This window comes from Coptis chinensis, chromosome 6, assembly GCF_015680905.1.
Source record: "Coptis chinensis isolate HL-2020 chromosome 6, ASM1568090v1, whole genome shotgun sequence".
Lineage (NCBI taxonomy): Eukaryota > Viridiplantae > Streptophyta > Magnoliopsida > Ranunculales > Ranunculaceae > Coptis > Coptis chinensis.
Genome location: NC_141461.1, coordinates 30,337,953 through 30,398,900, shown reverse-complemented (window position 1 = coordinate 30,398,900; position 60,948 = coordinate 30,337,953). Strand labels below are relative to the sequence as shown.

The window sequence follows — 60,948 nt, the reverse complement described above, 5'->3', positions numbered from 1 at the left end:
ATGCAGTTTTCTTGCCATTCTGCCAACATTCTCCATGGTTTTTTATGATTATTTATCAACAAATAGATAAGCAAATTTAAGAACACAACATAAGCATATGGAGAGCACAATATTAAGTCGTTCAAATTTAAAGGAATCAATATGAAATTTAAAAACTATATACACTTCAGATGTAGTCAAATTTTGTAGGTGTATTTACCGTCAACGAAAACTATATATCCACCCAAGACATTAATTGTACATAAGATAATCCTCGTCTTGAGGAAATCTAGTACCGTAGGCAATGACTTTGTAAGCCTCTTCAACGTGTGTGGTATAATGGTTCTACTACTGCCTTAACATTCCATCTAAGATGAATATGTCCATGTCATGCTTGAAGAATAGCTTGCACGATTACCTAGATTCAAATGAAATTGCCACAAAAAGAAAGAATATGGAATTAACTAAATCCAAAAGTTACATTGGACCAAATAATTTCATGTGATGTGCTATACAATAAAACATATAGTCACATTTAACTCATTGTGCAAAAAGGAGAGAACATGTGATAGACTTAATCACTTGTCAACAACTCCTCTCAAGCTCCAATAAATAGACGAAAAACTAAGATGGCTATAACTCAATATCCAAAATCTGATCTCAGAAACCCACATAAATATACCTAAATACTCTATAAAAGCAATTCCAAGACATTCTACCTTTGCTCACAATCCAGTAAAGACCACACCCTTAAAACCCAACTTGAAAATCCCCACCCTATGCTACAAAACAAATCATATCCATAAAAGGTTGATGCTACCAACGTTATAGATGGAAAAAAAGAAAACACTACATTAAATACTGCTCCAGAAGAGCAATAATGACAATACTGGGAAAAGCAAAACATGTGTCCATGAAACCTTAGAAAGGAAAGAACATGCTGTTTGTGAAAGCACCATCCCAACCACTCACACCTAAATATTCAAGATAAGAAGTTTAGCTGCATCAACTACAGTCAATGTTGGTCGATCTACCACAAAGACAACATTATAGCAAGGATAACAATGTTATAATCTTGGCTAGTAGCGACTTATAGGAATACAACCTCTTTAATAAGTTATTTGTATAGACAATAATGTACCACATCAAAATCACACAAAAAATCTAATCATAATAATTAAGAAGAAAAAGAAAAAGATGGCATACCAAATGCAAATAGTTTCTATTATGCAAATCTAATTTAGGTATGCGAAAGTCAAAGGCTACCTGAGTGAGTGTGCATTTCATCAAAGAAACAAACTTTTAATTGATATCATCACAAACAATTTCAGACATGGAACTAAAGTTTAACTGAATTTCAAACTGATATGGATATAGGATTGTCACCCATGCACATTAATCGCAACTTGAAGCAATGAATTCGAAAGGAAAAACACATTCAGACCAAGATATTGTAGTTCTAATGTGTGGGTGCATTCAATGAAAATGCGATGTCCCTGAAGCATGAAGATACCAATGATCAAAATTCCATGCTTTATTTCCTTACGGTTAATCTACCTAATATGCATACAACATGATAAGTATGTGTATGAACTATGAAGTCAGACATTAGACTCTAATTATTCAAGTATGTAGCATGAAAATCTTCTAAAATCTTAAGTGCAGTAAATAATGTAAACTTGATATTTAGCTTATTGATAGGTTAATAGTATAGAAACGTAGATATTTGTGGAATGGCTTAGTTCTTGCAAAATATACTATGACTTTTCTAACAAAATGATAAGTCATAGAGGGCAACACATACATACACTATTTAGCTAAGGTCATCATAGAGGGCCACATTAGATGCTAACTCCCCTTTCCTTTCCTGTCACATGCATGATACACCAAAAATGCATGTAAGCAATACAAATCTCCGTATGGATTATTTTCATTAATTTACTTAACATGAGATATCTTCGATTCCCTGGTTAAAACATACATGTTGATTCACTCTTGATAGTCGGATGTCAAAGTAAGTAAGTGGATGTCAAGGTTCAACAGTTGTATTCCCGAAAAAAAGTAAAAAGAAAGTAAAAAATAAAAAGTGAAACAGTTGTTCAACTTTAAAACAGTCTAATCTCTAGCAGTAACCCCATCTCATGATGGTACCACCATTCAAGCACCATGATACAAAATTCTAGCCCCAAAGCAAACTAGAAGTGGTATAACCCCCTGGCCCATGCTACTCTCAAATGAAGAACTGAAGGCGATTCTATTGTTCGATGGTTTTTAGAATTCTCACAATTAATTTATAATCCTACACCATTGTGGTTGAGGCATTGCAAGAATGCTATTCCAGTATCATGCCACTTGAATCAAGGGCATATCAATCATTTTGCATTTACTTGGATCACGCAATTAATGTGTATGTAAATATATAATACACTTAAAATAGCAAGCCTACGTCAATTAAAATTATATAACAAGAACAACATAATCATGTTGCAGCAAAGCAAGTACCCCATTCCTTGGAAATGTATAGCCATATTTAATTAGCTAATAATGAGATTCCATGTCAGTCGAGCTGAAATGTATTAATAAAGAAGAACCTGAAACCCGTAAAATATGGTTGCCACTGGGACTTATAAAGTGCATTACTAAGAGATATTAAATGGTCATCCATGGTGTTTCTAAGATTGGTTAACTTCAATTGAAACCGAGAAGAAGCTGAAAAAAATATTGTAGAACCAAAGCGGATTATAATTTGTCCCAAATGATACAATATCAAGTGTTCACAAAATCTCAAGTGCAATTAAATGGACATACCTCCATGCCTAGACTTCAACTCCTCATAATAAGATCCGTTTACAACATCCTTGCTAGTCATGGTTTCCTCATCAATGGAGCTCATCCCATTAAACCTTAAGAGTTAGATACGAAGGAATCAACGGTTTCCTCTTAAGAGTATGATCCTAGCATAACAAAAATGAGAAAAATAGCCCACCAAAAAGATGCAAATTCATGTCAAATTGTATTATTTGCACAAACAAATATGTTCTACACTATGAAGAAGTAAATAAGAAGAGCCCTCAACTTATTTGATTGTTGTATAAATTTATAATGACTATTATTATTGGGTTTAAATGGAAAATGTTAACTAAAACTAATTTGGAAGAAGTTGTAGTGAATTAAACGCACTCTAAACTTCTTATACACAATGTGAAAGGTTGAACATATCCTTTCACATTGTTCTGAATCTAAAAGGTAACTCGTAGATATTAAGAAATAAATGGAAGGCACACAAACCACAATGTGATAGCATGTAACAAAACCGGCCAACACAACAACAAAGCAACCAAGACCATTAAAAGTGTTAGGACAATGTAAACCGCATAATTAAACACTATGAGTTGAGAAGTGATAGAGAAATGTGCATTGTTTAGAGTCGTTAAGTAAGAATCAAATGTGTCATACCTCCGTAATTGAAAGATTGCATTTTAGGCCAGACCATTTATTATACAACTGGACCACTTGCAAATAAAAAAAGGAGATTGAAGTTGTTCAAAAATGTCTTTGTACCTTCAATGTGCGCAATCGACATGCTTCACGGATCCCTACCCATGTCTTCTTTCATTATCTAGCAAAAGAAAATAGATGGGGTAGATAATGTATTAAACAACTACATACGCCAAATTGTAATTTAATTACTTCACCTAAATTAGTACCAATCTTCTGAAATTCAGTTACAAAGCCTCACAAAGCAGTGAAGACAAAATGTGAGAATTATTTTCGGCCTAATTGAGATACAGTGTATGATATACCTGAGAAAGCACGGAATAAGCAATGCGATACGCTTTCGAGCCAAATTCAATGGTGAGAGAAACTCAATGTTCCTTACTGCTTTACTTGAGAGAAATGGGAGAGAAGAAAATAGTACATTGTTCACCCATTTGCTTAGCCAAATGTCAATCTTTCTGCAAACAAATTCAATTACTACATAAACAGAGTTCATGCATAAGGCAGCTTGTAACAAAGACTTGCAAGAAAATAGTATCCAAACATTTGACGTAATCTAAATATGAAAGCAAACTGAGACAGTATTTCCTTTATGTTAAAAATGTGAATTACCTTAATGTTGTCTTCCACATTTCTCATCCTCTTCTCAATTAGTTCAATTAGATTGGCAAACTGTAGATAAACATCAATAATTTAGAGTCTCAAACTCTCGACAATACATTGAGATGACCAAAAAGGCAAAAACTAATAAAAACACAACCGGCATCAAACCAATCTCGCAATATCTGTCACCTTTCTAAATTCTTAGTTAGTTTGTTTGTTTGCTTGCTGGAAATTCTTTTTTGCTTCCTCATCAATCCAATAACAACACAAACTGATTATGTTATTGTTATCGACCAATAATGAGTTAGCTCTCTATAGAATTAGTTGGGCCTCAACTTCGTGGATGAAGGTTTGGGAGGGGGATTTGGAACCCTAGCCACTTTCAGTTTCACAAAAAGTTGTTCTAAAGAAGTTGAATGAAACTTATTAATAATAACAAAAGTGTTAAAGAAAAGGTGAAAAAAGAAAGAGTGGGTACCTTAGAAACACCAGTGACGGCAAAGTGGAGAACATTGGAAGTGAGAGCAGTTTGAATGAGTTGAGGAGCTATGTTGTAGACTCTTGAGTCCGGAAGGTGACCGTGTGAGTCAAACAGAACGAAGGGTTTTTTGATGAAGCGTATGATTTAGAGTAGGAAACCTTCATGGTTTAACTTTCGTGGGTTATTACTTTTGTCTAATATCGCAGCTTTCCTTTTTATTTTCTCCTAACTTTTTGTAACACCCATGGGACTTAATCCCTTGGACAATTTTTTCTCCTATTTTTTCTTAATCCCCCTGCTGACGTGGACAGCCCCAATGAGCCTGAAAAGGGACTGCTATTATATTGAATCACACACACACACACACACACACATATATATATATATATATATATATATATATATATATATATTTTTTTTTTTTTTTTTCTTTTCAAAGCAAAGGGCAAATAAAAAAAGAAGAAATATTTTTTGTCCAGAAATAAACTGTTGTTTTTTGCATCACAGCGGCCCTTTTTTTCGTTCCACACCTCTATCTCGCAATAATGAATTAAGTTTGTATACTATTATAGTAGTATTAGTACTATAATATTGCTGTTTTTTGCATCACAGTCCCCATGCTTAGGTAGCACCATGGCTATAGAGGCATGCCCAAAATCTCCTTGGAAAAGTAGATTTTATTAAGAGTCCAATCCTAATTATGCTCCACCGTGGTAATTGTGTTGCTCTTCAGCTCTTCTTGTAACTAAGAACTGAAAATAGTGTGGCTCATGTTGCTTCTTAGGGATATTCTGGAGAGGATTTATCTTGTGTAAATTATGGATGAATATGAATATTTATAGATTCATGATAACCACAACCTGAAAATGAACCTTTTAAGATGGGAAGTCAAGTCCATGCAAAATATAATCGAAGATAACCACCTCTATCTTTCAGCCTTAATAGGATTAGCTCCCTCGAAGGTACACTTGGGGTTGTGGTTTCGAGACAACTTATCTATCGGGCTAACTGTGATTAAACGAATGTAGTGTTTCTAACGAATGGAGTGTTTCTATCCTTGGGGTCCATACTTGTTGTGAAGTAATAATATAATACATAAATCATATTTTAGAATTTATTTTATATTAAACCGAATTGTCTATTGACTATTGATGCTATTAGTGTACTATACAAAATTTCTAGCATGTTTATAAAAATGGATTTTCAATTCAAAGTTTAATTCGTCAATGCCTATTATGTGAGCTATTTGGATTTTCAATTCATCGTCTAGTTCTTCCATGCCTATTATGTGAGCTACTGGCATTTAAATTCTAATATTATAAAATTGGAAATCATTGTTTGAAAGGATATATATGTTGGGATTACTTTAATCCTACATCTTTAACATGCTAATCTATTATTGATCAAAAAAGAAATTAAAAGAAAAATACCTTCAAAGCCACTGGAATTGGAGATTGACAATAAATAGAAACTTTCCAAAGCTGAATCCAAATCACTTAGTCTTCAGCCTTCTAGTAGTATTCACCACACAACACACTACAAAATACTTTTGCTTTTCTCCTACTTTTAGTTGTACTTTTCCTGAAAAGACTAATGATCCCTTTCTCCAAAAAGTCATTCTCTTATATAGAGAAACTTTGAGAATACCTAAGTGTGTGTGTAGTGGGATCCACTTAGGATTCCAAGTCTTATCTTAAGAGGACAAGTCCTTGTCATACAAGTACTTGTACTTGATATATTAAAACACTTTTAATATATATCTCTTTAATATGGAAAGTGTTTATTAACAAATCCATATTTACAATAGAGCCCCTGGAACTTTCAAAAAAGTCCTTTCCTACCATTAATTATATCTAAGTCCCTCCACCTTACTTGTATTCACAATTAGACCATTGGGAATTTGTTCTTCACTGTCACACCCATGTCTAATTGACCCAATTTGACATTTAACATCAATTGAGCATTAAGAAACTATTTCTTATACTAGCCGGGTTTGAGCTCAATTAGTTATGTCACAATTTCCTAATACATAACTCTGTAGAGTGGTGGATCCTTTATTAGAATTCATGATTCAAGACATCCTATATTTATTACCCAAAACGTTAAGTCTAGTCTATGAATAGACATTACTTTTTAATGTCTCAAAATAATAAATTTGAGACATAATGAATTTTCACAATTCCTTAAGTCTAGGGATTAATTAGTAGAGTGAGATTTGCACACTAACCTTAACAGCGAATTTATAGGGTGTTCTCACTTTGATCCCCTCAGTGTCAATCATGTGACTACACCAATATACAAACTTAGAGTCATACTCAAATGATTGAGATATCATCATCCTATCATATAGCAGTTATGTATATTACAATCTTATAAGTGAAGCGTCTGACTTCACCCCTAACTGTGAGCATTCTAGGTAAATAGATACAATCAAATCTCCCGCACATGACTCTTCATATGCTTGATTGTTCTAATTCTATTACCTATGGAACTTATGGTTTCATCATATGATATTAGTTCACCCATATGCATAATAATAAGATACGTGTATTTAATTAAACATCATTATGTATAATCAATAAATATTCATTGGCTTTGGAAAGGCCAAATATCCCAACAATCTCCCACTGGCCTTCAAAGCCATTTAACAACCATTCTAAAACCTATAATATTTATATAAGGCTCTGCACACACACACACACACACACATATATATATATATATATATATATATATATATATATATATATATATATATATATATATATATATATATATATATACCAATATATATAGTATTTGGTCCTCATAGACTATATCATTCATAATGAATAGTGTATCATATATATGAGACCAATAACATAGCCATCTTACCTTCAACCTTCTTGTAAAACACAAGGTCTTTCCTTACATTGATCCAAACCAAATGATTTGATTATTTGATCAAAGTTTACATTCCAACTCCTTAAAGCTTATAGGAACTGTAAAGCCTCCAGGTTCTAAAACGCGGTCTTTACATCCATTTGCCAAATCATATAGTCATAATGAGCAGCAATCACTAGAAGGACTCTAATGGACTTTTCAAGGCTATTGGCAAAAAAGTTCTCTCATAATCGATACCCTCTTTTTGAGCAAACATTTTCTCAACCAGTCGCGCATTAAAAGTCTCTACCTTTCTAACAGCTTCTCTTTAACTTTTGAATAACTACTTATTCTTAATAGGCTTAATATTTGGCAAAGGATCAACAAGTTCCCAGACATTGTTGGAATATAAAGACTCCATTTCTCATCTCATTGATTCAAGTCATTTACTCAAATCAATGTCAGAAATTGCTTCTTTGTAGTTTATAGGATCTACATCTTTGTCATATGATATAACATATAAAGTTTCCCTTAATAATAGGGTTAACTTTTCTTGAAGACTAATTGTCCTCCCACTACGACGAAGTACCTGAGTAAGTTTAGATAAACTCTGAATTTTACATGGAAGTTTTAACTAAATTATAAATTAATCTAGATTGAACATAAATAGGAATATCTGCTAACATTTCTAAGGCTTATCTCAAAAAAGATATAGGAAGAGTTTGAATAACTCACCATAGTCCAAACCATACCCCATAAGGTTATGTTCCTTCTTTTGCAATCTCTTTTTGTTGTGGAGTTCTTGGTGCACTTAATTGAAACAAAATCATATTTTGTATTAAGTTACCTTTTTTTTTCACATTTATAGGCCCATGTACATCTATATGTACTAACTCCATTAACTATGTGGCTCTTGACCCTTTACTTTAAAAGATCTTTTAGTCATCTCTCCTTTTAAGTAAGATTACAGGTTGAGGAAGATTATAAAGGGAGTGAACTTAAAATCCCATCTTTCACCCAAGCTATCAATCTTCTTCAGATTGATATGACCAAGTTTAAGTGCCACAAGTTTGTTAGATTAACTGAAGAAAATACCCTCTTTTGAGGTAATAACATATGATGAATTACTAATATCAAAATCATTTATTTCTAGCATAGAAGAAAGTAAATAGAGACCATTTTCCAAAAAACCAGAGGCAATAATCTTTTTATTTAATCTGATTACAACTTTTGAATCAAATGAAATAGAATATTATATTCTGACTTATAAAGTGCAAAAACAGAAACCAAATTTCTCCTTATCTCTGGAACATAAAAATAGTCTTCTAAAACCAACATTTTCTTTTCTCTAATGCTAAACAATAAACTCCTATTGATACTGTAACAACATTTGCCTCTGTCCCTAGTGCCTGGTACTCCTTTTCTTCATTCATCATTCTTTTCCTCTGAAACTCCTGTAACATTTTACAAAAGTAGTTAGTGACCTCTTATTCCACTTAACAGGTGTCAAAAGGAAAAACCAACTCTTTGGTTTCAAGAATAAAGGGTTGCATACCTTATTTTTGTTTTTGTTTCATAGCCAGATAATCTCTACAGTTTCGCTTCCAATGACCAGGCTTTTCACAATGGTAACAATTACCTTTTGCTTTAGCCCCTGAATTCTTCTCCACTCCCCCTTTTGCCCCAAGGGCAAACTTTTTACCCTTTTTCCACTTGCCTTTGCCTTTCGGCTTAGGCTTGGAAACACCAACATTTTCTGAGACCATTACACTTGGTTTAACCTTAACTAAGTCTTCAGCTTGCTGCAAAGAGTTCATTAACTTTGGCAGTGTCAGATCCATATTGTTCATGTTGTAGTTCAACTTGAACTAATTAAATGAAACTGGCAAAGATTGAAGAATAGCATCAACCTGTGAATTGGCGTCTATTTCAGTGCCTAGGATCTCCAACTCATTGACATAGCCAATCATTTTAAAGATATGCTCCCTAACTTGAGTCCCATCATCCATTTTTGTATTCATCAGGTTTGCCATTGCAATCTGATGTTTAGTACGATTTTGTTCGCCAAACATCTCTTGCAAATTGGTCATGATCTCAGTAGCTGTACCAAAATTTTGGTGTTGGTGCTGGAGTACGTTTGACATGGATGCCAGGAGATAACACTTGGACATCTCATTGGCCTTTTGCCATTTTTTGTACTCATCTTTCAGTCTTGCACTAGCATTGTCTGCTGGTTCAGGGGGGCAAGGGGTAGTGAGAACAATTTTGTAACTTTCAGCAGTCAAGATAATGTTAATGTTACGCTTCCAGTCCATATAATTAGGACCAGTTAACTTGTTCTCTTTCAAGATAGATGCTAAAGGACTGAAATTTGATTGAGACATATCTGGAACATTTACATATACACAAAAATTATTATAATGCATTTAATATTGATTTTGGAAATTGAATAAACCAATAGCCCGCTTATATAATAAAAATACAACACCCTCCATATTGTATTAATAAGACAAATATAAGCAATAGAAACCTAATACTTGTGAATAATCTCTTATCCATAGGGCATCAAAATTATTTAACTTAATCAGGCGAGTTCTACTAGACCCATCAATTTTACATACATGTAATATGATTTCCATTATAATTCCTTTTGCTACTAAAACATAATTGCACAAACCATAGGGATGTTAACTATATTTCAGCCAAGTGTGTCATCATCATAATTCATTAATGATAATGAATTATGTTTTAGTTAACCGCGAGATAATGAATCCGTAAGAGAAAACACTCTCACTAGCCATATACGAATGTTTCTTCTTAAGAATAGACAATAGACAAAAAATATTTTAGCATGCAATTACTTTATCCATAGGGATCATATTAATCACATCTAAAAATATAATTCCTATTGAATTGATAACGGTGTAGAAAGGGATTCAATTCGTAAATTAAATACCTTTACCACTTGCTTTATATAACCTGGGGGTATTAACAATTAATGATCAACATATATCGACAACTCTTAATATGAATATTAACATTATGTATATGTCACTAATTATCAATGATATACTACCTATTTAACAAACCATGCATCTCATGCCAACAATAAATAAGGGTAAATATATCATTGTGATACTAAACCAATAGCATACCATAGCACATGAATTTCAACTGTTAGTTTACCGTTAATATATAGATAAAAGCATTTTCAGTTATCTCAATAATGAAAAAAAAAACCCCCGTTACCCATGTCTCCTGTACAAACCTTAAGCATCTCCTGCATGTGTCAGTAGACAAAGGTCCAGCAACTATATATATATATATATATATATATATATATACATGCCATGAATGAAAGTGATAACTTCCAAACCTGCACATGTGTTTATGCAAAACCATGTCTGTTGTACATATTTTACATATAAATGATTTACCCATATCTTCTGCAAGTGTCAGTACACAAAAACTATGCACATGTCTGAAAAACAAATCTCGTCTTTTACTTCCATGTGTCCTAATACAATTTTCAGAAAAAAAATCCATGTACAACAAGTACTAAGGGCATGCACTAAAGGACAGAGTCCCAAAGCAACTAACAGTAATTACTCACGTCCAACTCCCCATGTTTACTTATCAAGACAAAAGATTCCTATGACATAATAGTACAGAAACTATGCACTTTTCTTCAAAGAAAATTTCCGTCCTTTATTAGGACATGTGGTCCTTAAATAAATAGTTCTTTTCAAGCCATTATCTAAAGAGTCTCACATGCTTAGCATGTCAAAAGGTCTACTAACTATGCTGACGTACGAGATGATAAACTAGACTCTATAGAGTGTCAGTTATAACCAACAGTAGAAATCGACCAACGCCTTATGCTCTATAAAAAACAAAATTCTACCATACAAAATAAACACGTATGCTTTCTATTTTCTTTTTAGCACTCACCATAAAAAACATATTAATTAAACTAACATCTTATGTTAACAACCTTAATATATCTTTTCCTTTTTCAATTTTAAATAGTATGTTTCAATGCTTTAAAAAAATTAAACTTTTATTTCTTAGAACATGCAGATCTGAAATAACTATATATCTCATATAAAATTTTCAGATTTGATTATTCTATTAAATAAAAAATAGATTATAGCATGACCCGCTCTGATACCAATTGTTGGGATTACTTTAATCCTACATCTTTAACAGGCCAATCTATTATTGATCAAAAATAAATTAAAAGAAAAATACCTTCAAAGACGCCAAATTTTAAGATTGACAGTAAATAGAAACTTTCCAAAGTTGAATCCAAATCACTTAGTCTTCAGCCTTCTAGTAGTATTCACCACATAACACACTACAAAACACTTTTGCTTTTCTCCTACTTTTAGTTGTACTTTTCTTGGAAAGACTAATGGTCCCTTTCTCCAAAAAGTCATTCTCTTATATAGAGAAACTTTGAGAATCACGTAGTGTGTGTGTGTAGTGGGATCCACTTAGATTCCAAGTCTTATCTTAAGAGGACAAGTCCTTGTCATACAAGTACTTGTACTTGATATATTAAAATACTTTTAATATATATCTCTTTAATATGGAAAGTGCCCATTAACAAATCCATATTTACAATAAAGCCCCTAGAACTTTCAAGAAAGTCCTTTCCTACCATTAATTATATCTAAGTCCCTCCACCTTACTTGTATTCACAATTAGACCATTGGGAATTTGTCCTTCACTGTCACACCCATGTCTAATTGACCTAATTTGACATTTAACATCAATTGAGCATTAAGAAATTATTTCTTATGCCGGCCGGGTTTGAGCTCAATTAGTTATGTCACAATTTCCTAATACATAACTTCGTAGAGTAGTAGATCCTTTATTAGAATTCGTGATTCAAGACGTCCTATATTTATTACCCAAAACGTTAAGTCTAGTCTATGAATAGACATTACTTTTTAACGTCTCAAAATAATAAATTTGAGACACAATGAATTTTCACAATTCCTCAAGTCTAGGGATTAATTGGTAGAGTGAGATTTGCACACTAACCTTAACAGCAAATTTATAGTGTGTTCTCACTTTGATCCTCTCAGTGTCAGTCATGTGACTACACCAATATACAAACTTAGAGTCATACTCAAATGATTAAGATATCATCATCCTATCATATAGAAGTTATGTATGTTGCAGTCTTATAAGTGAAGAGTCATACTTCACCCCTAACTGTGAGCATTCTAGGTAAATAGATACAATCAAATCTCCTGCACATGACTCTTCATATGCTTGATTGTTCTAATTCTATTACATATGGATCTTATGGTTTCATCATATAATATTAGTTTACCCATATACATAATAATAAGATACGTGTATTTAATTAAACATCACCATGTATAATCAATAAATATTCATTGGCTTTGTAAAGGCCAAATATCCCAACAATATATACATACTTACCTGTGTTAGCAAAGATGCAACCCAACGAGGCATTTTCCTAGAACTTCATATTATCTTTCCGACAATTTGATAATTTCACTTTGACACATTCGTGATAGATCTAACGCATCAAGGAAATGTTTTCTGCTCTAGACCCTCAAAGCACCTTAATCCCAGTGATCAATTTGAGCTATTCGACAAAATAGTGTCATTAGACATGGAGTACTTACTCTTAGTTTAAGCACTACACACAACATAAGGAAAGTACGAAGAATCACGGCTTCAAAAATTAAACTAAATAGGATTTTTTTAAAACCTTGTTTTTTAATGTGGCTGAAGGTATGTTTTGTTTATTTAATTTGTCTTAATCCATTTGATACGTTCTTTCATGCGCAACCTACTTGAGCCTAACAACCAAAGTGGTTATAATTTTTGGGATATGCTGAATTGGTAAATGACCATAGTTGGTTAGTGCCTTACTGATTCCATTTGTAAAGCATGATCTTCAATGCACACTGCACCTTCCACACATACATGGTAATACCTTTCTAGCAAGTGAAGACATCTAATGAAGTACAATCTCTTTGCTCAAGCTACGATCTCTCCGCCCTATCTCTCTATGTTTCTATAAATTTTGTTTTCTTTGTGTTCATGCGCATGTGGTGGGGGAAGGGGGATTTTACACCATGACCATCTATCTTGTTAGTGACATGATTGGCATACAACAAAACACTTTCTCAAAAATCCTATCTCAGAATTATGCCAATTAAGAAAAGATAATATGATTTTTTTTTCTTCATAGAAGGTCACACAGGTTCAAAACACATGGCTAGAAACCTCATACCTTTTTGTTTCTTAAGCCTTGCGTTCTCTTCTTCTAGACGTGATACCTTGTTCTCCAGCTCATTTGTGTAAGCTTGTCAACAAAATTCAGCATGGTGACAATATTATCAAGCAACAATCCAAAAAAAAAAATTTTCTGGCACGCGATCGAGTTGCAGACTCCCTGTTCTTGATCATTCTCTTTTGCCTCCTCTCAACAATCTTCTCTATAATTTCTATAGAGGCACCCCGTTTGCAGCTAGGTGCCTGTGTATATGATAAGGTACCCATCAAAGGGGATGAAATGGCCAATTGATTTTCAGGATAATCGGTGTCCAGAAGAGAGTTTGGGAATCTGGTTAGACGTTGTGGGATTGGGTGACTGGGCATGAAAACCCCCATCATATTTTGTTGTTGAGACTGTTGTTGTTGTTGCTGCTGGACAGAAGGGAGCTGGTATTGCAACCATTGGGTCTGTGGGGCTGAGATCATAAGATCAGGCCCTATAACAGGTGTTGCGGCTTTATTGCCAGAAGACCATTGAGAGACAATCCCAACTTTGACTAGGAAATCTTCGAGAGTCATCTCACCGAGAGTGGGTTGCCTCTCCTTAGCTGTATCCTCTTGATTACTGCTAGTATTGTTGTTGTCTTGACCTTGTTGAATATATCTCCAGACCTCATCAACGGTTTTTTGCTGAGGCTGGGCTGATGGTGGAAAGCGGAAGTGGCATTGTCGTTGTCTTCGGCAGTGCACACATTCTTGAGAAGCTAGTCAAGGCTCATACTCTTGAGGGGTTTCCCCAATAACTGGTTTTGAACCTCATCGAGGGTGAGACTATAAAAGGAAGTTTGGCGAGAGAAAGGAAGGAATTGAGAGTTGTGATGTTGCTGGTGACCGATATCGGCTTGAGAACCCATGATTCCTATTGCATTCTCCTTGGGCAGCCCACTCTGGACAACTATCTTCTTCATTAGTGTATTCGTTCTTTGCTCGATTTTCAATGAGATCTTCGTTCTGTCAATAGCGCTTAAGTAGAAGTATTTAGTGGCACACCACTTCTCACCCTGAAGAACAGGGCATCTAGCATTTGAGATGTTTTCATCCGGTGCTGTGTTGGGCTGCACATTAAAAAAGAGAAGAGCATTTCCTTTAAGTGGTTTGACGGCATAACTTGTCCTTGCACACTTAGACCATGTATCTTCCTTCGGTTGGCTGTTTTTAGACTGACAGCAGAATGTATAGATTGTGCCATTTTAGTATCCTTCCAATCACATACCTCTGATTTATGGAAGAGAGTCTCGCCACCATGAGAGACATTTGATAGATACAACACTATTGTTGCCATCAATGACTCATCAAATCCCAGTCTAGCTTTAACGCCATAGTAATCAAGACGCTCTCTAGTATCTTCATGAACATAATGCATAATTTGCACAGGCTCACTATTCTCTGTAAAGTATACGAACATTTTTTCATATGTACATGTACACGATCAAAGGAAACAACAATATAACAAAATTAATATCAATACAATTGTATTCGGTACAACTTTATGGTTTGTATACATTCTACGATACTAAAATAATTAATTTAACAATTAAAACTCCAATTCTAATTAGCGCTCCTCTACTAGCACATCCCTTGTTATGTACCAGCAGTTTCTTCATTATCTCCACAATCAACATTAGTATATATTCTCAATCATTTAGGCATACTTGGGATTGTCTCAAGCCTACATGATTGTGCTGCCTCTATGTATTCCCTTAAAACCTCCTGCATCAAAAAAGAAATACTATGCGAAAGTATCTATGAACAATACATGGTGGTAAAAAGGCAAATGCGAACGGGTGATAAAAATTACTACTAAAAATGATTAAATTCACTATTCTTTTCTCTTTTCTAGATCTGTGATGAAGATTATTTGTTTCTCTCTATCGCATGACTTCAACGGTATGAAGCTCCTTTTCTTCTCATCTTTCTCGGGTAGGTTGTCAAGAACGTACCATTTTCAAAGCAGTCTTTGGAAATGTTATCTCCTCTCTCTTGGTTTACACAAATATATTTTGCATAATTCATACAACACTTGTATGTGTCAAGCAAGTTCTGTACCAAAACAAATTGTCATCCAAAGCATGCCCCCTGTAGCTTAACAAGTAACTTCCTTTTGGGATAATTTTCCCAAAAATGCAAAATGAAACCTCTCTTACATATCCTTTGAAATTCTAAACAATTACTGGAAACAGGCCTTCCTTTTGGGATGGAAAACAAATATCCCAATCTATTAAAATACTTCTATTGTTAAAAGAAATTACGTCTAATGAAAAATATCGTAAAAAGATTTAAAAACTATGTTGCCAATCGTTAAGATCCCAAGCCTTCCTGCTGCTAATTATGAACCAAATATGTTGTATTTGAAAAGCATAGAACCAATTTACAATGTTTAGTCATACTTCTAAGAAAATTAAAATCGTGGGATGCATCCACTTTTTAATTAATTAATATTAACTAAATGAAAAATAATAGTTTAATTTGCCACATAAAAAGAACTTGTGTAACAAAAGCATTGCTATCATTAAAGGCAGATTGATGAAAATGAAAGAAAGAGTCCCATTATTAGTTGAGGTTTATTTTTCTTACCAGCTTCAGTAGAGATACATTCAGTCTGTCATAAATTGGAAGTTTTTCTAATGCAGCCTATTTAAGGTCCTCTTTGTCATCTTTGCTTCTTCGGGTACTTACTGTTGTTGTAAAAATGCTCTCACTTGCTAAAACATATATGTCGTTCTTTTGCTTGCCAGGAGCACACTTGCGGCTCCCCTGTCATCAAGACTTTCAGGTACTCATACTGATCCTGCCATATTGAATCAATCAGAGCCCTAAACTGTGAGCTAGTTTATGAGTTGAGCAAATTGAATCTTGAGCTTGGGTGTTCATATGAAGTTTTTTTTGCTCATACATATTCTTTCTTTCCTTCGGTGGGCTTTGATGCATACTTTGAAACACCTAGGAAACAAACTGCCCTGTCTTCTTGTTTTTTAGTTTCTTTTGGTTATTAGTAGTGTGAGAAGTGAGAAGTATATAACATGGTGCTACTGCTATTATAACAACTTCGGGGTCTTTGCTCACACAAGTGTAGAATTAGTGATGCAAATTGATTGGATTATGAGGAGGACATAAACGAAAAAATGGTGTAAACAAAAGTTGTGAGAAAAAAGTAACGGAAGTTCCTTCCTTTAAGGAAAAACATATACAAAAATAATAAAGCAAATTTCTTAATGAAAAAAGAAATGTAGTCACCAAATGTATCAACTTCTTGAGCAGCTATGCTAAAAAAGCATAGTACCTACAACTTTGCAAGCAATATTGTGGTTATTACAAAAATGATCAATGAGTGAATAAGGTAGCTTCTACAAAGTATGTGCTCTTTACAGCAGTGCTTTATTCCAGCATAACTCATAGACATGCCTTAAAACACTTATCATGGGCTAAAAAGGAACAAACCTGAGAAAGGTAAAGGAACATCAGCATAGTCGACATAAATTCAGCTCGCTACAATATCATCCTTGACAACAGAATAAAATTAAACGGTCTATCAATTAAAAATGTGATACTGAAAACACTCAAAATGTCAAACCCTAACCCTATAAGAAGAAGAGGAGGAGGAGAATGAGATCGTTGTTGAGTTTTGACGAAAGGTTTTTTTTTTTTTTTTTTTTTTTTTTTTTCATTTCTTTTTCATTTTTTTTCAGCTACCAAAAAACTGGGCGTGAGTTTATTATTTTTTCTGCCCGAATCATTGTAAAAGATGAGGTGTCCACCTTAGAGGAAAAAAAGGGGATGAGGTGGCTGCTCAACGTAAGTTGAAGAGATAGGAAATGGTTTGCACTATCTTTTGAGAGATAACTCCTTTTCAGTCTATACTAGATTTTGAACCCGGGCATATGCCCGGGATCTATTAAGTATTTTGTGTGCTGAAACGGCTTTACAAAATGTCTCACACAAATTTTCGAATAAGAATATATTTTTATTAAAAATAAACTGAAATATATTAATGACCAGCGATTATGATGCATAAATACTTGGAAAGTGAATAGGCTATCCGGCAAATTTTCGAATCAGAATATATTTTTATTGAAAATAAACCGAAATACATTAATGAGCAGCGATTATGGTGCATAAGTACTTGAAAACTAATTGATCAAATTGAGATAGCCTCTTCACTTTGTGGTTTAGAATATTAATCCGTAATTTTCAAATGAAATTATTTTAAACTCGATCTAGCATGTATAATAGTTTTATTAGATTTATGGTGATTTAGCGGTAAATCATCACCGTTCAGCTTACGTATTAATGTGTACAAATTACTAAAACAGATTGATTGTTTTCATATCCTTAAAGAATATACTACTCCCACTTAAAAAGATTTATCACATGAACGTGTCCTACGAATGGGTGCCGTTATATTAAATTATTCTAAAAAATATTACCAACTATGTATAGCTATGAGATATGAAAATTATATTAATTACTCATTTAAATTTCTTGCACTACTCTCTATAAAAAGAAATCATCAAACCTTGATAAAAGTCATCCACTTCTTTTTATTGTTAGGTTTAATAATAGAAGTTTGATTGAAGTTTTGTGAGAATGCTCAATGTGGCGAAGATAATATTGAAGCTACTTGAATAGCAAGACATTCCTAATCACCATAAAAGAATTATAATAAACACTACTTGAAATGCAAAACTATATTTGTCGAGACATTTATTCCCCTACATATAATACAAATATATTTTAGGGTTATTAGTTCAATGCATTTGCATCAAGCTTCTGATTTTTCATTAATTATTCTTTAAGGTTAGTTTAATGTATTACGTTACATCCAGTTTTCAATTTCTCATTAATTATTCTTTGAGGTTAGTTCAATGCAGTTTCATCAAGTTTCTGATTTTCCATTAATTATTATTTGAGGTTAGTTCAGTGCAATTGCACCCACTTTATGATTTCCCATTAGTTATTCATTAAGATTAATTCAGTACAGTTGCATTCAGTTTTCGATGTTTTGTTAATTAGTCTTTGAGATTAGTTCATTGCATTTGCATCAAGATTCCAATCTCCTGTTAATTAGTCTTTGAGGTTAGTTCAATACATCTGCATCCAATTTCTGATTTCCCGTTAATTGTTTTTCTAGGTTAGTTCGATAATTTACAATTTCTATACATTTTGCATACATGTAAGAGTCTATTTTTATAAACTCAATTTCGTTTTGGGTTCATAATTACTCATGTGAGAAAGCTAAAAAAGTAGACATATATGCTTTGAGGTCAGTGTGATGCATATCCAACTTCCGATTTCTAGTTAACTATTTTTTGAGGTTATTTCAATGCATTTACATCCGATTTTTGATTTCCTGTTAGTTAATCTCTTATTTTAGTTTAATGAAGTTGCATCCAGTTTTTGGTTTTCCGTTAATTATTCTTTAAGGTTAGTTCAATGTAATTGCATCCAATTTCCGATTTTATGTTAATTGTTCTTTGAGGTTAGTTCAATACATTTGCATCAAGTTTCCTATTTCCTGTTAATTATTTTTTAAGGTTAGTTCAATGCAATTACATTAAATTTATAATTTCCCATTAATTATTCATTTAGGTTAGTTCAGTGTAGTTTTATCCATTTTTTAATATTTCGTTAATTAGTCTTTGAGATTAGTTCATTCCATTTGGATCCATTTTCCGATTTCCCATTAAAAACTCTTTAAGGTTAGTTCAATACATCTGCATCTAGTTTTTGATTATTTATGCTTTTAGGTTAGTTCGATACAATTATATCCGGTTCCTGATTTCCCGTTAACTATTCTTTGAGGTTAGTTCAATGCATTTGCATTTAGTTTCCGATTTCCCACCAATTATTTTATGAGGTTAGTTCAATGCAGTTGCATTTGGTTTTTGATTTTCTGTTAATTATTTTTTGAGTTAAGTTCAATGCATTTGCATCCAGTTTTCGGTTTCCCATTAATTATTATTTGAGGTTTCTTTGATGTATTTGCTTACCGTTTATGATTTTTCATTAAATATTTTTCAAGGATTTACATCCAATTTCTAATTTTCCGTTAGTTATTCTCTGTTGTTAGTTTAATACAATTTGCATAAAGTTTCCAATTTTCCGTTAATTACTCTTTGAGCCCAGTTATGTATTTGAATCCAATTTCCGATTTCCTTATAATTATCCAATGTGGTGTATAATACCAACTTCTACTGATCCATCTGTAGTGTCCTTGCAAACATGACATAAAATGTAAATTATGCTTAATTTACTATGTGGGATCATCGAAGATTATCCAGTTCCCGATTTTCCATTAATTATTATTTAAATTATGTATGACTCACAATGTGGAATCTTCAAAGATTATCTACGAACGGGTGTTATTATATTAATTATTCTGAAAATATTTACAAATATGCAGAACTATTATATATTAATATTATATTGATTACTAAACCAAATTTCTTATAACGTGAAAATCTCACTCTCCATTAAAAAAAAAAGAACTCACCTTTGATAAAACCTTTCAGCTTCATTTTGTTGTTTAATAATAGAAGTTTGATTGAAATTTTGTGAGATTGCCTAATAAGGCAAAGTTCATAATTTTAAATGCAAGGAGTTCCCAATCATACGGAAAGAGATAAGATAAACACCATTTTAAATGCAAAACTATACTTATCGAGACATTTCCACAATATATAACCCAACTATGTTTTGAGGTTAGTTCAATGCATTTGCATCCAGTTTCTGATTTTCCGTTATTTATATTTTGAGGTTAATTCAATGCAGTTGCATCCAATTTCCAATTCCCGTTATTTATTTTTTGAGATCAGTTCAATGCAGTTGCATCCAGTTTCTGATTTCTAGTTAATTATTCTTTTCGGTTAGTTTAATACATTTGCATCCAATTTCCAATTTCCTATTGTTAATTGTTATATTATTTGAGATCAGTTCAATACATTTGCATCCAGTTTCTGATTTCCCGTTAATTATTCTGTGAGATTAGTTTAATGCATTTGCATCCAGTTTTCGATTTCTCATTTATTATTTGATAAAGTTGCATTTTCATCTAGTTTCCAATTTCTCGTTAATTATTGTTTGAGGTTAGTTCAATGAGTTTGCATTCAGTTTCCGATTTTCCGATAATTATTTCTTGAGATTTTGCATCAAGTTTATTTTTTGAGATTAGTTCAGTGCAGTTGCACTCGGTTTATGATTTCCCGTTAATTATTTTTTAAGATTAGTTCCATGCATTTGCATTATGTTTCCAATTTATAATTATTTTTTCTTTGAGGTTAGTTCAATGTAGTTGCATCCAGTTTCTTATTTTCCGTTAATTTAATCTTTGAGGGTTAGCTCAATATTAATGCATTTGCATCCAGTTTTCAATTTTCCGACAATTATTTTTTGATGTTAGTTTGATATATTTGCATCAAAGTTTTAATTTTCCATTAATTATTCTTTAAGGTTAGTTTAATACAGTTCTATTCATATTACGATTTTTTATTAATTACTTTTTAAGATTAGTTTAATACTTGCATTTGCATCCAATTTCCGATTTCCCGTTAAATATTATTTGACGTTAGTTCGATGCATTTGCATCCAGTTTTCGGTTCCCCATTAATTATTTTTTTAAGTTAGTTTCAATCAATATTATATATATTTTTAAATATTTTTTATTATTGATTTGCCGTTTTTTTTTAATTTTCTATTATATATTTTGTGATGTTATTTTTTGTATAATTTTTTTTAACTATGTTTTGAGGCCGTGTTAAGGATATATTCGAAATAAGTTGGTGCTTTATCATAGATACTAAAATTGTATGATTTATAATAGGAAATTAGTTTCTACAAATCACCTATTTTTTAGCAATTTTTTTTATTTGATCAAATATATAAGAATTAATATACTAAAAGTGTTTGATTCATAATAGAAAATTACTTTATACAAATCACCTATTTTTTAGCAATTTTTTTTTTTGATCAAATATATAAGAATTGGAAATACACTCAAACTCTCTAAATATAAGAATTAGAAATACACTCAAACTGTTCAAAGAGGTTCAATTTATATTTCATATTAAAGTATCACATAGGATAGAAAAAAACTAACTCTCATATTAGAGTGCCACATTGGAGAGAGAAAATCCTTCTTTAAAAGTCTCTGCTTTAGTATATAGATAGTAGATATTGGGAGCCGAAATATGAGATAATGGCATAATTAGTCTATATATTGGCAAGCCGAAATATGTCAAATATTATGGGCGAATAATTTTTATCCAAACTTGTTGAACAAAAAAAATGGTTACTACGGGAAGTCGCTTTCTTATATATATATATATATATATATATATATATATATATATATATATATATAAGCTCGTGCATATTCTCTTTCCTCACCATATCGCTCCATTTTGCACCTCGATCAATATGATTGGCTCCTAAAAAATTGGATGGAATAATAATTAGTGACACCTCCCCAGATTTGTTTAAATCTCCCTAATCTATTCTTAATTTTCTATGGACTCTTCAAATTAAAAAATATATATAACAAATTAAATAAACCTTATACAAATTCTACCGAAAACCTAACTTTTCTCCTCAAACTACAATTGTCTCTTATCTTCTTCCCTACTAAGCAAGAGTTCACAATAGCCCCACTACTGCATCAAACCAAACTAGCAGCCATGACACAAATACTTATAGCTATCAATCATACATAAGTTATCCGTGTAGAAAGGAGAAAGATTTATCCGATTAAAATTTCAATGGATTCTATACAGGTGAGAATCATTTATGCCATTTGAGGTTTAATAAAACTGATATAAAATTTCCTATTTATTGTGTAATTTTTTTTTAGGCCTTTGTTTTTTCTAAATGTTTTTGGGTTGCAGGATGAAGGAGCAGGTTTGATACTAATCATCTTCTTTGTCATATGAACACAACAATCAATGTTGGATCCACTATGTTTATCCAAGCAAGGTAACTATTTTTCCAAAACCTATTACTCTAACAGAAAAACCCACGAGTAAGAAACCAAAAAGTTCCGTCAAGAGAACAAATATGATTTACCAAAATTGCGGTTGCGTTAGTAATATAAATTTGTATATACTAATATACTAATACATTTGTAATACATTTACTGAATAATTGTCATCATAAAAGCTTAGAGACCAACGTAAAATTTTTGTTTTTCTCTCTGTTTCTCATTTTGCTTCTCTTCATGAGTTATGCCATTAACTTTGAAGATATTAGTCCTATCAAATAAAAACCTGAAATAGTTTTGGGATTCACCACTTTGGTGTACTGTTAGTTACATACGAGCATTTGAGATGATCAAATTCGGGGTACTAAGCTATGAGAATGATAGGGTTGATGTTGTTGTTTGATGCAAGCAGGTTATGTTGCATGAAGCTTTAAATAACAGAAAACATGGACATTGGCAAATCTATAGAGGATCAGTTCTCCAAGGTGCATCCATGCTTTCCAGTGGATACAAGAATCACCAAAGTAGGAGCTGGCCCAAGTGGCTTATCATCAGCCTATGCACTGGTTAAGCTCGATTACAAAATCATAACCGTGCTCGAGAAATATCACACAGTTGGAGGCATGTGTGAATCAGTTGACATAGAAGGTATGCAATATTTTGAAACCAATGTCTTTGTATCAATTGGCATTTTCTATGCAAAATTCTCATATTGTGGATACCATATATTTTTATAGGAAGTTGCAAAATTTGAAGAGTTGGATTCCACAAGTTCACACTCATTGAAACTACAGGAAAGTTTTAGGACATGAAATAAGTGGCAGATGATTATGTGTCCGTAATTCCTATGACTATAAAACTCCAGGTCAGTTTTAGTTAGAAACAACTATTTGATTAGTCTGTCAGAGTTGGCAACTCAAATGTTAAAGATTTAGTTCATCTTTGCAGGAAGAGACAAAGAACTCAAATTGAATTGGGATACATGCAGTGAGTGAATTGAAATAGCATTTTACATAACTCCAAAATTTCTCGAGTCTCATGGACTCAAATTTGTCCCCAAGGCGGTGGCTTATGGATATACATCATCCGGATATAGCTTTGTCGAAGACATGCCATATACTTATATACATGAATTTATCCGCACTTCTATGACAGGAAAGATTAGGCATTTTAGAAGAGGATATACAAGTGTTTGGTATACGATCAGTCAATCTTTGCCAATAGAAGTCCATTGCAACACTGAAGTTCTGGCAATCACATGCAGCTCTTCTGGCATTACCATTGATGTCAATAATAGTGAGGGAGGAAAATGAATTTTGGAATTTGATAAAGTCATAATCTCAAGCGCTTTTCCTTTCAACAGTGGAAAAACTTACAAATCTCCTTCTTCAACTTCAGAAGGTGCACCAAAATGTCAACTTCGACTGTTTCATAGTGGTTTTATTTTCTATCTTAGTAACTTTCAAACAATCAAGAATTTTCTTCCTGGAAGTCATAGGTATGACCGGTATGACCGAGCTCAAAGTGGAGTTGTTTGGTAAAGTGCAGTCTATCGATTATTATACAACTGCTTTATAGATTAAGGGTATGGAACATATCCCTAAGGGGTTCTATTACTTTGGGAATTTCATGGAGGATCCCAAAACTATTGGTCATTCAATTACAATGCAAAAATTCTATGAAGACACATATATTTTCGTATTCTGGTCTTATGGAAACTCCGAGGATATCAGAGGACCAATGGTGACAAAGGTTGCAATTTATGTGGTAAACAAAATGGGAGCAGAAATGCAATTAGTTGTTTTACAATAACGTTTTAAGTATTTCCCTCATGTTAACAATTAAGGTATGTTCAATAATTTACTCCAATCTATCCATTTATTTTTGTCCAACATTACTAACTTAGAGATACTAACTACTCCAATACATATATGAAGCTCGGGTTTTATGAAAAGTTGGAATCTGAACTTCAAGGTCTCAATAACACTTATTATGTAGGTAGTTTAATGGCATTTGAGCTCACAGAGAGAAACTCATCTTATGCCATGGCCTCAAGGCGTGCAAGCCGATCGTTACTGTTTTTTCCTTATGTAAAGGTAATTTTGAAGATCATTGCTTTTTAAACTGATTTATGACATGCATACTCTACAAAGCGATTGTTATAATTATCGTGAAACGTATGTTTCTGCAGAGATTGTTACCGCTTTCTTTAGTTTGCAGTCCTTGGATATTAGAGGAGTTCCCAGGATTAGAATTTCCTGATCTGTCTACCCTTGATGGCTATTTAAAGCATTGGGGGACTCATAGATCAAGTCACTCAGGGAAAAACTATTTATACTTGGATTAGTGAAAGAGGGGAAGCAAGTATGATGCCACAGGACATATGGACAGCTTCATACCAATGCATCTTGCATTGCTCATAAGCTCCTAACGACCCGCAAACCAGTCTTCTCTCTTTCACCACCACTAAATCTCATCCTCCAATCATGGCGACCCAGATGAGCAAAACAAAGAAAGAAAGGTGTATTCCCTCTCTTCCCATTCTCTTACTATATATATATATATATATATATATATATATATATATATATATATATATATTTTTTTATATATATATATATTCCTAATGTGTTTATTTTGGGTTAACAGTTTGTGGATGATGAAGTATTTTTCGACGAACTGAATGAAGTATTGACAAGAGAACTTGCTGAAGATGGTCACTCCCTTGTGTACTGAAATCATCATCCATGCCACCCGTACCCAAAACGTTCTCAGTAAATTAAATTAAAATAAAAATCTCATTTTTTCTCAATATTTATATTTTGCTTATTGGGTTATTTGATTTGTTAAAGGTGAAAAGGGGAGGAGGATTATGGAACTGACATCTGTCGTTCAGAAAATGTTCAAGTTTCCTAAAAATAGTGTTAAGCTTTATGCTGAGAAGGTTAACAATAGGGGTCTTTGAACTATTGCTCAAGCTGAGTCTCTTCGATATAAGCTTCTCGGTGGTCTCACTGTTTGCAGGTATAATCTCATTTCTTTCATTAGAAATTAATTATATTGATTTTATGTCTGTGATTTGAGTAGTATCTTGATTAGGTCATTATTACAGCGTCTTGGTTATGACTTTCAAAAACTCAATGGAGCAAGTACTAGTGGAGACACATACCAAAAAATTTACAACTTCTACTGAAAATTTGTTGTTTAATTTTGCATGGTCTACCTTTTCAATATCATTTTGTTGATTGTGTTTTTCATTGCGTTTATTTTTATTTTCTTGCTTATTCAATATTTTATATTAGTTTTTTTTTTTTTGAGTAATGAAACAATTTCAGTTAACTTGACATAATCCTTATCAAAGATATTATCATTAAGATCATTGAATATTTATTTTTGGTATAATATATTTTACAAACTTATGTTTTTCAGAACTTTTGATAAAATATATGATTTATTGTGGTACAATATGAGTAGAATTTCCACAATTTTTGTTGACTTGAATATTTTGGATCTCTGTTATACTAAACTTTGTAGGGTTTAGTTATTATCTCTATGATATCTTTTCAATTCCCTGAATATTTCTCTGAAAAAAGTTTATGTAATCCAGAAATCTATTACGTAACAAAAATTAGGATATGGGCCATGTCCAATTTGGATTTATATACCTATTGATCATGATGCAATGAAATGGGTTTATAGTTTTTCATGTGAAATGGGTTTGACAGTTTTGTAAATTTGAGATTAAATACTTTATAGTCATGATGATTGTTGAATAGACACATCTTAATTTGTTAGATGACAAAATGTGTTCAAATGATATTAGTAGTACTAACTATTTGGCTACTGCCTAAAGTTTGAACGTCTCTTTACAGTTGTATTTTGAGGTAAAAAATATTGTAGTTTCATGGCATTAATTATATATATTTGGGTGTTTAATTGCATTATGAGTGGGTTTACACACACCAAGCATAGTAGCACTTATACAAGTATGCATTGGTAAGTATACATTATGCATTTTCACCCTTCAGAAACTAGCTCATGTTCAACATTATAGATGCATAAGAATGCATTGGTAACTTTATTGTAGTCATGGTAATTGTAATAATGACCGATAAAATATTCCAAAATACCGTTGATTAAACAAATCTCCAACTCCATTCCATCTTGCTCTAATGCCTCTGTAAGGTTTCCACATAACTATATATAGTGCAAGTCTAGGGAAACCTTCCCATAAGAATAATTGATTCGAGTGTTTCACACTTGATTGAGCAATTGGACTTAATACTTTGAGTTTCACAATATAATTAGTATATATTTGTTCTAAACTTCCTGCACCTTTGATCTTTCCAACTTCACTTTAGTGAAACACTTATGGACTTTTAGGCAAGAAAAAGATTTGGTGTGGGTGTCATGTTGAAGAGGTCTTCTAAAGAGTATGGATTGAGTTGTTCACATTTTCATCTTATGGAAACGTCATACAAGGAGGCTCAATGTAGAGGCTTCGACATATATGACCAAAAGTACTCTAGCACATGACTGCTAAGGAAAAAGAATTGCATTATTTTACTAACACAACTAGCGTAATGTTTCTCATCTATGTTTACGGTAATGCAGTTAGAGGAAAACAAAGAGGTTGGGATTTTTGAGCAAGCAGGCTCAGTAACTTTTGAACTTCTTTCAATGGAAGATGTAGTTTTTTTAGACAAAATGTGACAAAAATAAAATCATTTTGTGGTATGTTTGAACTTTTATACCATAAATTGTATCAGAATTTAGATTATTCTTGAACTTAATTGTTGTTGTATACTCGAAGTAAATTAAACGTCTGAACCATTTTTTACAGTACATTTTCTTTACAAATCAAATTATTAAGTATCCATTTGGATTAGAGTATTTTACAAAACGATTGACATGATATTTCTGTATAATGGCTCTATTTGTGTGTGTGTGTTAAATTTGTCAGGATACTTTGCATCTTTGATCTGAATGTGGCTGTTATAATATGTGATCCAATTGGAGAACCCAAGCCATATGCGCTGGAAAGTGGTGCTGGTTTTTTTAGTGCTTTTCCTTTGTAGGTAAAAACTACATTAGTAGAACGATTCTAAATTTTACGCCAAGTATATGTTGTATAACCTTATTGATTTTTCTTTTTTGATTTTACCTATGGTGTTAGACTTTGAATTCCCTCTTCATGGTTCATTTTATAATGTAGAAATTTAATGTGTCCTAAAACATGAAGGGAATTGGAAAAAAAAAAAAAAAAAGGAACGAGATATCGAAAAAATACGAGGTTTTTGGTATGTGACTGATTGTGTTGAAGGACAATGGTTTGTTGTTCAGGGAACACAACAGGGAGCTCTGTCTTCTAGTGGTTGTGTCAACACTACCCTCCTTACTGATCCTCTTCTTGCACCAAATTCAATTAGAGAAGCTGCTCTACAGGTTAGTAATTTTCCAAATAAAAAGCCGCTCTTCAGTTTTCTTAGATTTTTTTTTTTTTTTTCTTTTGGTACCACCTTGCTCATATGAATTATTCAATGCGATAATTGTCTTTTTACCGCTAAAACAACCACTCAAATTAAAGATTTGACTATTGCTCCCCTTAAAGAAAATAGTGAATTTTAAAGAGATCATATGTTTTTGTAGTGGCATGATGCCGTCCTGGAATATCATAGGGAATTGGGCCGGACTTAACATAACCCACAAGGCCGCGCTACACCAGATCGTGATGACAGCACGTGGTCGCGGTACGGAAACCCTACACATGGAGGGGAGTGGACCGCGAGATAGAGGGACAGGTGGAGGGTTGAGATGAGAGAGGGAGGGGATATAAAAGGGAAGAGAGGGGAGAAAGAAAGAAGAAAGGAAAAAAGAAAACGGAGAGAGGGGTGGGGCAACACGGCCAAGAGAGAGAGCGGTGAACAGGCTTGTAATCAGTATTTGAGTTATAAGAGCTTGCCATTGGTATTTGTGTTATAACATTTGGCGCCGTCTGTGGGGACAAACAGGGTAGAAATGGCACCAAAGAAGGCGGTGGGTAGGCCCCGAAGAGAGAGTCCCGGACAAATGCCGGGAAGCGGTGGAAGAAGGAGAGGGACGAGGGAGGAAGAGCAGAGGAGGAAGCGCATGCTCATGCGAAAGAAATTGGGAGGCTGAGAGAGGAAAATGAGGAGCTGAGGAGAGAATTGAAAAGAGAGAAGGGAGGAAGAATCCGGGGATGAGACGTAAGAGGAAGCGGAGAGAAAAGCGCGAGGAGGAGGAGCAAGGACCGACCTTGTGGACAATCCGGTGACCGGGTTAACAATGGAGCAGAGTCCAAAGAAATGATTAACAGCGGCGAGAGGCGAATCTTCACCGCATAAGGGGCCCAAACGGGCGGCTAGTCAAGTGGTGGCGGGGTTGAATCGCGAACCCACGGCGGACGCGATATGGACGTCCGAGGTACCAAAACGCTTCAACCAAATGAGAGATTCGAGAGGTATGACGGCACGGGGACCCGGCGGATCACATCCATCACTTCGGACAACGGATGCCTCTCGGCAAAGAGCGAGGTATGATGGTTCATGGTGCATGATGTTCCCAGCTAGCCTTAAGGGTGGGGCTTCCGACCGGTACTATCGATTACCCTCAAAGAGCATAACGAATTTCCAAAGCTAGAAACGGGCATTTGTTGACCATTTTATACATCAGAAGAGGAGGGTGGTAGACATCGCGGCCTTATTCAATGTTAGACAAAGATCCGCTGAGTCCGTCGAGAGTATCTTCGTGTCGCTTCAAGGCCGAGACCTTAAAGGTGGAAAATCTGGACGAGAGAACGGCGGTAATAGCGTTCGAAAGGGGGCTGCGACCCGGGACGGCGGTCCATCAGTCTGTGGCTAAGAACGAGATTGCGACCTTGCATGAATTATACCCGCGGGTAGAAAAGTACATCAGATACGAAGATACCATGCAGAAGGAATCGAAGAGGGGAGGCAAGACAGTATCAGCAGTGGAGAAAGAGAGGGAACGCGGTAAGACCGGGGGAAATGACCGAGGCAAAGAGAGATACCGCGGACAATCATCGAGGCGGAAAGAGGGAGGAAGTAGTTCAAGAGAGCGAGGGAGAGGAAGCCATACCACGAATTGGAGACCGTCCTGCTGGTGAGACCGCTGAGTGAGATATTGCCGTTGATAAAAAATGTGCAAGGATATGAAGGGCCGCGAACCATTCCGGCGGAAATGCCTAACAAGCCATACTGCGACTATCACCAGGTGCACAATCACGAGACCAACGATTGTTATGCCTTAAAATGGTTAGTCCAGAGATTGGTGGAGAAGGGGATGCTGAGGGAATTTGTGGGGGAACCTCCAAATAGGGGCAGGCGCAAATTGCCGGGCGAATAATGGGAACTATAAATGTTATTTTCAGCGGGGAAACACTGAGCCATAATGCCCACCGGGACAAGGTCAGAAGGACAGCGAGTATCTAGCAGGTCAATGAGTCACACCGAGGACAGAGATACAGGGAAGAGACAATGGAAGAGACAATTTCATTCTCCAAGGCAGACCTCCGAGCCGTGGATACACCGCATGAGGATGCGTTGGTCATTACAGTAGCGATGGGTAATTATGTGGTCAAAAGGCTCCTGGTAGACTGTGGTAGCGCCGTGGATTTGCTGTTCAGAGGGGCTCTAAAGGAGATGGGGATCAACCCGGGACAACTGAGACCTCCGCGGACAAGTTTGTACGGATTCAATGGGGCGTCAGCGAGCCTATGGGGAACTCTTGCTACCAAGAACAGCGGGACCCGATGGCGGTGTTCTCAAAGGTTTATGGTGGTCGATTCCAGCTCCCCAGCATACAATGCGATCCCCAGGAGGAGATGGATACATGAGATGAGGATCGCGCCGCCGACGCATTATCAAGTTATTCGATTCCCTACCCCAACGGAACATATGAGGTCCGCTGGAGATCAGGTGGCATCCAAAATAGTCACCGAAATACCATCAAAAGGATGTCCCGCGGACGGGAGGATAAGCCGACGAGCTCGTGGGAAGAGGTCCGTAGCAATTACATCTTGAGCCGCGGAAGGGGGGGAGCAAGCCGCGGTGATCCCAAAAACTTTGGATGAGATAGAGATGGTAAACCTGGGGCAGGGAGAGGAAGAGAATTTCACGTCGATAGGGTCGAGTCTTGCAGTGGAATGGAGAGAGAAGCTGATACAATGCTTGGGGAGAAACAAAGACGTCTTTGCGTGGAGGATAGAGGATATCACTGGCTTAGATCCGGAATTCGCATGTCATCGCCTGCATATGAGGGAGGACGCGAAGCCAGTGAGACAGAAAATGAGGGGTATGAGGCCCAAATACGCGGAAGGAATCCGAGAAGAAGTGGCCAGATTAAAGAATGCGGGAATTATAAGGGACGTGGAATTCACGGACTGGTTGTCCAACATAGTCGCGGTCCCGAAGAAGAATGGGAAGGTCAGGATGTGTGTTGACTTCCGCGGATGTAAATTTAGAGTGCCCGAAAAGACGGTTATCCAATGCCGCGAGTTGACGAGTTGGTAAACAGACGGCGGGGGTTCAAAGCATGTTCTCATTTATGGGCGATCGATGGGGTACAACCCGTGGCGATGTATGGTCCGATCGGAGAAGACCTCCTTCCGTAGTGGAAGGAGGCACATATTGCTACGAGAATGCCGTTTGGGTTGAAAAATCACAGGGCCACATTCCAGTACTGGCGGAGAAGATGTTCGAGGGCAAAATTCGCAAAGGCATTGAGATATACATCGATGATATGGTGGAAAAGAGCATGTCGGAGCGAGAACATTTGGAGGGTTGGAGGAGACATTCCGGATCTGCGGACCCACAATTTGAAGCTCAACCCCGAAATGTACATTTGGGGTGACCACGGGGAAATTTCTAGGGTATATTGTGACCTGGCCCGAGGGATAGAGGCAAACCCGGGCGATTAGGTCACGGGTAGAGATGCCCCCGCCGACGATAAAAGAAAGTGAGGTGTTGTTGTTGGTGGAAGGGGTCGCGGCTCTCAATAGATTCATATCGAAGTCGTCTGACAAATGCAGGCCGCTGTACCGACTGTTGAGGAACTCCGCGGATTTCTCATGGACGGCAGAGTGTGAACAGGCATTCGAGGGGCTCAAAAGGTATTTGGGGGAGATCCCCTTGTTGTCGCGACCGGAAGAGGGAGAGAAATTGTATCTGTATCTAGGGGTCACAGATTATGCAATCAGCTCGGTCCTCGTTCGAGTAGTGGATAAGATAGAAAGACCGGTGTACTTTCAGAGCAAGACGATGTTGGATCACGGAAACCGTATAGTCGCGTGGAGAATGCATGCCTCGCCTTGATATTTTCGGCCCTGAAACTAAAGCCCTACTTCAAAGCACACTCAGTGATCGTGGTCACGAACTTGCCCCCAAAGGGCTCGGGGCGAGAAATCAGGAGAATGTTGAAATGGGTCGCGTGGTCTTGAAGTGCATATGAGATCCAATATCAGGTTAGGACAGGGAGAAGGCTCGAGCCACGGCTGAGTTCTTAAGCGGAGTTCCCCGAAGGACCCTACTGGGGAGGAGATGGTTTTGGAAAATGAGGGAGAAAAAGAACGGTAGCGCGGATCCATGGGGCGAAGGTAACGGGTGGAAGTGTTTGCCGGCCAGGTCACCCACGGATCTGAGCAGCGGAATCCGCGTAGTATTAGTCACGCCCGGAACAATAACAAAAGCTAGAGCTACGATGAAATTAGGGTTCGCGGCATCCAATAACGAGGCCGAGTGTGAGGCGGTAATCGCGGGCATGGGAATGGCAGAAGGCTTGGGGGTGAAGGAACTTATCGTGTACTCCGACTCCAATTTGGTGGTGTGCTAGGCGAATGGTGGGTTCGCGGCACGGTGTCCCAGGATGGCGAGATACTTGGGGGTCCTCCGGGGGCGGGCGTCGAAGTTCACGGCGATTCGGTTTGTACATTTGAACCGTGGGGAGAACCGTCATCCAGTGATGCCACGCATATGTGGCGCACCATGCGAGTCCGGAAGGAAGGACTATAGAGATGAGAAGATCGACGGACCAAGCCTGGAGGAACCGATGGGAATAATGAATACACCGAGAGAGCGGCGAAGGATGGATGTTGCCCATCAAGCGGTTTTTGCGGGGAGGGAGAATATTGGTCCCGAGGGAGAGACGAAGGTTGGAACAGCGGCTTCGGAGATATACATTAGTAGGGGAGAGTTATATCGAGGAATTTCAAAGGGACCTTTGTTGAAATGCTTGGGGCGGGGGCTCGAGAGGGTGCTCCGATGAGAGCTACATGAAGGGATTCGCGGGAGCCACTTTCGGGCGCGGGGACGGCGATACACCGATTAACGACCACGGGTTACTACCGGCTCACATGAAGAGAGAGCGCCGTGGAATTCTCAAAAATGTGAGAAGTGTCGAGATTTTCTCCGGTTGATATGGGCCCCGTGAGCCGCCACCGCGATTAGTGTCTAGCCCATGGCCATTCGCGATGTGGGCCCTTGACATAGTGGGACCGCTGCCCATGGCCCGCGGTAAGAGGAGGTTCTTATTGGTCGCGACTGACTATTTTACAAAGTGGATTGAAGCCGCAGCGTTACAGCAGGTGAAAGAGGTGCATGTGATCAAGTTCTTGTGGGAAAATATCATTTGCCGTTTCGGGTTGCCACTATGCTATATAATCGCGGATAATGGAACCCAGTTCACGGGTTCAAAGGTTAGGGGTTTCCTGCAAACGTATCACATCAAACAGGGATTCTCAGCCCCATACAACCCCGCGGGAAACGGGCAGGCGGAGTCCTCTAACAAAACCATACTCAACAATCTCAAGAGGAAACCGGAGGGCGGGAAGGGTCCCGGGCGCATCGAACTAAGTCGGTGCTTTGGGCCTATCGGACGACCCCACGAACATCCACCGATGAAACCCCTTTGCATTGGCATATGGAGTAGAGGCCGTGATACCAACAGAGATGGTGGCGGCGACCACTAGGACCGGCTGCTTGTCGAGGATAAGTCAAAAGCCCCGGGGCATTTTGGCGGAGACATGAACCTAGCGGAGGAAAGGAGAGACCGCATACAAGATCAAATTGGAGGAATATCACCGCCGCCTGCGAGAGAGGCAATCGACAAAAAGCGAGAGTGAGGAGATTTGCGGTGGGAGACAAGGTGCTTGGAGAGACTCCAAAGCCAAAAAAAAAGCTAGCGAGGGGAAGTTAGGCCCGGCGTGGGAGGGGCCTTACGTGGTGGTCGAGGTAGGGGAACCGGCACCTACAAAGTTACAAACCTTGGAGGAACAAATGGGATAAGCCGTGGAATGTAAGGTTGTTGAAAATATTTCCGCGAGTAAATGTAATGAGAGAGGCCAAAAACTGCATGAGCTATTTGTACATATATAAAACCGTAGCACTTTTGAGGTGGAATATTATTGTTTGAGTTTTCATTACCCTCAGAGAAGGGAAGGGGGATAGAGCCCCCCAAGGACGAGGTCAAACCTTAGTGGGGCAAAAGGAGTTGCCACACTAAGGTGAGGGTCTCGGGGCGGGGTGAGAGGAGTCGCCCGGACCCACAGGAGATAAGGGCAACGGAAGGCGAAGAGGCTTCCGCGTGCATGGCGAGTGCCCGCCCGGGTAGAGAGAGAGTAGCGGAGCCCCAATCTGGACGTGGGGCAGGCAAATCAAACATCCCCAACCGACGGGGGGGAATGCACTAACAGAGGCCAGTTCTTACTGGGTCAAATACACGAGCAGGAGGGTTGACAAAAACAATCAGATAAAAGGGGGCAAAACATAATATGAACATCCCAACTGGTGGGAGTGAAAATACAGCCAAAAGTAGCATAAAGAGTATGACAACGTAGCATCAAGAGAAGCCTAGCCAGGGCATAAACAAGCTATTTTCAAAACACGGTACTTTCCAGGATCACCGAAGCGGCGGCTTCTTCTATAACTATGTCCGCAGCCATGTCTATAGCCTCGGCTACCAGCTCAGCGGCATCTCTCCCTTCAGAAGTAGAGTCCTGTATTGGCACAGCGATCTCAGATAGCGGAGCAGCGGCGGGAGCTTCCGGAAGGAGGCGGCCTTCTTTGTGAGCCGGTCAATCTCCTCCTTAACCTTCTTGGCCACCCTCTTCTCGGCTTGGGCCCGGTAGATGTCCCGAGCTTCGTCCATGTCGGCCTCATGCGCGCATGGAGTGCTGCAAAGGCTTCTTGGTGCCTCTGAGAAAGGGAGTCCAGAGCGGCAGCATGCTTCTCTTGAAGGGTCTCGCGCTGGAGGGCGGCCGCGTTCATATACGCCAGGTGGGCGGCCTCTGCGGTCCTGAGCTCGTCTTGGGCCCTGAGCTTGTCTAGGTCCGCGGCCGAGTTCTTCTCTTCTAGGTGGGCCACCTCCTTATCAAGTTCATCAATCCGCGCCCTGGCACCAAACAGGCCGCGGATCATGAAGGAGATATCCAAACTCATCTGAAGAAGGGAGCAAAAGTCAGAATACTTAAAGAGAGGGAAGGAAGATATCAAATGCAAAGAGAGGGTACCTTCTCCCACTGTAGAAGGAAGTCCGTGGGACTCAAAGGAACCACCTTCGCATATGCCATATCTTGGGGAGGTGAGACCCATAGAACGGGGAAGAAGCCACGCGGGTTCTTCAAAGCAGAGTCCTTGATAGTCAGGGTGCGGTTCCGGAGCTTGAAGGAAGGGCAAAATGGAGGAATGGGTTCGTCGGCCTCCTTGTCAGTTTGGGACGCCACCTCCTTCCCGGGGCGCTGTTCCACTTGAGGAGGCACGGTAGGTGGGGGCACGGCCTTAGATGGGGGGCCTTCTCCAGGGACGGAGGGCCGTGGGCGTTTGGAGGCTGGGGGAGGAGATGGAGGAACAGCGGTGGATTGGGGGGCAACGGCGACAACGTCCTCATCCGAGTCGCTATCGAAGAGTTTGCGTTTGTTAGCGCCCATGCTTGAAGGGGGAGAAGTGGTGGAAGAGGAATGAGATGGGGAGTATTGGTCTTCCCAAGTCTCCAGGGAGCGGTATGGAGTAGGGGCTGCGGAACGATGAGTGGTATGACGAATCGAGGTTAGGGCAGTGATGATGAGTTAAGCGGTCACGGCGTTTTTCTTAGGAGGGGAAGTGACACGGGGCTTTCTTTCTTTAGGGGGAGGAGGACGAAAAAATGGGGCGCTATATTTTCCCTATGGATGCCAGCTCAGGATCAGACAATAGGGGAGTAGCGGTGGCAGGGTCAATCCCAAGTATCACGGCGACCGAGCGCGCCCGATCCGCGAATCCTCCGGAAGGTCGTGGAAAAGATGTTGTCGTAGGTTCGCGATCTCGACTCGGGCCAAACCTGAAATAGATAAACGACAAGTTGGATTAGAAACCGAAAGACATACTTCCATGGGGGTAGATAAAGAGTGGGACTCACCACCAATCGGGGAGAAAGCCGTGATGGAGATTCAACTTCGGTGGAAGATCCAAGGAGAGGAAATTTCCGGAGATATAAAGAGGGTAGTGGTGCCACAATTTGTCGGAGGAAGTGATGCGAAGGATAAAGTGCGGTTTTCTAGGGCGGAGGCAAAATGAGTGATAGCCCACACTGACTTCCTTGGTGCTCTTCTTGAGGTAGAAGTGGGCGGCCATGTCGCGAACCGTTATCCGGGGTACTTCTGAGCGGTTGTAGTGGTTCGCGGCATACATGACCCTCCAGAAATTGCCAATACCTTGGCATGGGGGGATGTTGAAGTGATTGCACACCTCGACATCAAGACGGGTGAGAGGCAATCGAAGGCCGGCGACAATCTGTCCTACCGTGGCCACGAGACACCCTGGCTTGTGGGGGACCAAATGTGGGTAATAAGTTAAGTCAGGCACGTGCTCTAAGGTGACGTCAGCAGGTATCCCGTAAGCCGCTTTAACAGCCTCAAGATTAGGTCTACGGCTACGTGGTGGTGGCGGCGGAAGGGCAAAAGCTTGCCCGGAGGTAGAGGGGGCCTCGGTCTGGTCAGGGGCAAGGCTGCGGTGTAGGGAGGAGGAGGAGGTGGCGGATCTAGAGACAGACATCGGGGACAGGGTGGAAGACGCACAGCCACAACAAGGCAGAAAAGGAAGTGGAGATGAACAGTTCCAAACACAAAGGAGAAATGCGCACTATAGCAATTAAAGGAAGCCAGAGAGAAAAGGAGACCAACCTGAGGAAAAGGGAGAGCAACCGGAGCAAGAATGTCACCCACGGAACCCGAAGAAAACGACCGAAGCGGCGATCGAGCCGGGAAAACGGAAGAAAGGTGGAGGAAGAGGGGAGAGGAACCGGAAAGCGAAAGAAGCGGCCGAAATTTGAGTGAGAGAAAAAGAAATCGAAGCGGGCTTGTTATAAGAGGTGGGGGCAAAAGGGTAATTGCGGGGTGCTGAAATCGAGGGGACACCAAAAGAACCAGCCCAATGAAAGACACGTGGATGCACAAGAAACGAGGGGCGAAGGGGAAACCGCGATGAACACTCCACGAACCCAAATTGTGAGGGGAAGAGGGAAGACCACGGTCGGAAGGAGGAAGGTGGCGAACTCTCGACTCCCGATCAAGATATCATCATGGGAGGACTCGAGAGGGGCATCTGTAGTGGCATGATGCCGTCCCCGGAATATCATAGGGAATTGGGCGGACTTAACATAACCCACAAGGCCGCTACCGCACCGTGATCGTGATGACAAAGACGGGTCAGCGGTGTCTGAAACCCTACACATGGAGGGAGTGGACCGCGAGATAGAGGGACAGTGGAGGTTGAGATGAGAGAGGGAGGGGATATAAAAGGGAAGAGAGGGGAGAAAGAAAGAAGAAAGGAAAAAAGAAAATGGAGAGAGGGGTGGGGCAACACGGCCAAGAGAGAGAGCGGTGAACAGGCTTGTAATCAGTATTTGAGTTATAAGAGCTTGCCATTGGTATTTGTGTTATAACAGTTTTAAAGAACATCAGTCTTTTGGTTCCACACACATTTTATAGCAGAAAAACCAAGGCAATAAGGCAGTAGCGTCTTTGGGCATAGATACTAACAAACATTTCCTTTCAACATTATTCAGATGGAGGTGGACAGTGGGTCCATAGGTAAAAAATGTGATTTATGTGGTGGTTGGCCTCTCAATATTGTTGCAAAGGGTATTGTGCAAGATGTCGACCCTGTCACAATATTTGGCAACAGGAGACTAGGGAAGGGGAACTTCAAAGTTTATGTGAAATCTATTATTTATAGAAGTACTAAATTAATTACCATTTCCTCATGATCAACAATCGAGTAGAACGCTTGGGCAGATTGGGCTACGAAGTGTCATTTGGCCTAATAGTTTGTTAGTGCCACTTATACAATAGGCTGCACTTTTGGAATACCAACTTATTTGATCTCTTACTACTCATTTTTTTGTTCATATTATATCCCCACATACACTTGAGACATTCTAATAACTAATAATGAGCAGTCCATGTAATTAACTTGGCTTTTCTTTTCACTACACCATAACTGCATTTTTGTGACAGAGGCTTTGTGATGCCAAAATGGCGTCAGAAATTTTGTGACGGCAATTAGGCGTCAATATTCATTTTTTAGCGTCACAATAAATCAAAAGGTTATTTTATTTTTTTTAAGAAAATTCTGGAAAAAATTAGTGACGGCATATAGGCGTGAGATTTTAGCTAAAAAAAAGTTGAAATCAGCGCACGTGTTCTACACAAGCGTCAAACTCGAAAGACATCGGGTTTCTTCTCGATCTCAACTCTCTGAAAGAGTGAAACCCCTTGCCCTAAATATGTTCTTCCTCCCCATTTCTTCATATTCCACCTCCTTCCCCTAATTTCGACGACGGTGAATTGAAGGCAGCAGCTTTGTTTATCCAGATTTTGGGTTTAATCTCCCTCACCAAAAAATCATTATATAAAACCTCCCCGTATGCAAACAAACTAACAAAACACCCCTCTTTTCTAAAACAAAATAAACTGACATAAACACCCCCGAAAACTATCCCACCACCACCGTAAATAACCCTAGCCTCTCTTTCATCTTTTTCACATTTGAAATTTTTTCCTCACACCATAAACCCTCTCCTCTCTTTACTCTCTCTCTCTCTATTTCCCGACACCACCATAAACTCTCTTTACTCTCTCTTTATTTCCCTCTCTCTTTATTTCTCGACAAAAGATTACTCAAATATTTTGAAATGAAAAAACTTGCAATTTACTTATTTTTCTTACTATTTATGGTAGATTATTGATTAGTATGTGTTCTTCCACCTCCCCAAGGAAGTGGTGAAGCTAATTGGATGTTCTTTACCAAAGTGTCTATATTTCTCATCATTTGCATGGGTAAGCATCTTCCATGTAATTTAATTACTGAAGTTGAATGTGTAGTCTGTGGTTAGTCTGCAATCTTATATTTGCAGACTAAATTCACAAAATCTCTGAAGATGCAGTCTGTGGTTACTCTACATTCTTATATTTATGTAGTAGTTTTAGTCTTGAAGTTTAATATGTAGTCTGTGGTTACTCTGCATTCTTATATTTGCATAGTAGTTTTAGTCTTGAAGTTGAATGTGTAGTATGTGGTTAGTCTGCATTCTTATATTTGCAGACTAAATTCATAAAATCTCTAAAGATGTAATCTGTGGTTACTCTGCATTCTTATATTTGCATAGTAGTTATAGTCTTGAAGTTGAATGTGTAGTCTGTGGCCAGTCTGCATTCTTATATTTACAGACTAAATTCACAAAATCTCTGAAGATGTAGTCTATGGTTACTCTGCATTCTTATATTTGCGTAGTAGTTTTAGTCTTGAAGTTGAATGTGTAGTCTGTGGTTAGTCTGCATTCTTATATTTGCAGACTAAATTAGCAAAATCTCTGAAGATGTAGTTTGTGGTTACTCTGCATTCTTATATTTGCATAGTAGTTTTAGTCTTGAAGTTGAATGTGTGGTCTGTGGTTAGTCTGCATTCTTATATTTGTAGACAAAATTCACATAATCTCTGAAGATGTAGTCTGTGGTTACTCTGCATTCTTATATTTGCGAAGTAGTTTTAGTCTGCATTCTTAAAATCAAACCTTCAAGTTCTAAAAGAGATGGAGATAAAATTGAGAAGATGGCTGCTCCAAAAACTACGAACAAACCAAATCTTGTTAAAATCAGTTCAAGTTTTCATAGTTTTGCAATTTCAACTTTAGATTTTTATGTTTGTGTATGTAGTAGTTTTACTATGCATTTTTATATTTTCGTAGTTGTTTTTACTCTGCATTCTTAAATTTGCATAGTATTTTTTATTTGCTTTTTCATGTTTGTGTAATGTGTGGTGCTAATTTTACTCTGCATTCTTAACTTTGCATAGTATTCTTAACTTTGCATAATACTTTTACTCTGCATTCTTAAATTTGCACAATATTTTTTATTTGCTTTTTCATGTTTGTGTAATGTGTAGTGGTAATTTTACTCTACATTTCTTAATTTTGCATAGTATTTTTACTCTGCATTTTTAACTTTGCATAGTACTTTTACTTTGCATTCTTAGATTTGCATAGTATTTATATTCTGCATTCTTAAATTTGCATAGTAATACAATTCTGCATTTTAAATTTTGCATAGATGATCTTTGTTATTAATTGGTTTTCTGTCATTATAACAGAATGTAAACAAGAAGAAGTTGTAAAAGACATTTAGGTCCTCGATATGAGGAAAAGCTTATGGAAACAATTGAGACAACAACAGGAGCAAAGTAGGATTGTTTGTGCTTCATTGAGATTATCTGCCACAAGGCTGCTTGAATGGGGTTCCAGGGTCTTCGCTGCTAACATCCGCCTACCTAATCCTAAGTGAATTCCATGCCTTGGGAAATAATCTTCGTCTCTGAGCTTGGTTTAGTTTTGATTAGATTATAAACTTTGTTTGTGTAGACATATATGATGGTACATTTGCTTGTTTATTATTGATCTACAAGTATAACCAAGTTGTATCTATACAAGTAGTTAATATGAAGTTTTAGTTTCCTTGAATGCGTTTTATTGCAATGAGTAGTTTAAAATTGGAGCTCGACATAGCTGACGCATTTAATGAATCAAATCCCGGTGACCTTTGCAGAAAGGTTAAAGGTTGTGCTAAATCTGGTGAAGAATCAGGAAGCCAGATAACCTTGCCACTTATGCCCAATTGTATAAACTTCTGCAATTTGTGTTCCTGGGTTATTTGCACCACAATTCCTAAATATAATAGTGAACTTGTATTACTCTGCTTCATTCTAGATGCCACTGATACAAGATAAACTTCAGTGATTGTGTCTACATCTTGCATCTTCATAAAGAACAACTTTTATACTTTACATTTACATATATTCTATCAGGTGTCGGACAATTTTTATTACCAAAAAGTTACTATGTAAATTTAAGTTTTCATAGGTCAAGTTACTATGTAAATATAGATTTACATATATAATGACTATGTAAAAATACATTTACATATATTATGTTAGATGTCAGGCTAATTTCATCCGGCACGTAAAAAGCCCACTTTCATGCCAAGCATCTCAACCACTTGAAGCCTCTTATCCCAAGCTGCAAAGTCATCTGAAGAGTTATTAAGATTGCTAGCCTTTATAGCATCAGCATCATCCAAAGTCTCAGTTTGACATTAGCAGAGTTCATAATACTTTTCATGAATTAAGAAGCCACAACGTAAAATTCTTATGCAAAAACAACTTTTCATATAAAACTACTATACAAAAATAGATTTGCATAGAAAAATCAGTTTGAAAAATTAAATTTGCATACTATGCAAAAATAAATTTACATAGAAAAATTGGTATGCAAAAATATATTTGCATAGAAAAACGAGTATGCAAAATTAAATTTGCATATAAAGTACTACCTATGCAAAAATAAATTTACATATAAAAACTGGGATGCAAAAATAAATTTGCATAGAAAAACGAGTATGCAAAAATAAATTTACATAGGAAAACTCATATGTAAAAATATATGTACATAGTAGAATTTATAGTGAGAATACATTTTCACACTGAAAAATTGAAGGAAGAAAGGAAAAAAGATAGAAGAAGAGAAAAAATTGAACTATTTGTTCAAACTCACAAGTTGAGATAACATCATCAAGTCTATTCAATTAATTTGAAAAAGATTGATACCTAATAATAAGATGAAATTGAAGAAGATCTAAAACAGTTGAAGAAAATTAGTTAATAGACTCAAAATCAAATCTTTCAAACAAACCAAGCTCCTGTCTAGTAAAAAAATTGAAGGTGATTGAGAGAGAGATCGAACCAAACCTATCGAAATTGATTACTGATAAAAATCAAAGGTGATTGAGAGAGATATTGAAAGTGGAAGCTTGTTTCTTCAATGGCGAAACAAGAACATCATTGTTTTGATGTTATTCAATTGGTGCTCTTCATTTTTATTTTTTTCTCGTAATCCTTGGTGTTCTTCAATCTTAAATCTCTATTTTCGTATTCCCCCATGGAAAAGAAAACAATTTTGGTGAGGAGATTAAAATTAGACCGGATTTTACAAAAACATGGAGGTTATATATAAACGGTTTGAAAAAAGAGGGGGAAAGGGAGGGGGGTTTAGTGTAACGGGTTCTGAATGAGGGAGGTGAGCCTTAATTTCTTGTTTGTTTATCCCAACATCTCCATCTTAAATAGAGGTACTCTCTTTTCGATCTTTTAAGGTTACAATCGATGAAGATAAGTTTTGTTTGTCTTGATTTTTGTTTTGGGGTTTCTAACGTGATTTCGTTTTCTAGGGTTTATAATCTTGTTCCTATGGAGTTTTCTCCATTTCACAGTTTTTGCATCAGATTCAGAAACGAGAACCATCTGTGTGAGAACCCCACTCTCTTTCTCTACTCTCTTGATCAAAACAAATCATCTAACCACATCCTCTCCTCTCCTTCTCATATCTTCAAACCCCATTTTTATCGCTCTTGACCATTTACATGAATATTTGGTAGTTGGGATCGGAAAATGTGTTGAAAATTGATACAATTCAAGTTAGAAAAAAAGGAAGTATTTTCTGCAGAGGAAGCAATAAAGTGTCCTATTAACAAGCTGATTGATGGAAAACATGATGGAGAAGTGACGACCTTATCCATTGGCACATGGATGACCACTAAGCTAATTTAGTTTCTGCGTCGATAGATGGCACGGTTGGTATCTTCACGTTTGTTCTGCGCTAGGCACTTTTATTTTGGTTATTCTAAAATGTTCTAGATACTTCTCTAGTTGATTAAGAGGCGTGAATTAAATTCTTATTGTTGTACATTTGGCTTTGTGTCTGTTCTGTAGTTGTGTATGTTTTTCTTTTTTGCCTTTTGCTTTGTTTTATTTAGCTTGTTTATCTGCTTTGGGTGTTAATTAGTTGGGTGTATTGTGTGTGTGTGTGGTGAGGGAGTTAGGTCTGGAGTTCTGGTTTTAGTATTAACTTTTTGGTTTTGTATTTTTTTTTCCTGATTCTAGGTGTTGATGTAATCTCTGAATTATGTCAATATATTTAGATTGATGGATCAAAAATAAAAGTTACATTTGTGGCTTGGAATCATGAAATGACGTGAATAGTGAGGAGGATGATCACATCCGATTTAGGTCGAGGATGACGTGGAAGGGACCTGATCAGGGGAGGATGGCAGCTGATGTTAGTTGTATTTTTTTTTTGTAAATGGGGGAGTTCTTAGTTGTAGGCTTGGGATTTCTCTTTGTAGGGTAGATTTTTCATTTCTTTCTCCTTGCATCCTTGTCTTGGGATTTTTCCTTGTCTATTTTTTAAGTAAGGCCCAACAGCTGGAACATGAGAACCAACGACTAGGTACTGAAGCCGTACTAGTCCTAGTTAGCTTGGTACATGTTTGAGTCTCCGTGAATAGCCGCTAACTAGTAGTTAGTGCTTCCCCAGATGCTGCTATATTCGCCAGCTTTCATAAGTATGTCTGAGACTCCTAGTATAGGTTAGACACCCTATCGGTTGGTGCCTTTAGGTAAGGATAGCTGAAAAAGAAACCCGTTTCATATAGATCGAGACCTGTAGCTTGATTATTTACTCATTCCATACTAGTAAGAACTGCAGAAAATTGTTCTATAACACTTCTTCTTCTTCTTCTTCATTTTCATTTAATAGAAGTGAATTCGCGTCTTTGCTCTTGGGTGTTGCTTTGCGCTTTGATCTTCACGCTTCCGCAACTCATCGCTTGGTGCCCGCTTCTTCTTTGGTGGGTGTTGTTTTGCCCGGCGGTGCATCTTCTTTCTTCTTTGGTGCCACCGCTCTTCTTGGTGTTCTTTGCCGGTGCGCATCGTCTTGCTCCTCACGGTGCCTCAAGCATCGCCATGGACCTTAGGTTATATAAAAGAAGGTAGGATCCAAGTTAAATACTTGAACTTGTTCCAAAAGGTAAGACAACAAGGAACCGAGCCAAAGGTAAGAATCACTACTAAAAAAAGCATATTTTATATCGGTTACAAGAATACCTCTATTTTGGTTCTTAATAAAACCGATATAATATTTTCTACCAAGATTTCTCATATCGGTTTATATTTTTTCATATCGGTTGCTATTTTGTCATGTCGTTTACATAATATATAACTGATATGTTATATCCAACCTTTTATATCTCAAAGTTCCAACCCATCTAAGTAGTTAAGTATGTATAATATCACTTACATTTTTTGTAATATAAGAATATTCCGTTTAGATATAAGAATTCGTGTGTTATTTCATTGCCTTGCCGAAAAAGAAAGAAAAGAAACTTTTTGGTAGGCACAAACCAATTCTAGGGTTTGGGAAACTCATCCGCGATGGTTGTCTTAATTAGATCAACCTAGGTGTTCTCGAGCTTCTCTTCTCCACTAGATCGAGCATCTGATCTCCATGGGGTTTTGCTGACTAGGTATCTAGTTCACCGGAATTTTAGATCTGTTTGTTTTGATTCAATTCGAGTAGATGGTGTCATGGGGTTTTGCTTTGTTTGAAGGTAATGTCTAATTTCTGAAATTGTTAGTTATATATGTTACTATGACTTGGAGTTTTTCGCTTTTTATCCTTTTGTTTGCTTCTGAGATTCATTTGATGTATTATGCTGTATCAACCTAACATTTTGGTTTGATTGTTAGAATCCTGGAAGTGTTACTCCCCGCCAAGAACTTCGGGGATTTCACCTCTCCCACCTGAACATGGTGCAACAGTTGATATTCCTCTTGATTCTTCAAAGGTGAGATAAATTTAAGGAGAGCAAATTACCTTATTATTAGGATGCCCTATTTAAGCTTTAACCTGAACTCATCATACGATACTTTGTTTTGAATTAGGATATCAAAAAGAAGGAGAAGGAACTCCAATTCAAGGAGGCTGAATTGAAGAAAAGGGAGTAGGTATCTTCTGCTTTTGCTTTAAATGTATATAAGAATGTGCATGTCGACATTGGATATCTGTGTGCTACATTAGACTAGGTAGTTGATGCCATACATAGAAGAGTATTAACCTTTTATTTTTTGTGATTGTCTTTGCCTTTAGTTAAAAACTAATCTATTGGGTGTATTTTTTAAATGGCATTCAGGAACTAAACCGGAGAGAAGATGTTGTAGCACGAGGTATTTCCATATGAAACATCATTGTTTTAGAGTTTTAGCTTATGCTAATTGGAGTATATTTCAAAGTAGTTATAAATGTGTGCTAATTAGTGTCTATGTAATTTTGTAGTTATTGGTGGTTCCTGGTAACTTTTCAGAAGCAACCACTATACATATTCTTGTTTGGCTTTTGAGCATGAATTTCATGAAGTGTTTCTTATAGATTTGTATTCTGAATGACCATGTCGATTACACTTGTTGCTCTTTCGTTGCACAATCTCTGGATTGAAATTACTTTTGTTATTCTCTTTTCAGGGCACTTTCTGTTTGTGTAAGGTCATTTGCAATCTCACAAAATCTTTGCTACCATTGCCAGAGAAATGTCATGGTCTAATTGATATAGATAAGCGTTACCGTCAACGGTGAGTCTATAGTTCAGTCTTTCTATATGTATTATATATTACTCCAGAAGCATATGCAAATGCCAAAATTGTATGGGAGATAACTAGATATAACAATTTCTTTTGATCTGAAGTATATATGATATGGTTGGGTTCCACAATTCTATCTCAAGGTTTTATTGGTCTATTGCAATTTGTAGGGTGTAACTCTTTTAATAGTTACTAATACTATGACTTTAATCAAATGGCTTGAAGCGAGTCAAGCTATTGAGTGTCCAAATCCAGCATGCATTCTTTTAATTTTATTTAGTTATTGGTAAATAAGGCAAGGTTTAGGTAGACAGACTACATAAATGTTTTTACAAACCAAATATCACATCGTCAATAAGTTCATACAACTAATACAAGTTACCTCTTTCTGTCTCTATTAAAGATTTGAACCTATTCATTTATCGTAGAGTTTAACATCTTTCTCGGCTACTACGAGAAGCTTTTCTGGCGTATTTGTTAAAGTGCATCTCTATTATGTTGTTAATTGTTATTGACGTCTGCACATGCTTCCAAAAGAAAGACATTACTTTTATTAAGGCATAATCATTTGATGCATAACCTTACTGCTATCTTATTCATTTTTTATTTGGCAGAAAAACTATACAGGTGGGCTGTTACCATATCCTGTTACAATCAGCTTGTCCTTTGGTGTGTTTTCTAGCCTTAATTTGCTTTTCTATTACTGATCAAAATTTCATTTTGTTTTACACAAATTGGGTGACAGTAATTTTACATAGTGATTATTTCTGTCAACTCTACCGTTATATGTGAATATTGTAGGCCATGTGACTTTGATTGCTAAATATTGATTAATGAGTTGGAGTTGAGATTGGTTAAATTTTTTATTGGGTAAGGTAAAGAGAGAATTGGGTGGTTCTGAAAAATGGAGCAGTTCCTTTAGGAATGTCCGACTCCTTTGGTAATTGAAGAGGAGTACTTGTTTAATGGATGAAGTTTTGTGGGGTTCTTAGAGGCTTCAAATATTTTCTTGACCCTGAAATTGGTTTTAATCAGTGTCATTGTTCATAGGTTGCTAACGATCTGTTGGAGGCAGCTCTACCACCAAGGTATTGAATGTGCATGACTAAGGTAAGTCCATTGATTGAGATAAGAGTAGGTATTACTATAGTTGTACTCAGGTGGCCCATTGAATACTTCATATATATTCTTATGATTAAAGAAGACTTACTTTGTTAATAGGGGTGTTATTGCTTAGTATGTCTCTATTATAACAAAAGAAAAAATCAAGAGCTAATACTTTTTTATGTATCACCACTTTGAAGTAGTTGTGGTTTGTCTTGCTCACAAGAGCTAATTATGGGGTTTGTTAGGTTTTGTTTCGAATTTTTGAAATTATGTTGCAGGTGGGTTTAATGATTGGAAACTAATGGGGGTATATGAAAATTGTAATTAGGATTTGAAAATCAGTTGTTTAATTAGTTATTGTTGTATTGTTTTCTAGCTTACAAGGTTGGATGGTTGGATATTTGGTGTAGGTTGCTAGGTGCTTTGATATTATTACTTGATATTTGAGCTGGTTCATTGAACGTGGAACACCACAAAATACCAAAAGATATAAAGAATAGACCACTTGCCAATAAAGGAGCAATATACTACTCCCATTAAAGTTTTGAGAAAGTACCAAGACCAAACGAGAAGTTCAAAAGAAGGCTAAGAAGACAAGAAAGGCGAAATATGGTGGTCGGTCTTTCTTGTCTTTTTATAACTCGTCGTCCACCAGTTCTTTGTTATTTTTTCGATAATCTCATTGGTTCCTTGTAAGTGTAGGTTGGAACTTATATAATATAGGCGGTGTTAATATAATTGTTGAGAATTGATAATACAATAATGTTGTATGAAGTATTTTTAATACAATATTCTTTTTTCTTTTGTGAAGTGGTAATGAGTTGTGGATGAATGGAAATTTTTTTATAGTAGTGATTGGAGCACCAGCAGGGCAACAGGTTGTTTCAGTATGTAGTAGCCAGCATTTTTCATTTTTTATTTTTTATTTTTTTGGAAATATTAATACAAATTAGTGACTCCAAAATGGCGTCACAAATATTTGTGACGCCATTTTAGCGTCACAAAAAATACTGACAAAAAGGTTGTTATGGTGTAGTGTTTACGATTGGCTGATATCAAGCAATCTATGTAATTAACTTGGTTTTTTTTTTTTTTTTTTTTTTAAGTGGAATTTTTTTTTGATAATGAATAATAATGAATTTTACAAATAATTATGACAAGCATGCAACAAGCTACGCCGCAAGTCCTTTCTGAATAACAAATTATATCCTTCTAAAAACAAACTCATTAGAACTAGCTGTCATAACGTTACTGTCTATAACTTTCTGAAGTCTCTTGAGTAGCTCAACAGACTGTTGCTCCAAGAACCCAAAAGTGTCGAAACTGAATGATAAGAGCCCAAAACTGTAGTTTTAACCCCTTAATAATATTACATTTAGACCAATTATGTGTATAATAAATAAGAGTTAGTATTGTTTACGTGCTTTTGTGTATTTCAGGTCTTTGAGTCAAATATGTGAAGAAATATGTCACTTTTGCAAGAGAAATGAACAAATGTTGGTTGCTAAGAAGTTCTATGGTTAAAGCCCAAGTTTTAAGGAGAAAAAACTTTTTTAAAGCCTAGTCAAAGCTGAAAAGTCCTGACGTGAAAACAATTAACACAATAGGGACCTTAAGTGAGCGAACGGGAGTAACTAAAGCTTAAACAACCTCCTGATCCTGTGCACCTTTTCTTACTCTTTTTAGCTAAAATTAGTTGGTGAGACCATCTTATCGCTTCCTTTACCTCCTTTTTTCACCTTTTACGATATAAATTTCAAAACAAATCACAGGAAGTCGACGAAGAAAGGTCTGCTTGCAATGGCAAATCATCCAGGAACCTCAACCAATACTAGAAGCGAGGCACCTATGAGCTGGAGCTCCTTTTTCACAAATCAAGGTACTAGTGTTGTAGATGATACATTAGAATGGATAGAGACCTTTGAAGAAGAAGGAATTGTTGAAGTTCCAAACTCAATAATTCAAGAAGGTTGTAATATCTGGTATGATTATGTGGTGGGGTTTTTCATTGATAAAAGATTACTTTTTCCTCTAGTGAAAAGGATTTTGGAGAAAACCTGGAAAATAACACCATCATATGAGATCTCAACAGATGATGACCTTTTTTTACTTCAAGTTCGCAAATGATGAAGACAGGAAGAGAGTGCTTGAAGGGGACCAATCTTTGTGGCAGGCAGAATTTTCATGATCAGACAATGGTCTGAAGAATTGGAATATCAAAGAAGCCTCATTAATATTATCCCTATATGTGTTAAATTCTCTGCAGTACCTAAGCAATTGTGGAGACGTCGAGGAATTAGTATGATTGCGAGCAGAATTGGGAAACCTTTGAGTTGGGATGCAACAACTAAGAATAGGCAAAGACTTAACTTTGCGAGAGTATGCGTTGAGGTAAATGTTCAATCTAAGTACCCCAAATCCTTAAGATTTAAGTTGGGTGGAGATAGAATTGCTACTGTAGGAGTTGAGTATCCTTGGACTCCTCCCACATGTACAGTATGCAAGAGATTTGGGCATAACACCAACAAATGTCCAAATAGAGTAAACTCTGTGTGGGTTCCACGAAATACAACCACCCAAACAGATGTGGCAGGACCTAGTTGTCTGAGAAATGTGGATGGAGCATTAGTACTACAAGAGAAGGAAAATAATGTTGAGCAATCAGTGGATGAGCTAGATGGGGAAACCAGTAATGGGGTCATAAACTTGGACTACTACCCTGAGAGTAATGTAGTGGTGAACAATCCATTCTCGGTGTTGGATAAGGAGGAAAATCAGGAAACTAAAAACAATCTTTTTGATAATGTTCCAGAAGATGATATCAGGGAGGAACATGACATTCATGTAATGAATACAAGTATAGAACTGGTTCCCTATGTAGAACCAACTTTGTGCTTCTTTGATGCTCTTGAAAATCCATCGGAACAAGTGAATTCTTTTGTCAAGGAATGTGCAGTTTACAAGGACATGGAACCAGTCCCCAAAAGAACTCAACAATGCTTCTAAGCAAGTATTTAATGATCACATTACAAAAAAGCATGCAGAACCACCTGCAGCTATAACATTAGCCTCTGTTACTAGAAACTAGCAGAAACAGTAAGCAAAAAAGACATCAGTTTCAGGACAAAAGGGTAAGCAAAGTGAGCAGCAACTCCTTCAAAGTTCAACAAAGGGAAGGGGGAGAGGGAAATCAAAAGGCCCTGGAAGGAAGTAACCTCCCTTTTACAAAGGGTTTGAGGGGAAATAAATATGTTTTTATTAACAATGTCGAAATTAGGAATATGGAATGTTATAGGCATCAATGATATAGCAAAAGCAAGGGAAATTAATAAAGTTAGACTTGAGAATAAGTTGTGTATGATGGGGTTACTGGAGACAAAAGTCAGAGATGACAAATATGATAGTATTAGAGGTACTTGATGCCCCATTTGGTCTTCTTTGAACAATTATAATAAGGATCCTACTGGAAGGATTTGGTTTTGCTGGGATCCAGGTTTCATACAAGTGACTCCCATTAAAGAATCATCCCAGATGATCCATTGTGAGGTTACAGTTCTCCCTACGAATCATAGTTTTCTTTTGACTGTGGTATATGCTAGTAATTCTTCTAGGGAAAGACAAACTTTATGGTATGATTTGATCTCTTTGAGTAACAGTATTAGTTTTCCATGGAGTGTGAGTGGAGATTTCAATAGCATCTTATTTTCGCATGAAAGAATTGGAAGTGAACCAGCGCATCCTATAGAACTAAGGGACTTCTCTGACTGTGTAAACTCTATTAGGCTAGTGGACATGACTTTCACAGGGAGTTTTTTCACTTGGACAAATAATTCGGAGGGAACAGGAAGGAAATGCTCAAAGATCGATAGATGCTTAGTAAATGTGCATTAGGGATCATTGTTTCCCGCATCTGAAGCTGAGTTCCTGCCTTAAGGAGTGTCAGACCACACCCCCATGATAGTGACCTGGTACACTCCAGTGAGGTATGCCCATCCTTTTAGATTATGCAATGCTTGGGTTCTACATCCAACTTTTATTGATACAGTGAAAGCATCTTGGGAGATTCCGATAGCGGGCAATCCTCTTTACACTTTAACCCAGAAGATGAAGAGCTTAAAAGGGACTCTGAAGAGTTGATCTAAGCAGAACTTCTCTGATATTGGTCAAAGAACAGAGTCGGCAAGAATCAAACTTTTTGCAATACAAAGAGATTTGAATGCAAATCAAGGGGACTCTAATCTGTTTACGCAAGAAAGGAATATTCAGATATGTTGAGGATGGAGTATGAGGACATAAAGCAAAGAGCAAGTTGCCAATGGTCTCTACAAGCAGACAGATTCATAACATTCTTTCACAACATCATAAAGGAAAGAAGAATGAAGAATAAGATATGGTCCATTAATGATAGCAATGGAGATAAAATCATTGGTGCAGAAGTGGTGGAGTTCATCGTTACTCATTACAAAAAGCAGTTGGAACAGAGGGCTGATGTAAACATAGACATCTTTGAGGAGGTGCAAGTCAGAGAAACACTAGAAATAGCTAATGCAACTCTTTTGGATGCTGATGTAACCACAGAAGAAATCAAAGAGGCCTTGTTTGCCATGGACAACATGAAAGCCTCAGGACAAGATGGGTTTCCCATTCTTCTATAAGTCATGATGGTCAATAGTTGGGAAAGATTTTGTAAATGCTATAAGTCATGTGTTCTCCTCAAACACTATACCATCCGGATTCAACTCCACCTTTATCTGTTTGATCCCCAAAATCCAAAATCCTTCAAAGCTAGATTTTAGATTTCCGCCCTATAGCCTTGTGTAACACCACTTACAAGTGTGTTGCTAAGATCATCTCGAATAGACTACAACCTATCATGCCATCTATATTGGACATAAACCAATCTTCTTTCATTAAAGGAAGGTCTCTTCAATATAACCTCCTCTTGTCCCATGAACTTCTCAGGTGTTACAATAGGAAGTATATTTCTCCTAGGTGTACCCTAAAGGTGGATATCAGTAAAGCTTATGATACAATCAGTTGGATGGAATTGGAAGCTATGCTGAGCAAACTTGAGTTTCCTCTAAAGATGCACAGTTGGATTAAGTTATGTTACTCAACTACTCTTTTTGATAAATGGCAAGCCTGAGAGTTACTTTCATGCTTAAAGGGGCCTCAGGCAAGGGGACCCCTTATCGCCATACTTGTTTGTCCTGGTCATGGAAGCCTTGAGTTATCTGCTCAGGAAGGAATTGAATAACAACACCATCAAAGCTCATCCAAAGTGCAAGAAATCTGAAGTTATCAATCTATGTTTTGCTGATGACCTTATGCTCTTCTTCAAAGGTGAAATTCAATCAGCCATAGAGATTATGAAGGTCCTAGACAAGTTCTCTAAAGGTATTGGGTTAAAGATCAATACTCAAAAGTCTACTCTCATTACAAGAGGACTGAGTGAAGATGAAAGTACTCTTATCGCAGATACATTAGAAGTACAAATAGATACACTTCCTATAACTTATTTGGGATTGCCACTTACGTCCACAAGACTTGGGATTAGAAATTGTCAACCTCTAATAGAGAAAATCACTGTAAGGATTCAGAATTGGAAAAATAGATGCTTGTCACATGATGAAGGTTACAACTCATCCATTCAGTCTTATCTTCTTTTCATGTATACTGGGCTAGAACTTTTGTGCTGCCACTCACTGTGTTGGAACAAGTTACAAAAATATGTAACAAATTCCTATGGAATGGTTCAGACATGAGAAATAAAATGCATCATGCTAGTAGGGGTTGCACTGCACTTCTCAAGCAAGAGGGAGGACTGGGAATCTTGAATCTAAAGTTATGGAACCAAGCATCATACTGTGGCCTAGTGTACAAGATTGTTTCAAGAGAAAACAGCATGTGGGTAAAGTGGGTTTGGAATCATCACATCAAGGACAAGTATTTCTGGGTTATGACCATTGTCACCAAGTTCGGCGTTTTTTTTGAAAAAAACGCGTTTAAAACCCAAGATATTGGCAAGGCGTCTGGTTCCAATTTAAAACCCGGGTTTTTTTTTAAACTTAAAAAACATTTAAAACCCGAGATTTTGAAAATCTCCCATTTAAAACTTTTTTTTTTTTTTTTTTATCTAAAAGAAAACACGAAGAAGAAAAAGGGGTTTTGGAGTTTACCTTTTTGAAGAGTGGGCGTTAGATTGACTTATTGAGACCCCAAGTTATTAACTTATTTGTAGAACTTGATTATGTCATTTGGTTGGTAATTAGTAGTATCTTATTTAGAGTCGATCTAAAACTTTTATATTTGGATGAGTAATGATAATTTGATACTTTCATTTATTTGAATTTTCTTTCATTTGTATATTTTTATTTTTATTTTATGTGTCAATTCTTTTTTCCACTCTTATAAAAAAAATCAAATTCTTTATCTATTATATTCTTTATCATCGGTTTTTACCGTTTCTTTTATGTATTATATGTTTCAAACCCGTTTTACCGTTTTAAACCCGTTTTTTATGCCCCACGTTTTTTTACGCTTTTTTTTTTTTTTTTCCCGAGACGTTCCGTTTAAAACACGAACTAAGTTTTTTTCAAATACACCATTTTAAACTCGTACTGTACTTGGTGACAATGGTTATGACTACTCCAAAAGACTGCTCGTGGGTGTGGAGAAATTTACTAGACGCAAGGAAAACAACAAGGAGGTTTATTCGATACATTATTGCTACAGGGGCTGACACCTTTTTATGGTATGATCTGTGGTGTGGTGAGACTCCTCTAATAGAAAATAGGTATGCGAAAGCTACTCTCCATCTACCTCTCCAATGAAACCACTAATGGTGAATGGTGAATGGAACCACACAGTGCGTGATCTACCTACATCTCCAATGAAAAGTGTTATCCTTCAAACTGAGATTAACTGTTACTTACCAAAAGATGATGCGGTCTAGACACCTGACCCTTCTGGCGCATTTACTTCTAAGACAGCTTATGATGTACTCACAGTTCCACGAGAAAGGGTAAGATGGTATAGCCTAGTCTGGGGGAAGTATGTGCTACCCAAACACTCTTTCACAACTTGGCAATTACTTTCCAACAATCTACCAACGTAAGATAGGTTGGTTCAGAAGAAGGTTCTTCAACACTCCTCCTGCTGCCTCTGCAATAGCTCTAGAGAATATTCATTGCATTTGTTCTTTGAATGCCTCGTACAGTCAAGCAATATGGAAAAACGTGAAGCAGGTTCTGGGACTACACACAAGTTCATTGGATTCGAATAGCGAATGGCTGGAACTCATGAGGATGTGTAGAAATAAATTGTTGACCGTAGAGATCATCAAAGTGTTCCTTTATGCATCAGTGAGTTATATCTGGCAGGAAAGGAAGAATCAAGATTTAAAAACATCACACAGCCTTGGGAAAATGTGAAAAATAGATTGGTCAATGAAGTAAAAGTATATTTACAAGGACAAATCATCGAAGTACATGCAGAAATTCAAGATAGAGTCTTGGTGGACAGACTTGGTTTGGAAGTCAGATACAAGACGAAGAAGAGAATTCAGTGCATTTGGGTGAAACCTAAAAAAGGGGTTTTTAAACTGAATACTGATGGAGCAGTTTCAGAGATAAGATTAGGAACTGGAGGAGTGGTTAGAGATGCAGATGGAGAAGTGATTTTTGGCTTCTTAGGATCCGGAGGTTTGAAATCAGTCCTTTTCCAAGAACTGACGGTGATCCTATAAGGTTTAGAAGGCTGCCGTGGTGCACAGATTGATAAGGTCAAAGTAGCTACAGACTCTCTGAGTGCTATACGGATTTTACAAGGAAAAGAGATAGCACCTTGGTACTGTAGGAACGTGGCAAATTCTATCCTTCACCTATCTACTAGTTTTACTAGTGTTAACTTCTCTCATGTGTTTCAGGAAACAAATAGGGTAGCAGACCATCTAGCAGGCTTAGAATCTTGTAATGGATGTTTTTATTTTGTACCACATTTGAGTTCAGTACTATCATGTTATGTTGAGGAGGACAAAATAGGAAACGTTTATTTCCAATCTTAATACATGTTAGGGTCAGCCAAAACCCAAAAAACTTTATTCAAAAAATAAAAAAAGCTGAAAAGTCAAAGTCAACGCGGGTAGAAAAAGAGCAGAAAAGTCAACAAAACTTTCGCAGGCCGTATCTTTAGACTCAGACCTCGGAATTGGGCCTATTATATATCAAAACAACCGTCTCGGAAAGATCTTTCTAATGGTTCAAGCCTTGACCTAATCAAAGCAGTAAAAGTAGACGAAAAGGGTGTTGAAGTAATTTTGTACAGAAAAACCCTTTTTGGACATATGTAATTAGGTTTTGGACTTGATTTCATTGCCCAAAACATGGCTCCAAAGCCCATGGACGAAATTGTAAACCAAACCATCTCCTATATAAAGAGGTTTAAGGCTAAACAAAACTTGGCTACTCCCCTCTTTAGTTTAGTTTTAAATTAGGGTTCTCTCTCTATCTCCCTCTTTAGTTTAAGTTAAGTTTAGTTAATTAGTTTATAGTTTGTAGTCTCTATTAGAACCTTTCAATAAAAGCTTTAGTTTAATCAATTAAATTACTGCTTCACTTTCTATTATGTCTTATTTTCAGTATTTTGTTCATGATAGTCCCATGAATCAAAGCTAAACTCCCATTAGAGGGAGTTTGAATGAAGCTTTGAGAGGACTTGATTTGTCAGTATAGATTTGTTGTTTAGGAATTTAAGTTTAGGTTTTTCTTGACTTAGAGATAAGAAGAGTTTAACCTAAACTAGAAAATAGTGAGTTTGCCATGAGAATGGAAACAAGCTTTCTCTCATGCTAATTAGTTTATGACTAGAGATAGTATAAAGTAATTAGGGATCATTAAAGGTCTAGTCTTTATATTTTAACCTTGTGTGAGAATATCTAGACTAGGGTTTTCTATACAAATCTATGCTAGCATGTTAAGAAATTTAAAAGTGAATTTCAATCTCTCTCTAGCTTTCTCCATATTTGATTCATCTATATTTAATTGCTTTAGTTAATATTAATATAAGATTAATTGATAGTATTATCTCGTAGTATAAATTCACATCCATAATTATTACTCTCATCATTGTTTCTTTGTGTTTGATTAATTGGATTCTATTTAGTCTTGGTAGTTTAGGAGTGGAACGATTTCGTACTTTATATATTGCATAATAAATTGAGAGTAGGAATAATATTGATAAGGTAGTTGATCATTAGTTGTTTATATTCATCTATAGATAATTAAGAATCAAATTTATCGGTCATCATTGAACGGAATAAAAACAATGTTGGTTAGCCCTACAAGCTTCCTCATGCTTCTCCATCTTCCCTGTTGTTGCCCTCTTAGCAGCTTCTCCCACCTCATATATATATATATATATATATGATATATATATATACCATATATATATATATATAATATATAATATTGAAATTGAACCATTAATCATGAAAATGAATATGAAATGAGTCCACTTAAATGGGTGATATGGGTGATAAGAACATATAGAAGAAACGAAGTCATTGAAGGAACATATGCATAAGCAAAGGGAGCAAGTAGGTGATTGTGGGTTCGAGTCCTACTGGGTGTGGTTTTTTTTTAAATATGAAAGGTCATTGCTTATCATTGAAAGCAAAAGAGAAGGGTATTGAAATTTTAGTGTTAGAGTATACTCCATCAAGTTGGGTGTTCACACCATTTGTAGGTATGGTGTGTGATGTATTCACTAGATGTTTTTTGGCTTTGTTCCAAGTGTTTATTTAATCCATAATGAGGAATAAATTATCAGATGTGGTAACCAATTAACTCTTCCGACCAAAAGGGGGCTTCATGCCTTAACCAAACCCTATATAATAGTGGTAATTTTCATAGTAAATAACTTTTCACTAACTCGAGAAACGTTCACACTAGTGAAAATTCACTAAGCAAGGTGTTGTGGCCGTTAGTGTGTTTTGAGCCCGTAAAATCCCCCAGTAGGCGGGAGACGTGCACAACCTATATGAGCCAATCATTGATGAACTCATATGTAAATAACGATTAAAAGTTAGTGATTTTATATGTGTTATACAAGTAAAATCATCTAAGGATTAAATCAAAGTAGTTATGCATTCGTACAAGAGCTGCCAGAATTGTTGAGAAATAATAAGTGATTAACAATGGTATGACCTCCTTCTCTATTTGCCCCACTTTTCAAATAGAAATAAATAGTTCTAAATTCTAAAATACATACCAACTCAATATTATGGTTGGCGATTATTTGCTTAGATTATTAACAATATTTAAACAATTCATGGAAAGTGAATCAATTGAGGGATTAGCTCTGATGGTTCATGGGATTACAAATATTTTTCGTGTAATAAAATTCATATATGAAAGAGAATGTGGGGATTTTAGAGTGTTTGTGAAGTTTTTTTGACTTTTTTTTTACAGAATATAAAAATTGATGTGCACCTGTTGTGCTGATGACCTATATGTTTAAACTTTAAATATGAGAAGCTTTCACCACCACTAAAGCAGCACTAAAAACTGCTTATGTGTTGAGTGGTATTTGCATTTGCTTCAGTATGTGTACTTAAATGGTTTTCATTCTATTTTCAGGTTGTTTTGCATGGCGTGGTAAATATAATTGCTGAACCAATTGGTGAAGAGATGAGATAGAGCTAACAAAGATTTGTCTGTGCTTCAATTTAATCAAGAAGGTAACATGAATAACTATAGGCATTGATCATTCCCTTAGGTTTCTTATACCCTAATGTCAGGTCAACAGTACATTGACTCCTCAAATTCAAGCACCGCCAATATGTTCTCTAAGAGGTGTTGTCTTCTACATGACCACATTTTATTCGATCTGCTTCTTCTTTTAGTTGTGCATCTTCTTCACGACTCCATAGAGTATTTTTCTTTTTTCAAGGTACTGTTCTAGCATATTGTTCTTGATTGCGTAATGGCTTCTTAGATTTTTGGGGTTCTTAATTGTTGTGTTTGATTGTGTTCTTTATGGTTAATCTTTGGTATTTGGATTAAAATTTTAGTAGATTGTTTAATTTTTTTTACACTCATAGACAATGTTAGTATCTTTCAAATTGTCTTATGAAAAGAAGAAAAAATATATAATATAAAATGAGGAATTGTGGTGTCTAATGGTGCATTTAGATTGATTGTTTCTTTATGGTTTAAACTTCGATGAGACCAAATTTGGGTTTTTATAAGAGATTTGATGATTGTATCGTAAGTGTGTGGTGTGACTAATTAGGCACTTTTGATGTGAGGGAAACTGATCAAATCTCAAATCTCTTTTTTGGGAATGTACTCAACATGTAGAATGAACAACTTATATATTTATATTTAAGCGGCTTTTTTTTTCACCTTGTTTATTGTCTTTGGGTTGTTTGAAGTAGTGATTTTATTATGTTTGTATGAAATGGTAACTTAGTGTGTCTTGGGCTTAATGCTTCCAAGTCTGAAGTTTTGAATGTTTTTGTCTTTAGTGTATCCAAGCAAGGGCCCTAACTTAGTTAAACCCTGAATATATGGCAACGACATAGTAATAATATAGGTTTATTTACTCATGCATGTAATCCACTATTCTCTTTGTTGTTGTTTCTTTGCATGCCAAGTGAGGATGAGATATTTTATTCTTTAATCGGGATTTTTTCATCTATACAAGTATTTTATTATTAAGGGATTTTGATTTTTCATGTGCGTATGTGTGACATTATTTTTTATGCAAGGTGATGCAAAGACCTTATATACCTATATCTTTGAAACAATGTCAATAATAATGTAATGTATATGTATCATCACTACGTGGCAGATCATCCAAAAAATCCGGCTAAGCATAATTGTCTTGGTCAGCTTCACCTGACCAACTACCCCGGTAACTTCTTACAAATCGGGCTACATTCTTACTACTAATTTGTAAAAACACGTGTTGCGCCTTGATCATTTATCTTTTTTTTCTATTAAAATATTAATTACGTTATCTTCTTGACAATTCTTATGAAAGAAAGCAAGACTAACCGAAAATCATTACAATATCTTGGAGAATTATATAGCCAAAACTCTAGCAATCCTTTATAAACTCCTTCTCATGTTGCTGTTGGGCGCTTCAATATCCTTTTGAAACATGTTTTCTTTTTGTGGAATTGTTATTAGGCATAAGTTTTAACTAATTATTGGATCCATTAAACTTAATCTTTATAAAGGTGTATTGTGCTAATAGTATACTCTGTTTTGCTGGAATTTTGTTCAAGTCCATTAACATATGAAGTAGGTATTGAACTATGTGTATAATTTCATTTTATCATGTAGTTTGCTTACCTTTGACGTCATCTAGCTGCAGGTTGATTACATCAGAAGTGCATTGAAGACCACATTTGTTTTCTAATTCAGCTGTGGAGTGAGTTGAGCAACCTTCTCATCCAGTCATCCCTAAACACTACTTTATTTTGTTACGATGACAAATGATTTCTTACTCTTGGGAAATGTGTGCATGGACTAGCATAACCGTGTTTGGTTACTACCCTAATCTCAATTCTCAACTAATACATACAAGGACTATTTGGTTGAATGTTATCTACCTAACTTTTAAATTTTTTTTATTTTACAATCGTGTGTTAAGTAACTGGACATTTTTAGTATTAGTATTACTATTTTAGTCCATGAATAGCTTATTTTAGTCATTTCTTAATAAACAACTAACGATTTTTACATGTAGATATATATCTATCATTGCAATAATTTGTGAAATATCGTTTTGGATGGGTAACATCAAAGAAATCTATTTGCAATGTTTGATGCTACTGATATTGGGTTATTGTGTTTGTTCAATTATTAGTTAACTAAGAAAGTGTGGACTTGGGGTTTAATACTTTGTCACATGATTTTACTTGCAAGTCCTTCTCAGATTGAAATATAGATTTTAATAAACTTTTGATTTGTTTTATTTTATTTTATTTTATTTTTAAATACATATTGAATGAGGAATGTGAAACCCCGTTTGATGGAATTTAAAGATGACGTGAAACTCCATCTTTGCAAGGTTGACTTACAAAAGAGACTCTAAATTATTGGGTCTTCATGCCAAAAACAGAACGTACCAAAACACAGGCGGTTCCAAGGGAGTAGTAACTAAATGCATCCAAAACCAAAAAAACTTACTCATACACCCACAAGCAAATTATAAATGTGTTGTATGTGTTAATCTGTTTATATGAGTCTTTGCATAGGAAATTTCACGGATCTATGTCTATACCTTTCTGAGGAAATTATAAAGGCTTTCTCTCACGCACAAATTCAAATTGGAAAAGTCATTGAATTGAAAATTTAACTGTTGAAATGATTTTATAGTGGAACCTGTTCACTTCACATTTTTAACAAAAAAAAGTATTTACTAATTTTTTCTTCCCTTACGTAAATTAAGTAAAACGACACCTATTCAATGCTTAGTAAAGTGTATATTAAGTTACATAACTAATCTACACTGCCCATTGATACAAAAAAAATAGCCTTTTTATAACAAATTATTGGCAATGGGAACTTTGATCAATTAATTTACTGTTTGAGTTTCAATATAGTTTGGAAGTAAGATTTTTGATACAATATAATAAAATGGAAAAAAAAATTATATAAAAATGGTCCCCGTTCGTTGAACGGGTCCAAAAATCTAGTTAGAATAGATAATTGGAGCGATACTAGAGTAGGAGCAGAAACTTCTATCCCAAAAGGAAGGAATTTCGTTATTCTGCCATCATTCTGATCATATTGATTTATGCTCAATAACTACAGTTTCTGGGTTGATATCACTACACCATTTTTTCCTATTTGGAACGGACTGGAGCCGTTCCTGTTAGGTCCATAGCTAACATATAAACAAATTTACTCATCCGGTAGCTTATTTTTTGCTAATTTTTGACACACACTAAATAGGAACGGTCCCCATATCATCTGTCCCAATTTGCCAAAATTCTGGTAGTGTGTCTTAAATAACTTGTGATTCTGAAAATTACAACCATCAAGGATCAAAGTCTTCAAGACAGAGAAGCAGAAGAGAAAAGAG

General features: G+C 36.4%; 1 long non-coding RNA gene and 2 pseudogenes across 1 annotated transcript; 2 read left to right on the top strand and 1 right to left on the bottom strand.

Annotated features, from left to right (window-relative positions):
- Positions 1 to 9,291: 9,291 nt before the first annotated feature.
- Positions 9,292 to 14,601, bottom strand: LOC147492534 (ABSCISIC ACID-INSENSITIVE 5-like protein 2 pseudogene; annotated as a pseudogene).
- Positions 14,602 to 23,132: 8,531 nt separating this feature from the next.
- On the top strand, positions 23,133 to 30,591 carry LOC147492533 (uncharacterized; annotated as a pseudogene).
- Positions 30,592 to 44,902: 14,311 nt separating this feature from the next.
- On the top strand, positions 44,903 to 45,575 carry LOC147492532 (uncharacterized). The gene is made up of 3 exons (XR_015197849.1): positions 44,903 to 44,955; positions 45,053 to 45,115; positions 45,301 to 45,575. It is a non-coding gene; the product is annotated as an uncharacterized LOC147492532 (long non-coding RNA).
- The last annotated feature ends 15,373 nt before the right edge of the window (positions 45,576 to 60,948 follow it).